The 72,089-nt window shown below is 44.0% G+C and overlaps 1 protein-coding gene across 1 annotated transcript; it reads right to left on the bottom strand.

The window, feature by feature from the left end:
• Nucleotides 1-28,698: 28,698 nt before the first annotated feature.
• LOC140721363 (uncharacterized) lies at nucleotides 28,699-69,868 on the bottom strand. The gene is made up of 13 exons (XM_073036202.1): nucleotides 69,816-69,868; nucleotides 63,897-64,127; nucleotides 56,727-56,957; nucleotides 48,460-48,690; nucleotides 46,741-46,794; nucleotides 41,075-41,241; nucleotides 35,071-35,242; nucleotides 34,907-34,972; nucleotides 33,743-33,916; nucleotides 32,164-32,530; nucleotides 29,286-29,372; nucleotides 28,963-29,130; nucleotides 28,699-28,799 (listed from the first exon to the last, which is right to left on the bottom strand). Exons 2-13 carry the CDS (start codon nucleotides 64,108-64,110, stop codon nucleotides 28,712-28,714), a joined length of 2,019 nt encoding a protein of 672 aa, XP_072892303.1. The 5' UTR covers nucleotides 64,111-64,127; nucleotides 69,816-69,868; the 3' UTR covers nucleotides 28,699-28,711.
• Nucleotides 69,869-72,089: the final 2,221 nt, after the last annotated feature.

Genomic DNA, 72,089 nt, shown 5'->3' with positions numbered 1-72,089 from the left:
GTCCTGTTTGGGCTTGAATTATGTTTCGGACCGGGATGGGAATCGAGCCCGTGACTCTGTGACCTGGGGGTGGAGGGAAATGGATCGGGGTAGATATGGTGTGGAAGAGCAGACATGTATCTGGTGTAAATATGGAATAATATGGGGAATGCGGCGGATGGGTCGGACAGTGTGTGATGGGCGAGGAGCAGAGTCACCGGTTCAGGTGGGAGACCCTCCACCCGTCACCTGATCCCGTGTCCTGTTCACGTTTTTCTGCAGATCTGCAGCATCTGCGGGTCACTGCTCTACGTGTACGTGTAGCTTCACCTTTCCCCGTTCAGACAAGACAGTGAGATCCGGATCTGTCACGTCCTCTCATTGTGGGTGGACAATGTTTTTTTTTTCCTGTAATATTTTCTGCATTTTTCATTCCACTGTTTCGACGTGCTGAAGTGCAGCCGATGTTTCTGGGTGTCTGACCCATTTATGTGAGAATTTAGCTTTTTGTATTTATTTGAGCTTCTCATAAATGTGTAAAGTTTAATTCAGCTTCACTTCAGAATTTCCGAAGCAACGACACAGTCAGTCAAATAGTTCCACACAATTAAAATAGTTTATTACATTTACACAATTAAAATAGCTTATTACATTATTATTTTTTATATTTTTGTACTATATACCTATACTTATTTTTAATCACAAATGTTAAAATCTACTGTTATGAATTAGGTTCTACTGCTACCGCAGAGACAACGAATTTCATGACATATGCCGGTGCTATTAAACCTGATTCTGATATTGATATGGGAGACCCGCCATCGGTCACCTGATCCCAGTTACCGCAGATCGTAATGTGAGATTGAAGCATTTTCCATATATTTGCTTTCCACAGAAATGACAACAGTTCAGTTTCCTTCTGTGGTTCCGCAGCAGAAGCTCAGTCTGTCTAATATTTCGACACAATTAAAATGGGGAAATTTGTTTATTATCATCACGTACTGAGCTACAGTGAAAATCTTGCCTGATGTACCATCCACACAGATCGATACATTACAACAGTACATTGAGCTGATATATAACAAAAAAAAATAAACTGTAAGTAAGCATTATGGCTGCACAGAAAGTGCAGTGCAGATAGACATATGTTGCAGGGTCACGTCGAGTTACATTGTGAGTTCGAGTCCATTTTATCATTCATTTGGCTTATAACTGCAGACAGGAAGCCATCCTTTAGCCTGGCGTTACGCACCTTACGGCTTTTGCATCTTTCCGCCAATGTGGGAGCGGATTTGCAGCAAGAATGTCCAGGTTATGAGCTTCTTTGTGTACATGGCCTGCTTTTCCGGGGGAGGGGAAGTGTAGGGAGAGTCCATGGAGTGGAGGCTTGTTTCCCTGATGTCCTCTGCTCTCCAAAGTTCTCTGCAGTTCCTTGCAGTCATGGGCAGAGCAGTAGCCATACAAAGGCGTGAAGTATCGACAAGGAGCTCAGAGACCTCGGCTTTCACCCTGCCTTGTGTAGCTGGCTCCTGGACTTCCTGTCATATCGCAGGCAGGTGGTAACAGTGGGCTCCATCTCCTCTGTCTCTCTGACCCTGAGGACACATAACCCACAGGGCCCTCTCTTTGCCCCTCTCCTTTACTTTCTGTGCACCCATGACGTGTTGCCACCCACAGCTCCAATCTGCTAATTAAATTTGCTGACAATACTACATTGATTGGCCTAATCTCAAATAATAACTTTCAACCAATCAATTGCCTCCTGAGAAGAATCGGTCCAAACAAACTTTTCACCCTTCTTCAGGAGATTAGTCGGAGGAAGGGCAACACCAGCAAAGTTCTTACAGAACTTACGATAATATCCATCCATTCCCAGAAACCTTCTAAGAGCCTTCTTAGCAGTCAGAATAGGAACTTAAGAAATTGTCTGGACTTCTGCCCGAACAGGAGCCAATTTGCCTTGACCTACAACATAGCCAAGACAGGTCACGGTGGCATGGCCAAATTCACTCTTAGCCAAGTTGGCCTGTCAAACAGCTTTTCTACTGCAGAGAAATGCTCTTCCCAAGTGTCACTCCCTGAGACTAAGTCATCAATATAGGCATCTGTGTGTTCTAACACTCGAATTACAGAATCATTCATTCTATGGAATGTTCCTGGAGCAACCCAGATGGTGTCACAAACTCAGAAATTTCTCTATGTCTGCCCGTCAATGGAACACACCAATACCCTGTCAACCGATCAATCTTTGTAAGAAATTTTGCTTCTCCAACCTTATTGATGCAATCATCCACCCTAGGGATAGGATAGGCATCTATTTTTGTTACTGCATTTACCTTCCTATAATCAGTGCAAAATCTAACACTACCATCAGGTTTGGGACAATAATGCAAGGTGATCTCCAATCTGATGCTGAATGACTAATAATACCATTCGTCAGCATATTTTCTATTTTTTGCTCAGCCAATTTACACTTTTCTACGCTCATGCGATATGGCTGTTGTTTAATCGGTTTTTCTTGACCAATATCTACGTCATGTACTGCGACCGTGGTTTGCTTGGGAACATCGGGAAATAAATCTTTAAACTTCAGAATTAATTCCATCAGCTATTGTTGTTGCTTTGGCTGCATATGAGCCAACTTGTTATCAATATTTTCTAGAACAACCGAGTTCATTAGCTTAACTGGGACAATGTTTGGTTTGTGAAAAGTCTCAGACGAGTCAATTGTTTCATTCTCAGGGTTACCAGATTCATATGTTTTGACAACAACACTCACAGACGGTGCCTGCTTGTCAAAATAAGGCTTTATTATATTTATCTGTACCACCTGTGTTAGTTTACATCAGTCGGGTGTTTTGATAACATAATTCACATTATTAATTTGAACGACTATTTCATACGGTCCATTGAGTTTCGCATGAAGTGGATTTGTCAGCATTGGGGATAAGGTAATCACCTTATCCCCCACCTGGTATTTTCTTTCGCAAGACGACTTATCAAACGAACACTTCGTTTTGTTTTGACAAATCTTTAAGTTTTGTCTCGCTAGACTACAGGCCTGGAGTAGTTCATTGTTGAACTTCAAAACTTAGTCTAACAAGTTAACATGCACATCCCCATCAATTCACTGTTCCTTTAACAAGGTCAAAGCTCCCCTCACTCTATGACCAAATACAAATTCAAATGGACTAAAGCCCAGTGATTCCTGTACCAATGCTCGTACTGCGAAGAATAGTAAATATATTCCTTCATCCCAGTCTTTTCCATTTTCAATACAGTATGTGTTTTTTTGGCATGTGCGTCCGTGCGTCCGATGATGTATTTTTCAAGCCTTTACAGAGCACAGAGTGAGAGAGAGAGAGACATTGTGGAACACATTATGTCTTAATCATTGTTTTGAGGGTAGAATGAAATCTTTCGAGAACCCATCGTAATTCTGGATGGTACGCAGACAATTTAATTTGTTCAGCTCCCAGTTCATAAACTACCTGCTGGAATAATCCAGATGTAAAATTATTTCCTTGATCAGACAGGATTTCTTTACACAAACCAAATAAAGTAAAAAAACGTGGTAAGAGCCTTCGCCACAGATTTAGCTTTAATATTTCTGTGAGGTATTGCCTCTGGGAATCTGGATGCAGTACACATAATAGTTAGCAGATACTGATGGCCAGCTTTAGTCTTTGGCAATGGGCCAACACAGTCCACTATAATTTTGGAAAAGGGTTCACCAAATGCAGGTATATATAGACTGCAGTGGGGCACTGTGGAGACCTGATTAGTTTTACCCACAACTTGACCAATGTGACAGGTTCTGCAAAAGGTCACACCATCTTTCCTCAGATTAGGCCAGTAGAATTATTTCATAATCCTGTTTACAGTTTTATTCACTCCAAAATGGCCACCTGAGGGCAAAATGTCGGCCAAAGTTAAAATTTCAGTCCTATAAACTTTAGGAACTTTAGGAAATAGTTTTGGTGAACTATTGCCGATTCCTCACTCGCTGGTATAGTAGGTGGCCTCCACTTCCTCATTAACACTCCATCCTTGGGATAACACCCAACTGGCACTTTCTTAATCTCATCATCTGAGAAAGCTGTTTCTTTTAAAACTTCAATCTAAGGGTCTTGGTTCTGTTCTGCTATAAACTCGTCTGCATCGGCAGACATTTTAGCCATACTTCGAGTTACTGGGCAGGAAGGATAAATGTTAAAATCCATCTGTGGGTCATCAGTGGCTGGCTTAGTTGTCAACTGCACTGCAGGAACAACTTTACCATCTGCCAGGTCATTCCCTAACAGCAAAGTAACATCTCCAACCGGTAAACTGAAGCATAATCCAATCTCAACAGGTCCCGAAACCAACCCTGACAGTAAAGTAACCTTGTGCAATGGCACGGAAACCATGTCGCCCCCAATGCCTTTAATAAGATTTACCTCACCAGTGTTAGACTCATCAGCAAACTTTAGAACGCTGTCTGATATAAATGACTGAGGATCCCCAGTAACTCGAAGAATTTTCACTGGTAACGGGGTTGATCCTTCCTTTACTAATACAAACCCATCTGACATAAAATGATCGAATCCCTTCTTAACTCGGTCAGACCTCTCAGACCTTAACTGAGCCGCAAACAGAATGTTTAGAACCCTGTGGGTTGATAGGTGCTTCAACATACTGAACACAGGCATTCGGGACTGCCTCCTTTTCCTTTTTCTTCTTCAGGATGGAACAATTAGCCATCATATGATTAGCATTCTTACAATAGTAACAAGCAAGACCAGAATATTTCTCCTTCAACTGCTTCCCTTCATCCTTACTCTTGTCACTAGTCCCAGCTTTAATTTCTGGTTAACCCTGGTTATCCTTGCTACTATTTTGGAAGCTCTTATTTGGGATAAACTTAAACTTAAGAGTTAAAACAAACTCCTCTGGTAATCTAGTAGACTCCTGCAAAGTGGCAGCATCCTTTTCATCTAAATACGTCTTTATTTCATCAGGGACACACCTTTTGAATACTTCAATTAAAAACAACACTTTCAAGCTGTTAAAATTATCATTTATATTTTTACATGTGCACCAGCGGGTAAAACACACAAACTTCTCAAAAACAAATTCCATATAAGTCTGGTTCACAGATTTCCTCAAATTTCTAAACTTTTGCCTGTATGATTCTGAGACCAACTCGTAAGCTTTGAACACAGACGGTTTCACTATGTCATAATTAGCTGCTTCGTCAACTGTCAAAGCAGAATAGGCTTACTGAGACTTCCCCTTAATTACACCTTGTAAGAGAATAGGCTAACCCTCTTTTGGCCACTTTAAACTCTGAGCAACCATCTCAAAATGCTGAAAGTATTTATCAACCTCTGCCTCGTAAAATGGAGGTACCAATTTAACTTCCCGACTGGCCTCAAACTTATCACCAGAGTCCAACGCTAGATCCCTTTGCAGCAATCTATCTTTTCCAGCTCGAACAGCCTCTGTCTTTCTGCTCCCTCCCTCTGTTTTTCTGCCTCTCTAGCCTCAAACTGTATCTGCCTTCCCGCAGTCTCCATCTTTAATTTTTCTCACTTGTACTGGAGCTCAAGCTCACTAGGTTTACTTTCAGGAAACACCTCCAACTCCTCCACTTTAAACACACCCTGAGATACATAATGTTCAGCTATTATCCTCTGCATCTGTGCCCCCCTCATTGTCAATTTCACCTTAGCAAGTTTTAACCTTCTAGCAATACTCAACAACTCAATCCATCTGGCATCCTCTAATGCCTCAGAGGCTGGCGCTTCCAAACAATAATCAGCATCCATTGCTGCAAATTTTCCACACACAGATAAATCAGAAGGGATTTCCCAATTGAAATCGATAATTAATGAATACAAAAATCTGTTCATATCCCAGACGCAGGCCACAATTTTGTTATGAACCGTAAAGCATTAGAAATAAATCAGCAGCAATTGGATTCTGTTTTTGATGTTAAAACAGTCCTTATTAGAATATACTTATAATATAGCAACTTAAGCAAGATAAACAAAAGTTAACAGTGTTATGTGTATATATGTGAATAAATAAAACTCACAAACTATTGAGCTCAGGGGAAACAATTCTTGGAGTCTTGAGACGGCAAAGTATGAAACTTCAGTTCAACCACAGAATAGGTGATGAGAGAGAGATATTTGTAATCCAGGGTAAATGTTGAGAGAAGGCAATTATGTCGTATTCCACAGGTTCCATGGTGGTAAAACGAGAGAGCAGTTGCTGTAGATTTTATCTGCCGTCATTCCAAATCCACATATGAATTATCACCAAAAGTGACTTGTCACAAGGGGTATTGTCTTCAAGTTAATTACCACACCACACCCAGGCAAGGGTTAACACATCAGTGGTCTTCACGGAAAACCCCAAATCAGATCCACTCCTATGGATCAAACAAGGTGACAACCACACAATCGATGTACAGTGAATCGATAATTAACTCACCGTTGTGGGCATAGGAAAGTTCTAAACTGTGACCCTTGGCCATTACTTACCTTGTTTCGATCCTTCCATTTTTCCTCCTTCACCTCCATCTGCCTATGAGTGTCTGTGTCCTTGGTTAAAAATAAACAAGCTGCCAGTCAGACTGATTCACTTTCTTAATCTATCTCTCTCTTAAAATGACAGTCCACAGCAAACGAAACCCAGGATTCATAACAACGGTCACTCCCTAGTGTGAACTGACTGTTGTTCCAGTAGTTGGGATGACTGAGTGAATCCTTTCCCACATTCTTAGCAGCTGAACGGCTTCTCCCCAGTGTGAACTCACGGATGTACCTTCAGTGTAGATGAGCAAGTGAATCCCTTCTCACAGACTGAGCAGGTGATCAGCTTCTCCTCAGTGTGAACTCGCTGATGTTTCTGTAGGTTGGATAAATGAGAGAAACGCTTCCCACATTCTGAGCAGGTGAACGGCTTCTCCCCAGTGTGAACTCGCTGATGACTCTGTAGGGTGGATGACTGAGTGAATCCCTTCCCACAGACTGAGCAGGTGAATGGCCGCTCCCCAGTGTGAACTCGTTGGTGAGCCATTAGGTCAAATGACCGAGTGAATCCCTTCCCACATTCTGAGCGGGTGAGTGGCTTCTCTCCAGTGTGAACTCGCTGATGACGCTGTAGGTCAGATGACTGAGTAAATCTCTTCACACAGACTGAGCAGGTGAATGGCTTCTCCCCAGTGTGAACTCGCTGATGACTCTGTAGGGTGGATGACTGAGTGAATCCCTTCCCACAGACTGAGCAAGTGAATGGCTTCTCTCCAGTGTGAAATCCCTGCTGAGCCATTAGGTCAGATGACCGAGTGAATCCTTCTCCACAAATTCAGCAAATGACCAACATCTGCCCAATGTGATCTGACTGATGTGTCCACAGGTGGGATGACTGACTGAATCCTTTCTCACACACAGAACAGGTGAATGTCCTTGACCAGTGTGAACTTGCTGATGAACCTTCAATTGTGATAACTAAGTGAATCCATTCCCACTGACCAGATGAACGGCCTTTCTCCTGTGTAAAATGATGGTCTTCCCAGTTGGTCAAATGACCGAGTGAATCCCTCCCCACAGTCTGAGCAGGAAGGATGGTCGATTGAATCCCTTACTCCACTTCTTATATATCGAGACACAGACAACAAAACTGGCGTGCCATTTTTGAGCTTCCTGGAGACAAATTCCTTCTCGTTTTTAACCTGTAAAAAGATTTACAAAATCCATCAATGGGTTTAGGACAACATTTCAGATGAGATGACATGAGTTGCCAAGGGTTGATTTGGTATCACAATGTTACAGTGTGGTTCAACCCATGAACAGAGAGAAAGCATCTCCTGACTGGGCAGAGTGCTGGTATCTGGAATGACCATCTATTCCCTGATGCTCTTCCTGTCTCCGTAAGAATGGGGCATTACTGCCATTTCTAATTTGTGCCCTGGCTCAGTTTGACTATCCATTGGTATTATTCCCTGTTCCTGCTGAGCTGCATGGGTGCCTGGCTCCACAGTAACTGAAACAGTATCACGCAAATAGTCTTTCTTGACGTGCAGCTGGGGAATCGTATCATGTATTATTAACTTAAGGTGCCACAGTTTTAATACCATATTAAAAAATTCCAGCTGAGATGTATGGTTGGTCCACACAGTTGTTATATGGACAGAGTCAATTTTTGTATTATTTCAGGTTCTTGTAGAAAATTACAACACGGGAACAGGCCCTTTGAACCATCTAGTTTGTGCTGAACGAATTAAACTGACCACTCCCACATCCCTACCATCCAGGTACCTACACGAACCTCTTAAATGTTGAAATTGAGCTCGCATGCACCACTTGTGCTGGCTGCTCATTCCACACCCGGATGACTGTCTGTGTGATGAAGTTTCCCTTCATGTTCCCCTTAATATTTCACCGTTCACCCTTAACCCATGGCCTCTAGTTGTAGTCCCAACCAATCTCAGTGGAGAAAGCCAGCTTGCATTTACACTATCTATTCCCCTCTATCACAATCAAATCTCCCCTCAATCTTCTACATTCCAAGGAATAAAGTCCTGATTTGTTCAATCTTTCCTTCTAACCCAAGTCCTCCAGACCTGGCAACATCCTTGCGAATTTTCTCTGAACTCTCTGAACCTCTTTTACATCTTTCCTGTAGGTTGGTGACCAAAACTGCACAGAATTCTCCAAATTAGGCCTCACCAATGTCTTCTACAAGTCAACATAACTTCCATCTATTGTTGTCAGTATTTGGTTCATGAAGGCCAATGGGCTAAAATCTATTTTTTTCCATCTCTATCTAACTGTGATACCACTTTCAGTGAATTAAGGACTTGTATTCCCTGGTCCCTTTCTTCTACAACACTCCTCCGTGCCCAACCAGTCACTGTGAAAGACCTCCCTTGGTAGGTCAGACCAAAGTGCAACAACTCACACTTGTCTGCATTAAATTCCATTTTCCATTTCTCAATCCATTTTTCCCGTTGGCCCAGATTGCACTGCAAACCATGATAGTCTTCCTCACTGTCCACTACACCACCAGTCTTCTTGTCTTCTACAAACTTGCTGATCCAGTTAACCACACTATCATCCAGATTACTGATATAGATGACAAACAACAACAGATCCAGCACTGATCCTTATGGCACACCAGCAGTCACTGGCCTCTGGTTAGAGAGGCAAACATCTGCTACCACACTCTGGCTTCTCTCAAAGCTGGTGTCTCATCCAATTTAATGTCTAATCTTGAATGCACAGTGACTGAACCTTCTTGACCAGCCTCCCATATGAGACTTTGTCAAGTGCCTTGCTAAAGTCCATGGAGACAACATCCACTGCCTTGCCTTCATCCACTTCCCTGATAACTTCCTCGAGAGACTCTATAAGACTGGTTAGACATGACCAGTCCTCATCTATCCAATACTTATATATCCAGTTCCTGCACATACGTTCCAATAACTTTCCCACTATTGATGTCAAGCTCACCAATGTACAATTTCCTAGTTTATTTTTAGATCCTTTGTTGAAACAGTGGAACAACATTGGTTGTCCTCCAATCCTCCAGTAGCTCACCTGTCACTCAGGATGATTTGAATATCTGTGCTTGGGCCCCGATAATTTCTGCACTTGTCTTCCGCAGGGTCCTAGTGAACAACTTGTCAGGCCCTGGGGATCGATCCACACTAATTTGCCTCAAGACAGCAAACTCCTCCACCTCTGTAATCTGTACAGGGTCCATGAAGTTGATGCAGCTTTGCCTCACTTCTACAGTCTCTTTGTCCATCTCCTGTGTAAATCTGGATGCAGAAATAATCTCCCCAAGTCTATGTCATCCCTTCATATGGATTACCATTCTGATCTTCCAGAGAATTAATGTTTTCCCTTGCAGTCTTTTTGCTTGTAACATGTCTACAGAATCCCTGACGATTCTCCTTCACCTTTTCTGCTGGGGCAACCTCATGCCTTCTTTTATTTCATTCATAAGTGTTCACTTGAATTTCCTGTATTTCATAAGGACCCCATTTGTTCCTATCTGCCTGTACCTGATATGCACCTCCTTTTTATTGATCTGGGAGAGGAAAGCCAAAGGGGTGATAGAGCTGCATGGTGGGAGGTGGGGGTAAGGAGGGTTAAACTAAAGTTGCAGGGGGATTGGGAGCCTTAATAACAGAATAGATAGTGGGGAGGTTGTGGAGACAGTTGGTGTACAGTCCTCAGACAAAGTCAGGAATGAAAAAGTTGAGCATGGTGCAGTGAATATGCTGAGCCCTGTATATTTCAATACAAGGAGCAGCGTTGGAAAGGTGGATGTGTTCAGGACATGGATCAACACCTGGAATTAAGATACTAGGATGTGGCAACTGTGGATTGGGACAGGCTGCTTCATTGCAAAGGTGTGCTTGGTAAATGGGAGGCCTTCAAAGCAAAATTTTTAAAGTACAAACTGGGTATGTCAGAATAAAAGGTAAAGATAGAAACTGCAGGGAAGCTTGGTTTTCAAGAGATATTGAGACCCTGAAGCACAAAATGGAGTTGCATAATAAGGATAGGCAGGCAGTTTCTTATGGATTATAAGAAATGCAAGAGAACACATAAGAAATATATCAGGATGGCTAAAAGAAGGCATGAGGTTGCTGTCACAGAAAAGGTGAAGGATAATCGTCAGGGATTCTAGAAATAGGATTACAAGGCACAAAGTTGGTCCGCTGGAAGACCGGAACGGCAATCCACGTGTGGAACGAAAGCAGATGGAGGCAATCTTAAAAAATTTTTCATCTCTATTTACTCAGGAAATGGACAAAGATTCTATGGGAGTGTGGAAAAGAGGCATTAAAATCATGAACCCTGTACAGTTTAAAGAAGAGAAGTTACTTCACTGTTCAAAATAGAATGTAGAATTCGACAGCATATTCCAGGCATTCAGACTAAAATGTTGTGCCAACCATGTAACCTACTCTAGTAACTGCCCAGAATTTCCCCAGCATATCAGCCTCTATTTTTCTAAGCTCCATGTACCTATCTAAGAGGCTGTTAAAAGACCCTGTTTTATCTGCCTGGACCACCGCAGCTGGCAGCGCATTCCACGCATTTCTGTGTAAAAAAAACTTACCCCTGACATCCCTTCAGTATCTATTTCCAAGCACCTTAAAACTATGCCCCCTCATGTCAACCATTTCAACCCTGGGAAAAAAACCTCTGGCCACCCACACGCTCAATACCCCTCATCATTTTATGCACTTAAAAAAGTCTCTAAATATAAACAAGGAAATTATCCATTACACAATATACTTTCCACAATTCAGTACATTTACACAGACAGGTGTGTAAAAATGGCCCAAAGAATATCAGGGACAAACAGGCCCAATTCACCAGAACTACAAACTGTTCCTGCTGCTACCATCCAGGAAACGGTACCACAGCAAAAGGAGCAACAGGCTCCAGGACATCATCTTCCACCAGGCCATCAGACTGATTAATTCATGCTGATACAATTGCATTTCGATGTTATATTGACCGTCCTATGTGCAAACTATCTACTATAAATTACAAATTGCACATTTAGATGGAGAAGTAACATAAAGATTTCTACTCCTCATGTTTATGAAGTATGTATCTAATAAAGTCAATTCAATTCACCCTCTCCACTATCTGTTCTGTCATTCTGGCTCCCATTCCCCCTACAACTTATTTTAACCACATCACCCCATCCCCTGTTCACTACCACTAGCAAGCCTTACCACTAGGATATTCATCCCCTCTTGTTCTGTTCCTCTAACTAACGAATCCCCTATCAGCCTTTTGACTTTCCTCTGCCAGGTAATTCCCCCCAACAGTTTCTAAAATGATCCACCTGTTGTTGTGGGGGATGGCCACAAGAATACTCTGCGATGGCTATTTAACCTCATTCCCCTTCCTGACTCTCAGCCAGTTTCCTGTGTCCTGCACCTTGGGTGTAACTCACCTCTCTTCATGTCATATCTATCACCCGCTCCAACTGCTGGATGATCTGGAATTAACCCATTTCAAGTTGCAGCTCATTGAAGTGCAGGGTTACAAGCTGCAGCTGGATGCACATCTTGTAGGTGAGGGCATCAGGGACACTGGAGGTCTCCCCTCTTTCCCTGCAATACTCTTCTAATTTGTAATAACCAGTGTGCAGATAAATCTTGTACTGTGCATTGTTTTACCCAGTGACAAAATGTGCACAGTGAATTTTGTATAGAGAGGTATTCATTCTAACAGCTGGCAAATCACTGTCAATAGGAACTTTGATCTCCTCTGGGTTGGATCGACTTCATCTGCACTCTCACACAACCTATGTAGCTGGCCTGTAACAGGAAATGGAGGATTTTCTCACCAAAGTTTTTGCACATTGTCCATATGTGGTTTGCTTGCTAAACGATGCTTTAAAAAGTCAGATTTCCAAATATCAGGCCGCTTCTTCCCACTTGCAAATTCTCCAGTAATTTTTGCATCACCAAAATGCAAACAGGCATCACCAGTTTCTGTACTCTACATAAATATTCCCCCTGAACCCTCCCCCAATGACTGATGGTGGTGAACTCAGTGATGGTAATGCCAATGAATATGAAGACAAGGGCAGTGTCTGTCTCACTGGAGTCCGGCACATTTGTAATGTGAAAGCTGCTTGTTGCCCAGGGCAATGTTGTTTGATATCATTACGTACCCAGAGAGAATGGGACAAAACATGTTCTCACCGGTAGAAAAGTCCAGAGCAAGAGGAGGTAGAACAAGCAACACACACAAAATGCTGGAGGAACTCAGCAGGCCGGGCAGCATCTTTGGAAAGAGTAGATAGATAGATAGATAGATAGATAGATAGATAGATAGATAGATACTTTATTCATCCCCATGGGGAAATTCAACATTTTTTCCAATGTCCCATACACTTGTTGTAGCAAAAGCTAATTACATACAATACTTAACTCAGTAATAATATGAAATGCATCTAAATCACTAACTCAAAAAGCATTAATAATAGCTTTAAAAAAAGTTCTTAAGTCCTGGCAGTTGAATTGTAAAGCCTAATGGCATTGGGGAGTATTGACCTCTTCATCCTGTCTGAGGAGCATTGCATCGATAGTAACCTGTCGCTGAAACTGCTTCTCTGTCTCTGGATGGTGCTATGTAGAGGATGTTCAGGGTTTTCCATAATTGACCGTAGCCTACTCAGCGCCCTTCGCTCAGCTACCGATGTTATACTCTCCAGTACTTTGCCCACGACAGAGCCCGCCTTCCTTACCAGCTTATTAAGACGTGAGGCGTCCCTCTTCTTAATGCTTCCTCCCCAACACGCCACCACAAAGAAGAGGGCGCTCTCCACAACTGACCTATAGAACATCTTCAGCATCTCACTGCAGACATTGAATGACGCCAACCTTCTAAGGAAGTACAGTCGACTCTGTGCCTTCCTGCACAAGGCATCTGTGTTGGCAGTCCAGTCTAGCTTCTCGTCTAACTGTACTCCCAGATACTTGTAGGTCTTAACCTGCTCCACACATTCTCCATTAATGATCACTGGCTCCATATGAGGCCTAGATCTCCTAAAGTCCACCACCATCTCCTTGGTCTTGGTGATATTGAGACGCAGGTAGTTTGAGTTGCACCATATCACAAAGTCCTGTATCAGTTTCCTATACTCCTCCTCCTGTCCATTCCTGACACACCCCACTATGGCCGTGTCATCAGCGAACTTCTGCACATGGCAGGACTTCGAGTTATATTGGAAGTCTGATGTGTACAGGGTGAACAGTACCGGAGAGAGTACGGTTCCCTGCGGCGCTCCTGTGCTGCTGACCACTGTGTCAGACCTACAGTCTCCCAACCGCACATACTGAGGTCTATCTGTCAAGTAGTCCACTAACCAATCCACCATGTGAGAGTCTACTCCCATCTCCGTTAGTTTGTGCTTTAAGATTTATCTCTGTCTGTGAGATCTATCTGCTCCCATTCCCTGATTAGCCGGAAGCTCTCCGGGGCCCGTATACGGATCGTGGGGCTCAGAGAGAGGAAAAATACCTGCCTGTGACGAGTTTGGGGGGTCCAGTTCTCACAGCAATTGTCACTCAATTAGAGTCGAAAATGCCCTTACCTTTGCGCTCCACCCGACATTTTGTATACTGCGCGCATGCGTAATTATCGGAGACGGCAGCAATCCTGACGCCTGCGCATTTGGTCTGTGCTGCAAACGACAGCGAAATTTTAACCGCGGGTCTTTATGGGTAATCATGGTGCCATTAAAAATATCTGCAAGCATCGGTTCCATGTCCATATCACAGTTTTTTTTTCTGTGTAGAGAACTCAGCAGCTTTCTTAACGCAGAAAGCGGCTCCCATAAACGATACACTCATTATCAACATGCATTTCGTGTATCTAATGCCAAAGTACAATCCTCTTACAAATGCAGATGTGAAACAAAAGAGATTCTGCAGTTGCTGGAAATACACACACACACACACACACACACACACACACACACACACACACACACACACAATACTGGAAGAACTCTGCAGTTCAGGCAGCAACTAAGCAGAGGAGTACACAGTCCAGAAATGCTGAAGGGTGAAGGGGCTCGGATTAAATGCTGCCCATTTATTCCTCTCCACATTTGCTGCCTGATCTGCTGATTACCTGCAATGTTTTGTAGAAATTAACCATTTTGTTTTTCAATTAACCAGTTTCCAAATGTTTCTCATCTTTCATTCATAGCCACATCCTGCTGGTCTGGTTCCGCTTCCTCCTCCTGCTCGTAACCTCCAGACCGCATCTCTTTCTGGAGCCCCAAAGCCCTGATTGGTGCTGGTAACTCTTTGATTTCTGACTCTGCTCTACTGAAGATTCACTCGATAGTCTGCTGTCAGGCTTTAGAGGTGCATTGCAACAACCCAGCTGTCTGAGGCACAGTCCTTTCAAATTGGTGAAAATGACACAAAATTTGAAAAGAGCAGGGAAATAGGAGTTTAGCCACCTTCGTCCAGAACCCTGGGGAAGGTCAAATACTCAGTGTTAATTAGCCTGGGGAAATTCATGCGGGTGTATAAGATGATGAAAGGCATTGATCGTGTGAATAGTCAGAGTCTTTTTTTCCCCAGGGCTGAGATCGCGAACACGTGGGGGGCATAGTTTTAGGTGATTGGAAGTAGTTCAAGGGAGATGTCAGAGATATATTTTTATTAAACAGGGTGGTGGGTGTGTGGACTGCACTGGCAGCGATGGTGGTATAGACGGGTACAATAGTCTTTTAAGTGAATCTTATATAGGTACATGGAGCTTAGGAAAATAGAGGGTTCTATGGTAGGGTAATTCTGGGCAGTTTTTAGAGTGGGTCACATGGTCGGAACAACATTGTGGGCCGAAGGGCCTTGCAATTTGCTGCACATTTCTCTGTTTCTAAGAAATTCAAGGGAAATCTCTTCTCCCACAGATGATTGAGTAAAACTCTTTAATCACTCCGTACAGAAATATACCCTCTATTTATTTTGAACTCACCAGAGCATTACAAGGTGGGTTAACTGAATGAGTCTCTTCGCAAACTCGGAGCAGGTGAACGGACACTTCCCAGTGCTAAGCTGTAGGTCTCGGTCTTCGGTCACTGCCCGAAACGTTGACTGCTCATTTCCACGGATGCTGCCCGACCTGCTGAGTTCCTCCAGCGTCTTGTACGTGTTGCTTTGCCCACAGCATCTGCAGTGTATTTTGTGTTTAAGCGCTGGTGAACTGACAGACAGAGCGGAACTAACGTGTTGTTGTGTTTGTGATTCCCATACACAAATCCTTTGACTTTTCTACATTGCTGAAAGTTTACCAAGCGCGTCAGTGGGTGAAGGACAACATTTTAACTGAGGTAATTTTAGTCTCCATGGTGCCTACTGATAAAAACACTGTCACAGCTCAAAAGAATTTGGAGGACAAGACTTCATCTTCTAAGTGGCTACAGTTCCGACATCGAGCACAATATCAAACTCTGCTTCCCTCTCTGTATGAAAATGGATCATTCCTCCCCTTCGTCAGTCTGTGACTTGGTTCAGTTTGTCTGTCTCCTTCGCATTCTGAGCATGCGCCACACACCGTCTGAGATCACATTTTATTTACACGGCTGTGACTAGAGACTTTCTGATTATTATGTCCCTCCCGGCATTTGACGGTGGTAAACTCAGAGTCAGCAATGGTATTGACCCTCAGGAGTCGGTGATTAGACTTTTTCGTTGGAGATCGATATACTGCCGGTAGTGTGTGGCTGGATGAGTGGGTCTTTTTCAGGCTGGAAGGAGGTAGCGTTTGGAGTACCCCAGATATCAGTCCCTGACCACAGTTGTTCACAGTTTAATATCCAGGCGGAGGCAGCGAGATGTGAGATGTCCCAGTCTGCTGGTGACGCAGAAAGAGTGGAGTTGGGGGAGGGGAGGCTATTCACATGCAATTTCGTAGCTTTACAATCAGTACATAGTGCACTGTGGGGCTGCAGTGGCGGGTTCCATTGCTGGGATCAGTGTACAGTCACTGTGGGCTTTGAGTATTTTGTGAATAATGTGTCATTCTCCAATTTAGCATCCCAAACAGTGGAGCAAGCCTATCGATTGTATTTTTAATTTGTATTTATGGCACTACGATAACCAGATACTATAGCAAAAATATAGATACTATAGTAAAAACTTCGCAATTAGCAAGGGTAAAGGGGGGATGTGGTTTACATCTCTTAAAGATTATTATTTTGCAGCACAGTTGAGAGCTGTGATATGTTGGTGCAACTCATCATCTGACGCTCAGTGGAAAAACATGGAGGAGCGGGTACTTCCCATCCCCATACAAGCAATTTTGGCTGATAACAACCTGCAAAGATACATAAATACTATTGATAACCCATGGGTGAAATTGACTCTTAAGATATGGAAAACTACTATAAAAGAATATAATCTAGAGGGGGATATTGGAATTCTTAAATGGCGTTCATATGACTCGGATTTTACACCAAATAAATTGGATGTTAGATTTAAGGATTGAACAGCTAAAGGAATAACAGTTCTTTGCAAAATAATGAAAGAAGGGACACTGGTCAGTTTTGAAATGCTTAAAGAGAACACATATTAGGAACACAAGATTTTCATAGGTATTTACAAATGAGACAATATGTTAATACGACGCTTAAAAATGTAACCAAGGCAAGTACATGATTGATAGAGCTCTTTAGAAAAGCATATAATTCAGATAATGGTAGTAGAATCATTTCAAGCAGGTATAAGGGGTTGTCAAATCATAAAACACATTCGACTTCGTACATTGAAACAAAATGGGAGAAGGAAGGAGGGATAATTATATCTGAGGAAGAATGGACAACAATATGGAGGCATCAATGAAAGTGTACCAATTCACAGAAATGGAGGGAATTCGGAAGAAAAAACTTGATAAGATATTTTATTACACCCTCTCAGAAATTCCATTATGATAGTAACCTCCCTGTTTGCTGGAGAATTTGTGGAAATCAAAATGCAAATCATTATCATATTTTTTGGGGCTGCTCTGTTATCAAAAACTATTGGAGGGGGATACACAATACTCTACAAGACTTCTTTAAATGTGAAATACCCTTGGAGAGTAAGACCATATATTCTGGATATATACCTCAAGAATGGTTGTAAAGAGATGAATATTTAATGAATATACTGTTGGTGGCTGGTAAAAAGACTCTTATTCGGAAATGGTTATCACAGGAGAGCCGCACTTTAAATACATGGATGGAAATTACAATGGTCATTTACAAAATGGAGAAGATAACAACATCTGTTAATCATAAGCTGGAACAATTTGATTCATACTGGGAAAAGATGTCCAACTACATAATGCCTCATAGGCCTGATTTTATTCTCACAAATCAATATGTTGTAAAAAAATGATCACTCCCTACTTGTACATAGTTATTTCTTTTTGCTTGATTTTGTTTTCTTTCCACTCTTTTCTATAAGTGTATACCTCAGATAAATACTTTGTGGAGATTTGTGATATATATGATTATATGATATATATGTAGAATGTCTGAAATACATCTTATGGAAATGTTTGTTTGATGATGAACTTCAATAAAAAATAAATTACAGAAAGATGGGTTCGTAGGCAAAGCGAATGGTGTGGCCCTGTGTACAAGAAATAATATAAATCATTGAAAAAGATGACAGAGGATTGGAAGGTGCAGAGTCTCTATGGGTTGAATTAAGGGTTAAAGGACACTAATGGTAGTTGTATACAGGCCTACAAGCAGCAGCCGGGATGTGGATTGCAAATTTAGCCAGAGAAAGAAAAGGTGTGTCAAAAACGGAATATCACGATAATCGTTGGGAATTTTAACAAGAAACTGGGTTGGGAAAACAAGGTTAGTACTGGACCTCAAGAGGCAGAATTTGTAGAATGTCTGAAGGATGGCTTTTTGGAACAGCTCGTTGTTGAGCCCAGTAGGAGATCGGCAGTACTGATTTAGATGTTGTGCAATGATCCGGAGGTGATAGGGGAGTTTAATCTTAAGGAACCTATAGGGAACAATTATGACAATATAATCGAGTTCACATTGAAATTTGAGAGGAAAAAATAAAATCCAATGTGTCGTATTTCAGTGGAATAAAGGAAATTACAAAGGTATGAGAGGGGAACTGGCCGAAGTTGACTGGAAAGGGACATTTGGAGGAAGGACAACAGTGCAGTAACGGCTGGAGTTTTTGCGAAGAATAAGGGAAATGCAAGACAGATTTCTTTCCAAATAAGACGGAAAGAATGACACCATCGTGACTATCAAGTGATGTCAGAGGAAAAGTAAAAGCAAACGGGAGAGTCTACAAGGAAGCCATAAGATAGTGGATTGGAGAACTTTTAAATACTTGCAGAAAAAAATCTAGGAAAGTCAGTTGGAAAGAAAAGATGAATTATGAGAGTAAGCAGGCGACTGGTTCTGTCAAGTCCAGTCACTTTTTATTGTCATTTCGACCATAACTGCTGGTACAGGACACAGTAAAAACAAGACAATGTTTTTCAGGACCATTGTGCTACATGAAACAGTACAAAAACTACACTGAACTACATAAAAACAACACAGAAAAAATACACTAGACTACAGACCTACACAGGACTGCATAAAGTGCACAAAACAGTGCAGCCATTACAATAAATAATAAACAGGACAGTAGGGCACGGTGTCAGTCCAGGCTTCGGTTATTGAGGAGTCTGAGGCTTGGGGGAAGAAACTGTTACATAGTTTGGTCGTGAGAGCCCGAATGCTTCGGAGCCTGTTTCCAGACGGCAGGAGGGAGAAGAGATTGCGTGAGGGGTGCATGGGGTCCTTCATAATGCTGTTTCCTTTGCGGGTGCAGCGTGTAGTGTAAATGTCCGTGATGGCGGGAAGTGAGACCCCGATAATCTTCTCGGCTGACCTCACTATCCGCTGCAGGGTCTTGCAGTTCGAGATGGTGCAATTTCCGAACCAGGCATTGATGCAGCTGCTCAGGACACTGTCAATGTTACCCCTGTGGAATGAGATGAGGATGGAGGGTGGGAGATGGACTTTCCTCAGCTGAACTGAAATCTAGGAACAGCATTCGAACGTTTGTGTCTTTTTTGCCCAGGTGGGTTAGGGCCAGGTGGAGGGTGATGGCAATGGCGTCGTCCGTTGAACAGTTGAGAATGTACGCGAACTGGAGGGGGTTCAGTGAGGGGGGCTGCAGGGTCTTGATGTGCCTCATGACGAGCCTCTCGAAACACTTTATGATGATGGATGTGACTGCAACGGGGACGATGGTGGTGGCCTTGAAGCACATTGGAATGATGACGTTGCTCAGGGAGATGTTGAAGATGTCAGTGAGAACATCTACTAGCTGGGCTGCACATCCTCTAAGCACACTACCAGGAATGTTGTCTGGTCCAGCAGCCTTCCGTGGGTTGACTCTGCACAGGGTTCTTCTCACGTCGGCCACGGTGAGACACAGCAACTAGTCATTTGTAGGAGGGGTAGACTTCCTCGCCGACACGTCATTTTCCGCCTCAAAACGGGCGTAGAAGTTGTTCAGCCCATCTGAGAGGGAGACATCACCCGCACAGTCATTTGATATTGTCCTGTAACTGGTGGTGTCCTGAATGCTCTTCCACCTGCGCCACGTGTCGCCGCTGTCCTGGAAGTGGCTGTGGATTCGCTGGGCATGTGCACACTTTGTCCCTCTGATGGCTCGGGACAGTTTGGTCCTTGCTGTTGTTAGGGCTGCCTTGTCGCCTGATCTGAAGGCGGAGTCACGGGTCTTCAGCAGCGTACACACCTCTGCGGTCATCCATGCCTTCTGGTTAGCGCGTGTAGTGATGGTCTTAGCCACAGTAACGCCATCGATGCATTTGCTGATGCAATGTCTCTCGTTCCCGCCACGAATTCACTTAGAACCTGAACAAACCACAAAGGAAATGTCCCGCTTTTTGATTTATTTTCATTTCCCCCCCAAGGAATTTGGGTACATTTGCGAAGCTGTCTACTGCGGCCGAAGTCTGATATATCACTGAGAGGTAAGCAGAGACCCGGAGAAGGACGAGAGAGAGGGATTATATTGAAAGGATAAAGAAGAATGTGGGGGGTGGGGGAGAGAGTCTGAGGGGATGTTAGACCCGGTGGGAGATTAAGCAGCAGAAGGCATGCGATCTTGTCGGTGGAAGGAGCCTATTTACAGTTGGGATGGTACCTGTCGGGCTGGTGATGTCTGAGTGGCTCATCTGTGAAAATGTTTGAGCCCACACTGGCAGACTGTTGACCTGCAAATACGGCCAATGTTCTGGGGACGTCGGGAAGGAGTGGTGTTCGGGGGCAAAGATATACCGGCCCGTGGACTTATTGAATGACCGGATGGGCTGGAGAGGCCAGTAAACTTTGTTTTTTCCTGTTGTCTCCGTGCCTAAAGAGGAGTATTGACCAGACTCTTCTTCAGCCTGCAGCATGTCCCAGTTGGTGTTATAGGGACCGATGACTGGAGTCCAGTTGTTCCCAAACTATGTCAACAAGTTGGTTGGGGGACCAAAATCAATTTTTCCATTCCTGCTATTGAAACAAACTGCACATTTATATACTGATAGTGACACAAAATGTACAGTTATATATCGTTAATGCACAAAACGTATTTATATACACATATACCTTATATACAGTACCTATGTGTCATATTCCCTTCTGGCACCTGGTTATCTTCCTCAGGAATTGGGCCTTAACCATCTCGTTTAGTTCCCAATCAATTCCCTTTTCCAATAACTACAAACACCTGTTTTCCATCAGCCAATGCAGTATAAGAATCCTGTGACCACAACTAGAACGTGCCAGTTCGTTGGTCGACTCGTGTACGAGTAGTCTTGTCCCATGATTCTAAGGACGATCAGTTCTAAGTCTAGCATCGTTCCTGAATTCTCTACAGAAACCAGGACTCAGGGGAAAGAATCCCCTGGCACGTATTCCACGCTCGCCACGACGGTAACTCCTGTCGACTCGGCCTGGAATTGAATTCTCCAATTTCCCGTAATTCCCTCCCCCTCCCCATTCCCCTATCCCAGGTCCCTCTCTGCCTCTCTCCCCTTTCAACTTTCTGCTTCTTTATCTCTACAGTTCTTTCTTGCTTATCCCCTCCCCCTCCCCCTTAATCTTTCCTCTGATTGGTTTTCCACCTGGTGCCTCTAGGCCCTACTCCCTCCCCCATATTATTGGGCTTCGGCCCTCTCTTCTCTCCCTTATTCCTGATGAAGGGTCTCGGCCCGAAACGTTGGCTACTCTTTTCTCACGGATGCTGCCTGACCTGCTGAGTTCTTCCACCGTTGTGTACGTATTATTTGATCCGTAGCATCTGCAGTTGTATTTTTGTGTTTTGATTCAGCACTTGGGGTCGTTCCACTGCCACGTCATTGCAACACTATGTTAATGACATAAAACATATTTCTATATTGATACTGACAGAGAATCGTATAATTTGTGTTCCGTGTGTTATCTGAATGTATTTGCCTGTGATGCTGCCACAAGTCAGTGTTTCTCTGTACCTGTACCTTCCCGTACTTGTACAGTTGGCAATAAATTCAACATGAACTGAGAAATCTCAGTGAGATTTGATTGGTGATGATCATCTTGGCAGCTCGGTAGGTCGAATGTAAAGAGACAGTAGACTGCTAAATGCAAGACCCTTAGCTTACGGACCTTGGAGTCCAAGTTCATCACTCCCTGAAAGAGACTACACAGTATTATTGGGTGGTTAAGAAGGCAAGTGGCATGGTGGTTTTTATTAGTCGAAACATTGAGTTCAAACGTCCAGAGGTTATATTGAAGATTTATTAAACACGAGTTAGGCCACATCTGGAGTATTGTATTCAGCTCTGGCTGTCCCATTCAGTAAGACATATGAACAGATTAGGCCATTCAGCCCATCGAGTTCACTCCGCCATTCCATCACATGTGATCCCGGATTCCACTCAACCCCATACACCTGCCTTTTTGCCATATTCTTTGATGACATGACTAATCAAGAAACTATCAACTTCTGCCTTAAATATACCCACGGATTTGGCCTCTAACACAGTCTGTGGGAGAGCATTCAACAGATTAACTGATGACTGGCTTACACAAAATCCTCCTTTCCTCTGTTATAAAGGATCGCCCTCTGTTTTGAGGCTGTGCCATCCAGTTCTGGGTACATCCTCTCCACATTCGCACTATCTAGTCTTTTCATCATTTCAAATGTTTCAATGAGAAGCCCAAGCATTCTTCTAAATTCCAGCGAATACAGGCCCAAAGCTGACAAACTCTCCTGATAAGTTTACCCCATTCATTCCCAGAATCAATCTCGTGACTCTCCTCTGGAATTTCGTCAATGACAACACATCCTTTCTGAGATATGGTGCCCAAAGCTGTAGACAATACTCCAAATGCGGTCTGACTAGTGTCTTATAAATGCTCAGCATTATTTCCTCGCATTTATATTCAATGCCACTTGAAATAAACACTGACATTGCACTTGCCTTCTTTACCACAGACTCAACTGTCAATAAACCTTCTGGGACACCTATGTCTCTCCGCACTCCTGTTGTTTGAACCGCCTTCCCCATTTAGATAATAGTCTACTATTGTTCTTTCTACCAAAATGCATTATCATACATTTCCCAACTCTGTATTCCATGTGCCACATTTTTACCAATTTGTCCAAGTCCTGCTGCAATCGCATTGCTTTCTCAGCCAATGCCTCTACTTATTCGTATCATTCGCAAACTTTGCCACAAAACCATCAATCCTACTATCTAAATCATCGACAAACAATGTGATGAAAAGCAGTCCCAATACTGACCCTGAAGAAAACCAATAGTCACCGGAAGATCACATGAAATGGCCCCTTCTATTACTCCTCGTTGCCTCCTGCCTGTCAGCCATACCGCTAACCATGCCAGTATCTTTCCTGTAACGTCAGAGGATGTTATCTTGTTAAGCAGTGTCACGTGTGGCACCTTATCAAATGCCTTCTGAAAATCAAGGTTAATGGCATCCATCGCCTCTCCTTTGTCCACCCTTCTTATTAATTTAAAGAACTCTAACAGATTCGTCAGGGAAGATTTCCCTTCACAGAAACCATGCTGACTTTGACTAATTTTATCATTAGTCTCCCGAGTACCCAAGCCTCATTCGTAATAATAGATGCCAACACTTTTCCAACCACTGGGGTTAGGCTAATTTCCTTTCTTTTGTCTTCCTAACTTCCAAAAGAGCGTAGTGACATTTTTATTAATCTTTCATTTCTCCGGGACCATGCCAGAATCAACCGATTCTTGAAAGATCTTGTCCTGTGCACCAGTTCTCTTTTCTGCAACCGCTCTCAGGACACTGGGATGTCGTCCATCTCGCCAAGGTGACTTAGAACGAAGATTATGTGATGGGATGGTTTGGAGGGATCTGTACACTGTATCACAGACGGTGTGTGTAAACGGGACAGTACGGAGGGATCTTCACACTGTCTGACCCTGGCAGTGTCTGAAGGGACGATGCGGTTCGAGCTTAACTCTGTGTCCTACCTGGTGTGTATGTGGTGAGACGGTGCGGTGTGAGCTTTATTCTGAGTCTGACCGTGGTAATGTGTGATGAGACAGTGTGTTCGGAGCTGCACGATTTGTCTGAATCTGGTAGTGTGTTTTCAGACGGTCCGGAGGGACACTGACTCTGTGATTGACCAGTGGGGTGTGTTATGAGCTTGACACTGAGTCCGACCACTGGCAATGTACAAAATTTTCTTTATTAGAAATTCAGTACTACAATATCTTCAAACCAGTGACTAACACAATTAATACTTGGGGCTCTGACAGAAATATTTCAAATGTCGGGGAAACGGGGATGGTGCTGGAGGACTGGCTTATTGCTCATGTGGTTTCATTGTTTAAGAACGGTTCTAAGAGTAAACATAGCAATTATAGGCCTGTCAGTTTGACGTCAGTGGTGGGTAAATTAATGGAAAGTATTATTAGAGATGGTATATATAATTATCTGGATAGACAGGGTCTGATTAGGAAGCGTCAACATGGATTTGTGCGTGGAAGGTCATATTTGATAAATCTTATTGAGTTTTCTAAAGAGGTTACAAGGAAAGTTAACGAGGGTAAAGCAGTGGATGTTGTCTATATGGACTTCAGTAAGGCCTTTGACAAGGTAGAACACGGAAGGATGGTTAGGAATGCTCAATCGTTAGATATTAATATTGAAGTAGTAAAATGGATTCAACAGGGGCTGGATGGGAGATGCCAGAGAGTAGTGGTGCATAACTGTTTGTCTGGTTGGAGGCCGGTGACTAGGGATCTGTACTGGGTCCAGTGTTGTTTGTCATATACATTAATGATCTGGATGATGGGGTGGTAAATTGGATTAGTAAGTATGCAGATGATACTAAGGTAGGAGGCGTTGTGGATAATGAAGTAGGTCTTCAAAGTTTGCAGAGAGATTTAGGCCAGTTAGAAGAGTGGGCTGAGTGATGGCAGATGGAGTTTAATGCTGATAAGTGTGAGGTATCACATTTTGGTAGGAATAATCCAAATAGGACATACATGGTAAATGGTAGGACATGAAGAATGCAGTAGAACAGAGTGATCTAGGAATAATGGTGCATAGTTCCCTGAAAGTGGAATCTCATGTGGATAGGGTGGTGAAGAAAGCTTTTGGGATGTTGGCCATTATAAATCAGAGCATTGAGTATAGGAGTTGGGATGTAATGTTAAAATTGTACAAGGCATTGGTAAGGCCGAATTTGGAGTATTGTGTACAGTTCTGGTCACCGAATTAAAGGAAGAATGTCAACAAAATAGAGAGAGTATAGAGGAGATTTAATAGAATGTTACCTAGGTTTCAGCACCTTAGTTACAGGGAAAGGCAGAACAAGTCAGGTCTTTATTCTTTGGAACGTAGAAGGTTGAGGGGGGACTTAATAGAGGTATGAGGGAGATAGAGAGAGATGACGTGGATAGGCTTTTTCCATTGAGAGTAGGGGAGATTCAAACAAGAGGACATGATTTCTAGAGTAAGGGGGCAAAAGTTTAAGTGTAACACAAGGGGGAATTTCTTTACTCAGAGAGCGGTAGCTGTGTGGAATGAGCTTCCAGTAGAAGAGGTAGAGGCAGGTTCGATATTGTCATCTAAAGCAAAATTGGATAGGTATATGGACAGGAAAGGAATGGAGGGTTATGGGCAGTGTGCGGGTCAGTGGGATTAGGTGAGAGTAAGCGTTCGGCAGAAGGGTCGAGATGGCCTGATTCCGTGCTGCAATGTTTATATGGTTATATGTTTAATACGCTACAAAGAGACAAACGGCATTAAACTAAAATGTTTCCATCTCTGTCAATGATGGGACAAAGCCCCCGCGGAGTCCAAAATTCCCGGATCGCCTCTGGAGAGCACGTGTTCCAATTTGATATTGACCCGGGCGCGAATATAACTCCTAAACATTGCTAGGCAGTCTGCCCAGGCAGAACCGTCCGCAACCCGTTTCCAGGACTCACGGATAACTGTTTTCGCTAGCCCCAGAAGCAAGTAGACAAGGACATCCTCATTCCTCCATGCCCGCCACTCCTTACTTGATGGCCATTTTAGGGTGGCGCTAAAGTGCAATCAGAAGACGAGAAAAACGGGCTGCAGCCTGACACACTCCACGTGCATGTGGTACACGGTCTTCTCAAGCCCTCAGAATTGATATGCGACTGGGATATCCGTGTGCAGACTATAGAGCTTATTGCTGGTCACCACTCTACGCATCAGCCTCCACCCCAGATCCCCAAGGTGCATGGGAAGAACTCCCTTATAAAGGAACTTCCATTCGGGACAGCCCTCACTTCCAGGTGGAAAGACTGACCATTATGAACGGTCTGCAGTGAGCCTCACACTGTGCCTGACACAGTAATTTTGGGATGGAACGGCTTAGAGGGAGATGCTCAATGGTGTGCCATGCGATGATGCAAAGGGAGCTTTAGTATCGGACCCTGAGAGTGTATGATGTGATGGTGCACGTTTTATATATATTTTTTAATATAAATTCAGTGCTATATATACAAACCAGAGACTAACACAATTACTGCACTAGAAATGGACAATACCCATTTAACTAAAATGTTTTCATCTATGCAAATGAAGTGTCTGAACCCAAGAGTGTGTGATGGGACGATTCGGAGGGAGATTGACTCTGTGTGTGACCCTTTTTTTGGGTACAAAATCCTTTGTTACAAATATCGGTGCAATACAATATATACAAAACAGTGGCAAACACAATTACTTCACTACATATAGACAATAGACATTACACCAGAATGTTGCCATCTCTATCCACGATGGCATTTACACCCCGCGGAGCCCAACGGTCCCGGAACGCCATGGTCGCCGTGGACTGAGCGTGTTTTTATTCAATATTCACCCGAGCACGAACATTCCCCCTAAACATTGTCAGGCAGTTTGCCCGGGGAGATCCTCCTGTTTTTCGCCAACCCCAGGAGCAAGTTAACAAGGACGTCTTCATCCCTCCATGTCTCCCCCCCCCCTTTACTGGATGACCATATATAAATATGGGGCTAAAGATGGGGCTAAGATGAAACCAGAAGGCGAGAAGCAACCCACGCAAAAAAGGGGCTGCAGCCTCTCACACTCCAGGTATACGGTCTCCTCCAGCTCGCAGAAGTGACATGCGGGTGGGAGATCCGTGTACAAACTAAAGTGCTTCATGCAGGGCACCGCTCTATGCAGCAGCCTCCACCCGAGATCCCGCAGGTACATGGGAAGAAGTCCCTCGAAAAGAACCCACTGCGTCTGACCTTGGGAATGTGTGATTCGACGATGCGGAGGGAACTTCTCTCAGGTTCTGACCCTGCGAGCATGTGATGTGACGGTCTGAAAGGTGTGTAGCACAATGATGCAGAGGGAGCTTTACTTGGTATCTGACCCTGGGAGTGTGTGATGGGATGGTGCAGAGGAAGATTCTGATAACGTCTAGCACTGGCGAGAGTATTGGAAAGGCGTGGAGGGAGCTCTACCTGGTGTCTGATCCGAAGAGTGTGTGATGGGACGTTGTAGAGCGAGCCTCACTCTGTATCTGACCCCGGGAATGAGACTGTGTGGACGGAGCTTAAGCCCGTGTTGATTGCTACGGTTCCATTCTTTTGTTCGTGATCTTTGTGGACGCGGGTCCGATATTACACAGTATATGAGCTTCCAATCTGCTTAGTCGTTTTTGTCTGCGAGCGCACAGGAAGGTGAGGTTCAGGATAGTGCGAGTATCTCAGGTGTGAGGAAGCGGTGGTCAGCCTGGATAGAGATGGGGATTGAGGAGATCCTGGGCACCAGACACCATCAGACTGACATCCTTCAGCCTGGAGCTGAGACACTGCTGTACTAGTGTGAGGATCTCCGACCCATTATTGTAGTTCGCCGGGTGTGGGGGGGGGGGGAGGGGGGGGGGTGTGCAGCAGTAACCCTAGGTCACTGTTTCTCCTCCAATGAGACTGAAGTCCGGCACCAGGACAGGAAGTTACAGCGGTTTATTGATTTCATCATGACAGATGTAAATTAAACAATGTGTGAGCTGCTGACGTGCGGGAAAAATTGAGCTGCTCCCGACTCACTCACAGTCACACACAATTAACTGACCGGCGACAACGAGTGACCGGTTGAATAATCAGTCCCGTTTCTCACCGTCACTCTGCATCGCGGAACCGATGATTATAAGATCACACTTCAGGGCCGTGTCCGGGATCGCTGCAGATCCAGGGTCACTGCAGAGGGATTTGTCAATTTAACATCATTATATCGGATAGACGGCCCAATACACCGTCCTCAGCAAAGGGAGCAAAAGGATTCTCTCCCGGGATAATCCCACCCCGGAACATTGGTGTTTTAGACTGAGCTCTGGTCCCAGTTCGTCTTGTCTGTGTAATTCCCCGTGGTCCCACTTGGGGAGTTCTTGAACCCGGACACGGGCCAGAACAGCGGCGCTGAACGGAAGGCTGAAGTACGTCACTGCGGGATCGGCTCTGACGTCAAAGTTCGCTCGGCAGGAAACGGGGTCCGTTAAAATCGTTGGACATTAAACCTGTAGAGTGGCCATTAAAATGGAGGAAGGGAGTTAAAGGGGAGGGTGGGGAATCGGCCAAAATGTCCCCATCCTGCGGGCGGGGATGTTCACACATTCAGATGTTCACGGATCCACGCTCAGTCCATGTCTGAGTTCCTGTAGAGATCTCAGTTCCTTTCTCCCGGTTCGACTGAACTGATTATTCCACAGTCTGAAACAGATGAAAGAATAAAGATGAAATGAACATACTACACAGCAGTGTCAGTAGCAGGGCCTAGAGTTAATATTTCCAAAACAGTCACTGAGAATTATCTCCAGAAAACCTGCGGATGCGCTGATAGTTTATCACATTGAACATTAACACAAGCACTCACCCGAACCACTCCAGACTCCCAAGGTTCAATATGAGGTGGCGGAGAGCGGGGACAGATCGGTCTGAGAGAAAGTTTTTACTCAGGTTCAGCTCCGTCAGTGAAGTGTTTGTACTGAGAGCGGAGACAAGATCCTCGGCACCAGAATCTGTGAGACCGACACTGTCCAGCCTGGAGATGAGAGAGAGTGAGGGTGAAGGACACAAAGAGACAGGAGTCGGTACAAATCCACAGTGTTTATAAGTAACGCAATTAATGATCATATTAATGTTCAGTGTCAGACACCCAGTGACTGTTAACACAATCTCCCACAGATTGGTGCTTACCCCAGTTTCTGTATTTTACACTCCGGGTTCCTCAGAGCCGCAGATACCAGTTTCACTCCTTGATCTCCGAGTTTACTCATCCCAAGTCTAAACACAAATGGACAAATTGCTGAACAAAGTGATTCAAACCGTGGGTCCGAGGAAATTTCTCACTCGGATACTTGAGGAAACATTAAACCCTTCAGTAAATCACTGATCGGAGTTCCCATCACTGTCAATGTCCCTCACTGCCCAGCTCCAGGGTATTCACCGAATGTCAGTAATTTAGAATGTTGGTGTGAACCTGTAAACACCACACATTCTGTCCCATTCTCCGATGGTTAGAAAGAGGAGAGTTCAAGGGTTGAAATTCCCACTGTGAGGAAGAGTTGTGAATGGAAAAATGTCGATGAGAGATGGTGGAAGAGACCCCACATGAGGAAAATGGATAGGGAAGACAGATCCTGCAGCAGGAAGGGGATGGGGATGAGAAATCCCTCAGGAAGAAGGGAGATGGGTAAGAGAGATCCCACAAGAGGAAGGGGATGGGGAAGAGAGTTCTCAAAGGAGGATGGGCGATATGGAAGAGAGATCCCATGGAAGGAAGGAGGATAGGGAAGAGATTGTAGTGAAAGGAAGGGCAATGGGGATGAGAGGTTAGACAGGAGGATTCTGAGAGGAAACGTGAATCCTACAAGACGAGGGGATGCAGAATTAGATTGTAAAAGAGGAGATGCGCCCATGGTGTTTCCCTCTCACTGGAACAATCTGCTGACAGTCTCTTGTCCCTCACCGGGAAGGGGGTGTGAATCTCTGACCCATCTGCTGCAGTCAGTGTCACTCTGGGTGTCAGTAAAGATGAGAAGGAACATTGTCAGAGCCAGCGAGAAACATGGCTATACCTGTGATTTATTACCAATAAACCACAGGAGGAAGTGAGATAGAACCATAGAAACATAGAACATTAAAGCACAGAAACAGGCCTTTTGGCCCTTCTTGTGACGAACCATTTTTCTGCTTAGTCCCACTGACCTGCATCTGAACCATATCCCTCCAAACCCCTCTCATCCATGTACCTGTCCAAATTTTTCTTAAATGTTAAAAGTGAGCCCGCATTTACCACTTCATCTGGCAGCTCATTCTACATCCCCACCACTCTTTGTGTGAAGAAACCCCACCTAACGTTCCCTTTAAAATTTCCCGCTTCACCCTTAACCCATGACCTCTATTTTTTTTTCTCCCCGAGCCTCAGTGGAAAGAGCCTGCTTGCATTCACTCTATCTATACCCATCATAATTTTATACACCTCTATCAAATCACCCCTCATTTTCCTACGCTCCAGGGAATAAAGTTCTAACCTATTCAACCTTTCTCTGTAACTCAGTTTCTCATGTCCCGGCAACATCCTTGTAAACCTTCTCTGCACTCTTTCAACCTTATTAATATCCTTCCTGCAATTCGGTGACCAAAACTGCACACAATACTCTAAATTCGGCCTCATCAATGTCGTATACAACCTCACCATAACAATCCAACTCTTATACTCAATACTTTGATTTATAAAGGCCAATGTAACAAAAGCTCTCTTTACGACCCTATCTACCTGTGACGCTACTTCTAGGGAATTTTCTGTCTGTCGTCGCAGATCCCTCTGTTCTACTGCACTTTTCAGTGCCCTACCATTTACCTTGCATGTTCTACCTTGGTTTTTCCTTCCAAAGTGCAATACCTCACACTTGTCTGTATTAAACTCCATCTGCCATTTTTCAGCCCATTTTTCCAGTTCGTCCAAATACCTCTGCAATCTTTCAAAACATTCCTCACTGTCCACTACACCTCTAAACTTTGTATCATCAGCAAATTTGATGATCCAATTTACCACAACCTACAGGAGGGGAGCTGGGGGACAGCGATCGAACAGGACGAAGGGGAATGAGGATGAGAGATCCCTACAGCAGGAAGAAGATTGGGGAAGAAATCCTACAGGAGTGAAGGGGGATGAGGAAGAGAAATCCCTCAGGAGGAAGAGAGATGGGAAAGGGTATTTGGTGTGACCCTGCGAACTCCTCAAATTCCAGCTCAGTCCCAGATGGTGAGGAAAATTTTCCTGACGTGAAAGGGTCGGAAGGATCAGGGTTGAAGGATGGGACAAACGTCCCACAACTTGAATAAGATTTGTGAATTGGGAAATGTCAATGGGAGACGGTGGGAAAGTCCCCACCTGAGGAAAAGGGATAGGAAAATAGAACCTGCAGGAGGAAAGGGGATGAGAATGAAAGATCCCACAGACGAACTGATGGGACAAGATAAACACACAAGATGAGTGGATGGAGAAAGAGATTGTTCGGGAGAGGTGTGTCTGAACTGAAGCTCACAATCGGGAGAGGAGATGTGCCCATGGGGTCTGGGTATCTGGTAGTGAGCACAGTCAACAGGTAGACTGATGGTAATAGACACACACGGGGAAGGGCAGGGGAGGACAATCTCACAGAGGCATTCCTTTTCTTCTCACTGGGACAGTCTGCTGACGGTCTGTTGTCCCTCACCGGGAAGGGGGTGTGAATCTCTGGCCCACCTGCTGTAGTCAGTGTCAGTCTGGGTGTTAGTAACAGTGAGAAGAAGCATTGTCAATGGTGTAACAGGCAGCGAGAAACACGGCCATGCCTGTGATTTACTAACATTAAACTCATGGCCGTTATTCACTGATCTGATGTCTTCAGCGTCCCTTCACAAGGAACCAGAGAACCCTCCCGTCCTTGAGGAATTACTGACCGATCCCCTGGGCATTTGTCATAATTCTTCACAATCTGATTTACTGCAGTTTTACCCATATTCCTTTATAATGAAACGACACAATGGAACAGTTTCACAGTTCAGAGTGAGAGATAAATCAAGTTACCCCAAGACCTGGCACTTGTGCAGCCCGGGTCCCAGCCGCTGGATTCCTTCACACTGAATGTTGCAGTGATACAGGTCGAGGTGTTTTATTGTATCACAGAGTCCGAAAGCATGAGACAGGACCCTGCAGTCAATCGGGGTCAGTGTTATTCCACTGAATGAGAGTATTCCCACTGACCCCAGTGTGGCTTGAGCCAGTTCATGATCCTGAGACTCAAACAGGTAGTGCAATGTGTTCAGGAGGCTCCTTTTACCATCTTCACTCCTTGTATTTCCACTCTGGCGCTTAAACTCCTTCTTCACCCAATTAATCACCAGGTAGGTTATCTGATGAGGAAATGGATCGAGAAACTCCTCCAGGCCCCGAGCTGTCATTGGGTTGGAAAGACCAGCAACAAAACGGAGAAACACCTCAAATCGCCCATCTGCCGAGTTGTGGGCTTCAGTGAGGATATTCAGGATATCCCCGGGATGTGGATTCAGGAATTGTGCGACTGCAGCTACAAATTCTTGGATGGTGAGGTGTGGGAATGTGTACACCACGCTCTGGGCAGAATCCTCTCTCTCCAAAAGCTCCATCAGGAACCCGGATAGGAACTGGGAAGGCTGCAGATTGTAGTTGATCAAATCTCCATCTGTAAACACAATCTTCTTCTCGGACACTCCTCTGAAGGCCATCTGACCAACCCTGAGTAACACATCACGGGGGCTCTTAATCTCACGGCCGTGGTTTTTCAGGATGTTGTAAATATAGTAGGAGTACAGTTGGGTGATGGTCTGGGGAACTCGCTGCGGGTTCCTGACACTTTGTGTGAAGAAGGGGCCCAGCGCCAGAGCGAGGATCCAGCAGTAGGAAGGGTTGTAGCTCATGGTGTACAGGATCTCGTTCTCCTTCACGTGTTTGAAAACAGCTTCTGCCACCGTGTGATCTTCGAAATACCTGATGAAATATTCCTTCCTTTCCTCGCCAACAAATCCCAGGATTTCAGCCCAGACACTGATCTCTGCCTTTTCCAATAAATGTAACACAGTGGGGCGGGTGGTCACCAGCACTGAACACCCTGGGAGTAGCTTGTGCTGGATTAAGTTATACACAATGTCAGACACCCTGCACTTGAATTCAGGATCTGTGCATGTGGACTGTGATTCTGTGTCTCTCTGACCATCAGCAAAATTGATTTTGTCTTTGAATTCATCCAAACCATCGAATACGAACAGCAATCCTCTTGTGTGTTTCCAGATCTCTTTCAGGATATTCCCAAAGTAGGGATACTGATGCAGAATCAGTTCTTTCAGGCTTATGCTGCAGTTGATGTCGTTTAAATCGCGGAATTTGAAACTGAAGACAAACTGGAACTGTTGGTATATTTTCCCCGTGGCCCAGTCATAAACAATCTTCTGTACCATTGTTGTTTTTCCGATCCCTGGGACTCCGGCCACTGCTGCAGACATCCCGGTTTTGTTTCCAGAGAAAGATTTTTTCCATTTTTTAACAAAACTCGTTTTGAATAACTGATCAGACCGGATTTTCTCCAGATTTCTGCGGAGATGTTTTTCTCTCAATTCGTCGTGGTCTCTGCCTCTTGCCAGCAGCTCATGTTCCACCAGTCTGCGATGCCGAACAGCAGAAATGACCGTGAGCTCAGCGTATCGATCAACCAGCTGAAAAACCTTCACCTTCTCCCTCAGGATCGGGTTCACTCTCAGTTTTTCAGTTTGTTCCCGCAAAGCTTCCATGTGTTTCCTTCGAACATCTTAGGATGGACAGAAATCGACAGTCAATGCCTGATCTATAGAACATAGAACACTCAACATATTTATCCGAATAAAAAGAAACTTGTTTTCAGGATTGTTTGGGTGAAATTTGGAGATCAGAGATAAGAGTATCTGAAAATGAACGACGACCCAGAAACAGGTCTGCTCTGATTCAGATTCGCTGTTAAAGGCTCCACTCTCCCCTCTGTTGGTAGTTTGCAGATTCCCCGGTGTTCCAGCAAGCACCAAGTGCACACGTGATTCTGGAGAGGAGAGTGTTGTGTGGAGCGGATGGTTTCACTGCTTTCACTGCTCAGCTTCTGCTGAACTGCAACACTCAGAGGCTAAAAATGGTGTTGGTGGTGGGGGTGGGGGGTCTGCAATTTACTTGCTCTACAAAATTTTACTTTTTTCATAATGGATCTGATGTACTTGACACTCCTTTAGGTTTAAGCTGTCGGTACTGAGCCACAGAAAAGGAACATAATTTCTGTTTGCCTTTCCAGTCTGAGCCAGTCACGAAGTAACACGCTCCCGCACATCTCTATAGTCTCCACTGCTCCGACGAGCTGGTACAGAAAGTCAGGCCATTCCCCGGTCCCTGGCGGAGCAATAACCGTAAAATCTAGGCCACACGTTGGACAGAGGTGTAATAATTCACATGCTGGAATTCGATATTCCACCTGGAATGATTTGGACCAGTTTTGTCAAACCTCGGGATATTCGGTCTAGGGGAAGTAGAACGCCGAGGCTTCCGCTCTAAATGACAGGAATGTTTGTTTCTAAAACTCATAAGGTCTCTGAGTACAGATCCTGAGACCGGGAAGGTGTCGGTTGGTGTGACAAATGCAAATTGAATCCTGTCCTCCAGCCACAGCAACAAAAACCTGTCTCCCAGACTCTGACCGTCTCTAAACAGGGCTCTAAACACACATATTCAGACTCACAGAGTGAAATAAAGACTTTAAGGTTTCCGTTCCATCGCTTACCTTTCAGATGCGTCGGTAATTCAGATAAACGCCGCTCAGTGTCCATGTAGGCGAACTGGCCGTCACCTGTTCAAACAGATTAACCTTCATGAAGTCTGTTCTGTGTAATACTGTAAATTCATCAGCATTTACATCTGTAACACACAGTGTATTGTTCACCGTACCATGTTCCAGTATTTCATTCAATATTCTGCTCAGCTTCGGTAAATGGTGATGTAGTTTCACAAAGGATTCCCACATCACCCTCCGGGCCCCGGAGCCCTTCTCCATCACCAGATCCATGAGGAGTTTGGAAGCGCCCGATCGGTTTCCCTTCTCCGCGAGCTCAGTCACGCTCTGTAATGAACAATGGGGAATATATTGAGGAGCGGAGGGATGGGTTCAAATCTACACTGAACATGGACTGACCCAGCACACTCTGCACGCCACAGATCACTAATTATCCACCTGGCAAGGGTTAGGTGAGGAAGACACATTGTGAGTGAGCCAAGGATAGAGTGCAGGGTTGAGGCATTGTATCAGAGAGGGTTCCGTGAGGAGAGGCTGAGGCTTTAGTTAGACTTGGGGTAATGTGTTACCTATTTTTCACGATTAAAACAATGGGAATGCCAGGCAGCATAGTGGAATGCTCTTCCTACAGGGTGCGGCAAGACAGGGAGACCTCCAGTGTCCTCGACAACTGCACCTTTAGGAAATGCAACCAGATGCAGCTTCTTACAGACTGTGCTCAGGAATTGGAACTGGAGCTGGATGAACCCGGGATCACTCGAGAGGCTGAGAGGTTGACTGACAGGCTATACCCAAGGCGCAGGACACAGGTAACTGGGTAACCGTCAGGAGGGGGAAATCAAATGACAGCCACTGCAGGAAACTCCTCTATAACAACCTTACAGTTGTGGGGTATGAGATGCAGACGTTATGTTTCTGGCACTGAGGTTGATTTTGTGACTCAGAAAGGGTGAGAAGAGTGAGCTGCAAATTCAATGTTTAGAATAACAGACAGGAGATCCTGTTGAAGAGCACAAGATTACTGGATGGTGCGTTGCCAAGTTCAGAGATAACTCGCATCGAGTCTGAAATATTCTTGAGGACAGGGTGAGCAGTCAGAGGTCCTGGTCCACGTCGATACCTATGGCAAGAGTAGGAAGGGTGATGAGCTCCTGCAAATTGAGTTCATGGAGTTGGATTATAAACTAAAGGGCAGGACCCCCAGGGCTGTGAACTCGGGATCGCGACCCGTACCACGTGCTAGTGAGGCCGGAAATTGGGCGATAATACAGTGTAACATCTAACTGATGAGATGATTTATGATGGATGTCTTCAGATGTTTGGATAATTGGATCTCTTCCAAGGAAAGTGGGACCTGGACAGACATGATCGTTTTACACTCGAATTGGAGGAGAACTGATACCCTTTTGGAAAGGGTTGCCCGGCTAATTTGAAGCAATATGTTCACTTACCTCTCGAAAGGATAGCAGTAAGATTGAACGAGTGCAGAAAAATTTACAAGATGTTCCCAAGACTTGAAGGCCTGAGATATAGGGAACGTTTGAACAGGTTAGGACTGTTATAGAGTGCAGGAGCACCAGGAGATATGTGATAGATGTATACGAGTTCATACAAGGTATAGATAGGGTAGATGCGAACAGGTGTCTATTACTGAGGTTGGGTGACATCAGAATTTGAGGTCATATGTTAAGTATGAAAGGTGAACGGGAATATGGGGGGGGAGAGACTTCATCATTCAGAGGCTGCTGAGTGTATGGAACTTTCTGTCATCGGAAGTGGTATATGTGCATTCGATTTGAACATTAAAAACACCATGGATAAGTACATGAATGGGAGGGGTATGGATGTCTCTCACCGCTGTGCAGGTCAATGGGACTAGGCATATAATAACTCAGTGTAGACTTGATCGTCCAAGAGCCTCTTGCTGTGCTTTAGAGTTCGATGACTATGGCTAGGTCAAACTATGACTGGTCACTGTTGATTTTCCCCTGGGTAATAACTGGTGAACTGCAGCAAATTCACACTTCACTGCCGGGCTCCGTGAGGGGTCCAGAGCCAGCCAAAGCTGGGAACTTGCAGTGAGGAGCGGCGCAATTTCAGTGCGTTTATGAATGTGTGAAAGACCAAAGTCAAAGGGTAGTAATGCAAAGAAGGAAGTTTGGATTGAAATTGTCAGCTGCCTCGTGTGGAGTGTTGGGGTTTGGGATAATGTGTCGCTCTTCACTAAAATATGTGAATGTGTCCCAATAAAACGACGACCATTAAAAAGGTGTTTCTTGGTAATTTTTTGTTAGCTGCAGATGCTTGGATTACTTTTAATTGTATTATGTTGTCATTATCTTGGTTAACTAAATTGTTGTGGTAGTTACAAACTCCAAATGGAACAGATACAAGGAAGAGAAGGTTACTGAACTATGAGGCATGTTGAGATAGTTGATCAAATACAAGATGGTCAGTAGACGATATTCAGTACTGCCTGTTCAACTGACGATGCGATTGAAGGTAGACTCGGGAAATGAGTTGAGAAATAGGTCACTATATATCTGATTTGTGGGAAACCCGTGGGTCATCAGCAGAACACAGATTGGTGAATGGTCATTAAGGTCGAACATTGGGAACATGATATGATGTCAGACTGAGTGGTGTAAAGTGGTTCCCTGTCCACTTGCAATGTCCGTCAAGATTCACATTATTAAAGTCACGTGTCAATCATTGCCTGTATCCTAACCTGCCGAAAAGTGAATGTGTTCAGAAAATTGTAGAGGGGCGATCTCGAGGAGGTGCTCATGGCGTGAGGCACACTTTGGCTTTGCTCCATTTCTTTTATTTATTTTACCCGTAATCACTCTTAAATGTCTTACTTATACCTACACTAAAGGGGTTTATATTGCTGATATACTCTTTGAGCCTTAGTCTAGTTCGCAAGAGAATTTTAATTTTAGTCCGAAATTTATATCTTGGATTAAATTGATATACTATACCTCTTTCGCTTCGGTATTTATCAATAATCAAAGATATCATTTTTTTCAGTTGTTTTGTGGTACTAGGCAAGGCTGTCCTCTTAGCCCTTTATTATTTGATATTGCTTTGGAACCTTTAGCTATTGCAATTCATGATTCACCCGACATTTTGGTATTACCCGTGGAAATGAGACATACAAGCTATCTCTATATGCAGGTGAATTGTTGCGATATATTTCCAATCCTGATAAAAACAGTCCTGCAGTTTAATCTCTCCTTGCTCAGTTTGGTAGCATTTCAGGCTACAAACTGAATCTTAATAAGAGTGAACTATTTCCATTAAACATGCAAATTCCAATTTATAAACATTTACCATTTAAATTGGTCACAGACAATTTTACTCATTTGGATGTTAAAATTACTAAGAAGCATAAGGATTTATTCAAGGTTAATTTTTTACCTTTAGTTGATCAGGCTAAGCAATTATTTACTAAAGCGTCCCCATTGTCTTTGTCATTGATTGATCGAATCAATGTTATTAAGATACAGCTGTCCATACAGTTCATCCCTCACCACCATTCAGGGCCCCAGATAGTCCTTCCAGGTGAGGTGACACTTCACCTGTGAGTCGGCTGGTGTGGTATACTGCGTCCGGTGCTCCCGGTGTGGCCTTTTATATATTGGTGAGACCCGACCCAGACTGGGACACCGTTTTGCTGAACACCTATGCTCGGTCTGCCAGAGAAAGCAGGATCTCCCAGTGGCCACACATTTTAATTCCACGTCCCATTCCCATTCTGATATGTCTATCCATGGCCTCCTCTACTGTCAAAATGAGTCCAAACTCAGCTTGGATGAACAACACCTTATATGCCGGCTGGGTAGCCTCCAACCTGATGGCATGAACACTGACTTCTCTAACTTCCGTTAATGCCCCTCCTCCCCTTCTTACCCCATCCCTGATATATTTAGCTGTTTTTTCTCTCTCTCCCTCTGCCCATCACTGTGCCTGTTCTCCATCTCCCTTTATTTCTCCCTAGACATCCCGTCTCATGATCCTTTCCCTTCTCCAGCTCTGTAGCCCCTTTGCCAATCACCTTTCTGGCTCTCGGCTTCACCCCACCCCCGCCGGTCTTGTCCTATCATTTCGCATTTTCCCCTCCCCATCCTACTTTCAAATCTCTTACTATCTTTCCTCTCAGTTAGTCCTGACGAAGTGTCTCGGCCCGAAATGTCGACAACGCTTCTTCCGATAGATGCTGCCTGGCCTGCTGCGTTCCACCAGCATTTTGTGTGTAGAATGCTAATAAGATGATCGTTTTACCTAAATTTTTATATTTATTTCAAGCGCTACCAATTTTTATTTCTAAATCCTTTTTCGATATCGTTGACTCAAAAATTTCTTCATATATATGGCAGAATAAAAATCCTAGGTTAAGTAAAAAATCTTTACAGAAGTCTGAAAAGGACAGCAGTTTGGCATTGCCGATTTTAAGATTTTATTGCTGGGCAATTAATATTAGATATTTAATATTTTGGACAGAGGACTTGGATGTAATTCAAAGTCCACAATGGGTAAACTTTGAATGTAAATCTGTACAAGGGTTCTTACTGGTTTCTATCGTAGGGACCTCGCTTCCCTTTGCCCTTTCTAAATAGAGTAAACAAATGGTTAATCCAATGATCAAATATACATTACGGACATGGTTTCAATTTCGTAATTTTTTTGGCTTGAATAAATTTATGCTTTCAAGCACTATTATATCTAATTTCTTTTTACAACGCTCTGTTATGGATCAAGCCTTTTTGAGGTGGAAAATGAAGGGTGTAATATGTTCTCATGACTTATTCTTGGATAACTGTTTCATCTCTTCGGAACAGTTGTCTAATAAATATAATTTAACTAGGTCACAATTTTTTAGATACTTACAGATTAGAAATATTCTGAATAATATGTTACAGACTTTTCCAAATTCATATCCAACTGATATCACGAAAAAAATAGGTTTAACCCTTATCGGAGGGGCTTAATACCAACTAGTTATGATATGATTATGAAAATACAGTCAGGTATATCAGATAAAATTAAGAATAAATGAGAAAAAGAACTTCAACTTTCATTACCCACTGAGAAATGGGAGAAAAATTTTCAATTCGTTAACTCTTCCTCAATTTGTGCTAAACATGCGCTGATACGATTCAAGGTGGTGCATAAGACCCACATGTCTAAAGACAAGCTCGCTCGTTTTTACTACCACATAAATCCTATCTGTGATAGATGTCATTCGGAAGTAATCTCTTTGACTCATCTGTTTTGGTCTTGTTCTTATTCGGAGAAATGTTAGAAAGATATTTTTGATATTATTTCAACTGTTTTGAATATTGACTTACATCCCATCCTGTTACCGCAATTTTTGGCTTATCAATGGTGGAAAATAGTTATTTATCCGCTTCAACGCGTCGGGTGATTGCATTTGTTACATTAATGGCCAGAAGATTCATTTTATTGAATTGGAATGAGATTAATCCTCCCACTACATTCCAACGGTTTCCCCAAACTATATCTTGTCTAAATCTAGAAAAAAAAAGACTCAGAAGGGTCATTGTTGACCCTTCGGTGAAATTCGAAGAAATTTGGAGACTATTTATTCAACACTTTCATATGATGTAATTTGACCTTTTCCGAATCCTTTTCATTATCCTTAAATATTTGGATAGCGGAGAGGATTTATTGACATTATTGATTATATCTGTTGTAATATAATAGCGCAGCTTTATTTAGTTTAGGTTTGATTGGTTTAGCTTTTTTTCATTTTTAATTTGGGTTTTTTTTCTTTTTTGCATATTTTTCCATTATATTAACTATATCAAGATTTTGGGAGGCTTAATACATTTGTGTTCTCTATAGCTTATAGTTGTATATGCTGTTTATTATCTATATATTCCCAATCTCTCTGTATTACTATTGTTATTATGCCTATGTTTGAAAATTAGTAAAATGATTTAAAAAGAAAGAAAACTGTAGAGAGGATTGTATTGGTGAATAAAGGTTCAGGGCTTCAACATAGGAAAACGTTTTCATGATGTTGACCACAAGCATGTCAGGATGTTCATAACCCAGAGGTGCCGTTACACCGGTTCTGTCGGTCTGTGCTTGATTCAGTAGCATCTACACTCAGTCTATGTTCCAACCACTTACGTGATACCCTGGCCCGGTGAAGTGATCCTCGTCCATTAACATGAAGCCGACTCCCTCCACACCCTCCTCAATCGCCTGCTCCAGTCGCTCCTTGTAGAATCTCGTCAACCGCAACAGTTGTTGATCCTCACAACTTGACAGGAAGGCGGAGATAGCGGAGTTCAGATCTGTAGTCAGTCATAGAACATAAAATAGTAGAGTGTACCATGCGTATGCGGACACGATGCCAATTTAAACCAATCCCATCTTCTGGAACATGGTGAATATCCCTTCGTTCCCGGCCTACTCATGAGTTCAAACGCCTCTCAGATGCTGCTGAGTATCTGTTTCCAGTCCCTCCCTCGGTAGCTCATTCCAGACACCGATCACTCTCTGTGGAAAACATGCATCCTAAATCCCTTTTAAACTTTACCCTCTAATCTTAAACCTATTCACTCTAGTGTTTGATATTTGCCCCGAGTCACAGACTACCGAACTGTGCTATGCCTCTCATAAATGTATGAATTCTCTTTGATCGAGGCTCCAGAGAAAACAATCCTCTCCCGGATCCGAGTATATTCTGTAATCGTGGTGAAACTCATCTGCACCCTCGCCAGAACCTTCACATCATTCTCGTGATGTGGCTACAAGATTTGTGCACAATACTGAGATAGTCTCTTAACCAAACTGCATCCAGTTACAGCACCACTTTCAAAAATACATTCTCACACCTCAACTCTTAGCTAGCACTCTTAGATTTGCACATCCATCACAACAGACGTCCGTACATCAATCTTCTTAACGTTCCCAGCATTCACTGTGCATATCACTCGCGAACGTGACCTCCCAAAGAGCAACCTCTCATATTTGCCCGAATTAATTGTACCTACCGTCTCTCTGAGAGCTTCGCAGGCGTTTGACCATTGCAGAGGCGCTAACAAAGGTAGGAGCAAGGCACTGGGAAGACGTTTCTCACAGGTTGGCTACGCTTATTTAAAGGGAGAGTTTCGCGGGCGTTTCACCATTGAAGAGGCCCTATCAGCGGCGGGAGCAGAGCACTGCAAACTAAATAAATGTATAGAAGGGATAGGCGGGGCGGCGCTTGTTGGGAGTAGGTTTGTGGCGAGAGTAGAAGCGTCAGACTTTGACTCAAAGGCTTCAGCTCGGAAGTGGAGTTGGCTCTGGGTACGTTTCTGCAGATTTTCTTTTTTTGTTGTTGTTTATCTCTTACTGTGCCTGGTATAGTAAATGGCGGTCGTGTGTTCTTTATGCGTGCATCTCCGTGAAATGCATCCGGTAGCAGCACCTGGATGACATTCGAGTGGGAGATGATTGATCCGAGTTTACAGGGAAACAATCACCCCGACACCCCAAGATGGTAAGACGCGAGTAGCTGGGTGACTGTGAGGAGGAACTGAAATGTAAAAAGGCAGTTAGAGCAGAATACAGCAGAGGTCATTCCCCTCAAAAAAAAGTATGCCGCTTTGAATATTTTTGTGGGGGATGACCTCCCGGGGGCATATCACAGCGACCAGATTACAGGAACTAAGTATGGGTCCGTGGTGCAGAAGGGAAAGCGAGAGTTGAAGAAAGCGGCAGTGATAGGGGTCTCAATAGTGAGTGGTACAGACGGGAGATTCTGTGGACGTCAACGGGACATCCGGATCATATGTTGCCTACCAGTGCCAAGGTCAGGGACGTCTGAGATCATACCCACAACATTTTGGAGAGGGAGGGAGATCAGCCAGATGTCTTGGAAGGAAAAACAAAGAGGTCCTGAAACGAGCTTTTTGAAAACTAGGTAGAAGGATGGGCAGCAGAACCTCCTGGGTAATAATTTCTGGATAGCCGCCTGTGCCACGTGCCATTGAGGGTAAAGACAGGATGATTTGGCAGATAAATGCGCGGCTGAGAAATTGGTCCGGCGGAAGGGCTTCAGAATCTTGGATAATTGGGATCTCCTCTCGGAGAAGTATGACCTGTTCAAAAGTGATAAGTTGCACCTGAATATTCTCGCGGACAAATTTCTTAGAGCTGTTGGGGAGGATTTAAACTAATTTGGCATCGTAGGAGCCTGGGTGAATGGTCTCAGGATAAGACGGAGGGTAAAAAGGAAAGATAGCAAGCCGTCAGACTGTCAGGAAGGGCTGGCAGGTGATGGGACGTAGTTTTAGCCAATAGATTGAGTATCAGTACATTAGGGATGCAGAATCAAAAAGGGTAGCAAATGCAGTACACAAGGGGTATCTCACTGTACGGAGTATAACAATAAAATGATCTAAAGAGAATGAGTTTGTTGAATGCCTCGGAGAAAGCTCTTCAGAACAGTTTGAGACTAATAAGGGATCGGCTATACTGTATTGGGTGATACATAATGAACCATATTAGATTAGGGAGCTTAAAGTAAAAGAGCCCTTAGAAACCAGTGATCACAATATGATTGAGTTTAACCTGAAATTTGATAGGGAGAAACTAAAGTCGGAGGAGCAGTATTTCAGTGGAGTAAGGGGAATTACAGTGGTATGAGAGAGGTAGAAAATGAGGCAAGAGAAATAATAACGGGGGCCAAGGAAATTGCGGATGAACTAAATGAGTATTTTGCATCAGCCTTCACTATGGAAGACACTAGCAGTATGCCTGATGTTGTAGCGTGTGAAGGAAGAGAAGTGGGTACAGTTACTATTACAAGAGAGAAGTTGTTCAAAATGCTGAAAGATCTAAAGGTACACAAGTCACTAGTGAACTGCACTCTAATGTCCTGAAAGAGGTAGCACTAGAAATTGTGGTAGCATTAGAGATCGTCTTTCAAAAATCATTGGACTCTGGCATGGTGGTGCCAAAGGACTGGAAAATTGCAAATGACACTTCACTCTTTATGAAAGGAGGAAGGCAGCAAGAAGGAAATTATAAACCAGTTATCCTGGCCTCAGTGGTTGGAAATACGTTAGAGTTAATTGTCAAGGATGAGCTGATGGAGTATTTAGTGACACAGGGGAAGATAGTATTAAGTCAGCATTGTTTCCTTCAGGGAAAATGCGGCCTGACGATCCTGTTGGAATTCTTACAGGAGTTTACTAGTAGCTTTCATAAAGAAGATGCAGTGGATGTTGTATATTTGGACTTTCAGAAAGCCTTTGACAAAGTGTCACACATGAGGCTGCCTACCAAGTTAAGAGCCCATGGCATTGCAGGATAGGGACTAACCTAGTTTGGTTGGAGGCAATGAGTGGGAATATAAGTACCTTTTTCTGCTAGCTGCCAGTAACTACTGATGTTTCGCAGGGGTCGGTGTTGGGAAAACTTCTTTTAAAACTGTATATAAATGATTTAGATGATGGTTTTGTTGCCAAGTGCGCAGATGATAGGAAGATTGGTGCAGGGCCAGGTATGTTGAGGAAACAGGTAGGATTCAGAAGGACGTAGTCAGATTAGGAGAATTGGCAAGAAAGTGGCAAATGAAATAGAATATTGGAAAATGCATGGTCATGTACGTTGGTAATAGACATAAATGTGCTGACTATTTTCTAAAGGGGGAATAATCCAAAAATCTGAGACTTGGGAGGCCTTGTGCAGAACACCCTAAAGGCTAACGTTCAGGTCGACACGGTGGTGAGAAAGAGAAATGCCATGTTAGCATTCATTTCACGAGGCCTTGAATACAAGAGCAAGGATATGATGCTGAGGCTTTATCAGGCACTGGTCAGGCCTCACCTTGAGTACTGTTAACACATTTGGGTCCTTCATCCCAGAAAAGATGTGCTGGCATTGGAGAGGTTCCAGAGGAGGTTTACAAAGATGATCCCCGGAACGAAAGTGAAGAGCCTTTGATGGCTCTGGCTCTGCACTCTCTGGAGTTCAGAAGGATGAAGTAGGAACTCATTGAAACATTTCGAATATTGAAAAGCCTCGAATGAGTAGATGTGGAAAGGATGTTTCCCATGGTAAGAGAGGGCACAGCCTCGGGATAGAGGGGCGCCCTTTCGAAACAGAGAAGTGGATAAATTTCGTTAGCAAATGGGTGGTGAATTTGTGGCATTTGTTGTTGTATGTAGCTGTGGAGGCCAGGTCTTTCGGTTAATTTAAGACAAAGATAGATAGGTTTTTGATTGGACATGGTATCAAGTTTACAGGAAGAATCCCGAGACCTGGGGTTGAGGAGGGAAAAAAGGATCAGCCATGATTGAATGTTGGAACTGAGTTAATGGGCCAGATGGCCTTATTCTGCTTCTTTGTATTATGGTCTGATGATCTTATTGCAAATTGCCACCTTCTCAGCTCTACCTGCTCTTTCACTTTATCATCCAAAATTTTCGCCACAAAGAAATCAAATCTATCATATAACACTCTGACCTATGATTAATAATATAAAAATGATACCAAAAGATTTTTGTTCGGATATGAAACCTATTTTCACCATTCGTCTGTAAGGATACGGTTGTTAGCAGTCTAATACCAGGCACCAGACACAGCGGTGAGAATATCACCTTTCAAAGCTCAATAAGGCTAGGGTAGACAGGTCTTGGGTCCCAGCAAACCCTATCTGTGGAAATACTGTTTAACTACTTCCCCCATGTAATTAATCGTCGGTAAGATCGTCGACTGCATAGAATTAGGAAGAAAGTACATTTACAAATGCCAGCTCTATCGAATAGTTCGTAGGAAAAAAGGGACAAGAAACAGTGTCTATTACTGTTAACCGAGTGAAAATGTGCACATAACTTGGAGCCTATCTTAAAGCTGCCTTTAATTCACGCGCTGGACCCTAGAACTGCGGGAAAGTACACAACGATTTCAGACTGTCGCTCAAAATCCAACTCGAAGAAACGGACTCCCACACGGGAGCCCTGGTCCTTCCTCCTTGGAGGCATTCATCTGCACTAAGCAGCTTGTACAACTGGGACGGCATCCTCAGCCATCTTCCCTTCTGTCTTCTCTCAGCTCCCACCGAATAGAGCTCAATACACACCAGAGTAGGTCACAAAATCCATCACCGCCCAGCGTTCTCTACAATCTTCTCCCAATTCCACCATCATGATTGGCTGACGCAGTATTGCAAAGCTGAACAACAAAGCCCTTCATCTCAGCACAACCGCAAAGAGGCTGAAAGCAGAACAGACTGCTCTTGCAGGACCGCTGAAATGAAATATCCACAGCAAAGCAGTAAAAATCTTAACCAGGGCGTTACAATCTCCTCCCACCCACCATCAAAAATAGTCGTGTCGTCATGAATTTGAAATTAAGCATACCATCATCAACAACAGAATTTTCAAAGGAATTTCGCAATGTCAGGACCTCCAATTCATTTGTAAATGGTGCTGATGTTTCCAACAACTGCTTCCGTAAGCTCCATCGGCAACGCCATGTCACTATTGTATGTGTACGCATCAGTACTAAGTCTGCTAATCTGAAGATCACTGAGTGGGGTAAATAGTAAATGTATTCAATACCGGTTTTTAAAGGATTAATAAAGCAAACTAATTTGCGAACTTAGGTCATGTATGGCTCCAGCAGAAACACCTTCATTCCGGATGGAGACAGCAGAGCTTGGTCCCGCTAAACCTTCAAGAGTAGTGTTTGTACACAATGATAAGAATGCATCCTCCCCGAAATGTCAGCCCGTTCCTTTACTGTCCCCCTGTAGTTTTACCTCTTTTTTTCGCTGTTTGATTAACTGCTGATTTTCTTACCGAAGATTTTCCTGTCCTTCACACTCCCGCTTGAAAAGTCCATGTTCTCCACACCTGTTACGGAAAATAACGGTTACTTTCCTGGTCAAGGATCCACGTTCAGTAGAACCTGTCGTTTTTACGTCACCAGTGGCCCCGCTTCTTATTGGTCTTGTCATGCCTGGTGGCAGCACAAACCGATATCATCCGAAATACCTCGGCCCTCAGATCTTTCACATCGTGAAAAACCCCTGCTTGTGTGGCATCAGGGGTCACTTCAGCAACAGAGGAATGTGCCCAGCTGACGGAGGCTTCCCGCTCCTCCAATGCGTTTTACTCCTCTCTAACGTCTCTGTTAACTCGGTCAAAGATGGAGGAGGGCGCTTCTTGTGGGTCATTCAAATATGTAGAGCGATCACGTGATGTGACAACACGCCCTTCACATCTTGCTCCATCCTCAAGCAATTTCTCTCGAGTGTTGAATGCCCCCTTTGTGGCAGAATTAGTGCAGCAGCTTCTCCAACCTCAAAATATAGCAAGACGACCTCTCTCCTTCCTCCTAGAAAATGTGCTTAAGATTCATCCTAAAATTGGCTGCGCTTTCAGTAGTGCCAAATGTATCTTCCAGAGGTTGTAGGTAATGGACTGACCGGACCAATAGATTTTCTGACTTCAGGACTTCCATTCAACTGCTGATAACTTCATTCCACGTATCATATCATATCTTCCCATCACTCCACAGAAACGAGCGCAACTTGTACTTAAAATCTCTGCCTTCAGCTACGGGAAACTCGACTTCTGTAGGTCTAGATAGATGTGACTTGGGTCCTACCTAACAAGGAGTTTGGGCTGTCTCGCCCACCCGAACAGCGATCTGTTTGAATATTGTGTAAATACCTCTCTATGCAATTAGCCGTCGGCAAACAAAAAAGATCGTACAATGCATATAATTACAAGAAAGAAAATATACAAATTTTAGCTTTATCCAACATTTAGCAGGAAAAAAAGACGATTAAAAAAACAGAAATAAAAAGGGCAGATTACAGTTACCCAGTGATGATGTGCAGGCACATTGAAGCATATTTTGAAGTTGTCTTTTATTCCGGCGTTAGGCCCCCGGTCTGCATGAAATTGCACACCACGTTCTGAATGTCGCTGGAAATCCATGGCGAATCCTAATTGGGAACAGTGTGTGCAGTTCTGTTCACCTACCTACCGGACAGATATCCATATGATTGAAAGAGTGCAGAGGAAATTTAAAAGGCTGTTGCCTGGACTTGAGGTTTTGAGTTACATGGAAAGTTCGGATAGGTTAGGATTTTACTTTTGGGTGGCATGGTGGCATAGCGGAGAGCATAAAGTTTTATCGCGCCAGTGACCTGCGTTCGAATCCGGCTGCTCTGGAGGACTCAGTTCTTTCTTCCCGTAACGACATGGGTTTCCAGTCTCCTCCCAGATACCAAATATTTTTGGTCCAGGATGTTAATTAGTCACTCGTACATCCTGGCACAAACCTGTTGGACCGTGCTGTATGAAAGAGTGAAGGGAGGAAGAAATGCATTGCATGGTATAAATGTAGCACCCGCTAAATTTAGTAACAGATGGTTCTGCAGATGATTGATCCTCTGATTAATAGGCTCACACAGTATTCTATTTTCTCACCAATTGAAGCATTAGTCAGAGACTTATCTTTGACAAGGTACTCAATAGCTCATTTGCCACTATTTGCAACCTACTGACCTGCTCCATGTTCAAAGTTTCCAGACGGTTGCGAAATAGTTCTGTCAAAAGCAATCTCTTCACGAGAAGTGGCTCCTGCCTGTGGATCTCCCTGGAATTGATCAGGATCCAGATCATGTGTTAGTTCACTGTCACTCGACTTTGTGGCATGATCAGCTTCAGCATCCGACAAGCCTCCAGGCTGGGATTTAATGCAGGCGTATACTCCTCCCATTTCAGTTGCTTTACTGCCTGCAAAATGCAAATTCAGGTTAATGAGCAAAGCAGCACGAGACTGACGCTAACTAGAATCTATTTGACAAAACTCTCCTGTCCCAAGTAACAGTGGCAGAGTCCCAAATAAACAAAGGAAATCTCAATTATTTTTAAAATCTGTTTTTGTCATAAAAGGTGTTCCACCTAAGCGGCTGCCATGATTAATCGACGGCCGAACTATACGGACTCTCCTATACCGTGCCTTGAAAACGTATTCATCAACATCCAGAACTATTTATCAATTCCATTGAGCGCTTTTACTTGTGAATCAGATTTTCTTATTTAAGAGTAGAAGACAAAAATAGGGATAAGTACAAAGAATGAAAATCTAAGAATTCGAAAACTGAAAAGTTGGCAGTTCAAACGAACTTTTCACGGTACTTATTTGAAACTCTTTTCGAAATGTGTTTTTTTTTTCATGAAACTCCATCTCAAACAAATGGGCTCCCGCACGGAAGTATTGGTTATTCCGCCTTGAAACCATTCATCCGCGCGAAGCACCTTGTGTAACAGGACAGCATCCTTAGCCTTTATCCCTCTTGTGTTTTCCCAGCCCCTGCAAAAAAGAAACCTCGAGCGACCTACACCAGTGGCCGTCTCAATATCCTCTCCTACAGACGTTCTCTGGAAACTTCTCCCAATTCCATCATCCTGATTGGCAGACACAAAAACCCTAAGTTGAATAAAAGACCCCCTATTTTAGCTAAATCACAAAGAGGCTGAAAACAGAAGAAACTTTGTTTTAACAGAACTGCTAAAATGATACGCCTACAGCATAGCAGTTGAAATCTTAACGAGGGCGTTACAGATATGTAAAGAGTGTGGAGAGTGGATACCCTATCAGTGAAAAATTGTGCTAAAGAGTTAATAATGTGGGACAACGTGGCGAACGATATTTGTCTCACTATGGAATTGAACAGTAGTGTTCTGAAGGAGGTAGCTGCAGAGATTTGGGAGAAATTAGAAATAACCTTTCCAGAAACGAAAACTGGAAGCCTCAAGCATTAATATAATTGGTTATTCTAACTCGTCGATGAGAAACATTATTCAGGTACTGGCAAGCACTTGAGCTGCTTCGCCTAACAATAAATTTCCCCCGATGAAGTTCATTGTGCGTTTTACATTACCAATAACTTGATACCAGAAAGCTGACAGCTGCAATAGATTTGATCGCAGTATTCAGTCACGTCTGTAACATGAAGCCCGATACTGTGTCATGTCTTTCGCGATAAGTATGCCTAGATTCCTGCAGTTTTCCTTCCTTTAATATTACCCCACTCGTATCATCATAACAGTTTTTGTTCCACGATCCTGTCAGCTGCAACCGGTTGTGGGAAAGGATATCTTAAATTGTGTGTTGCAATTTGACATGGAGAAGCATTACTCACAGGTTCTGCGTCGCAATGCAATAAAATGAATAGCAGAGGTATGAGAGTGGATGATGTGTCCATGTGGGTGCAAATTTCTCTCCACTCTTTAAGAAGGTACGTAGTCAAAATTTAAAAAAAAAAGAATAGGCCAGCTATCCTAACCTCTGTGGTTGTGAAATTATTAACATAATAAGAATACAAGAAATGGGAGCAAAAGTAGGCCATCCGGCCCACCGAGCCTTCCCCGCTACACAATAAGATCTATCCGCAAACTTAGCTTAATCTAACTGCATTTTCCCTATAACCCTCAAATCCCCTACTATGTAAAAACCTACCTAACTGTATCTTAAATATATTTAGTAAAAAAGTCTGAACTGTTTCCCCGGTCAGAGAATTCCACAGAATCATCACTCTCTGGACAAAACAGTTTCTCCTTATCTCCGTCCTAAATCTTCTCCCCTGAATCTTGAGGCAATGTCCCGTAGTTGTAGACTCACCGACAAATGGAAACTACTTTCCTACTTCTATCTTATCTATCACTTTCAAAGTTTTGTGAGTTAATTGGAGTTGATGATGAAGAATGAAGCTACGGTGTACCTGCAGACTTATGGTGAGATACTGCAGATGGTAGTCAGCATGATTTCTGTGTAGGGAAATCTTGCCTGACAAATCTGTTAGAGTTCTTTGAGGGAATAACAAGCAGGTTGGACAAAGTAGTAACAGTAGATGTCATTTACTTTCTGTTTCTCTCTCCGCTCCTTCAACCCTGTAATTCTACTCCGAGGAAATTGGATCCACCAAGGCTTTGCAATGGAACGCGAATGATGGTGGAGGAACTGCACGACAATCTCTTCGTAGCAAAGATAAACACTGGTGCGTTCAAAACTGGCATTGTCATGATCCAAAGAATTACTCTCAGGTTATCAAAAGGGGAAGATTTTCCTCTGCAGCGGATACAGTTCCCGATACAGTCATGCAGTACTATGACTATACGTAAGACGCAAGGCCAAACTATGTGTTGATTTATCGAGAGAAACCGCCATTCCAGCATGGTCAGCTGTATGTGGCTTTAAGCCGGGGGAAAATAAATGAAAGCGTATTCTTGAAGGGTGGAATATCAAGCAGAAATGTTGTCATCTAAAGTGTCCTTCGTTAAACGAGGAGGAGCTATATTTGTCTTGCTACGCGTCTTTCTTCTTTCATAAACTGAGCTTTACTTCTTTAATTTCCAAAGCAAAACCATAGCAATAGCATTCAAGAAAATGTGATGTTCATCATGGTAACATCAGACTGCAGTACCTTTCCTTCAAAAGGTGCCCCAACGGGTCACCCGGTTGTCTAGTTATGAATAAAGCGGTTGAGCTTAGAGCGTGGAACAGCACTTGGAGCTATGATGTTGTGGCCATTACAGAGACTTGGATGGTGCAAGGGCAGGAATGGCTATTCCAAGTGCCAGGCTTTAGATGCTTCAGAGAGGATAGGGTGGGAGGTAAAAGAGGTTGTGGCATGGCACTGTTGATCAGAGATAGTGTCATGGCTGCTGAAAAGGAGGAAGTCATGGAGGGGTTGTCTACAGAGTCTCTGCGGGTTGATGTTAGGAATAGGGAGGGGTCAATAACTCTACTGGGTGTGTTGAATAGACCGCCCAACAGTAACAGGGCCACCGAGGAGCAGATAAGGAGACAAATTCTGGGAAGGAGTAATAATAACAGGGTTGTTGAAGTGTAAGATTGTAATTTCCCAAATATTGATTGGCATCTCCCTAGAGTGAGGGGTTTAGATGGAGTGGAGTTTGTTAGGTGTATTCAGGAAGGTTTCGTGACACAATATGTAGATAAGCCTACAGGAGGAGAAGCTGTACGTGATCTGGTATTGGGAAATGAACCTGGTCAGGTGTCAGGTCTCTCAACGGGCGAGCATTTTGGAGATAGTGATCACAATTCCAACTCCTTTACGATAGCACTGGAGAGGGACAGCAAAAGCCAAGTTAGGGAAACGTGTAATTGGAGTCAATGGAAATATGAGGTTATCAGGCAGGAACTTGGAAGAATAAACTGGAAAAAGATGGTCTCAGCGATACGTACGGAAGTAATGTGGCAAATGTTCACAGGATATTTGCGTGGGGTTCTGACTAGGTAAGTTCCAATCAGACATGGAAAGGGGAGGTTACAGGAACCGTGGTGTACAAAGGCTGTTGTAGATCTAGTCAAGAAGAAAAGAAGAGCTTACAAAAGGTTCAAGAAACTAGGCACTGATAGGAATCTATAGAGCTAGCAGGAAGGAGCTTAAGAATGAAATTAGAGATGCAGAAGGGGCCATGAGAAGGCCCTAGCGGGCAGGATTATAGAAAACCACAAAGAATTCTACAAGTACTTCAAGAGCAAGAGGATAAGTGTGAGAGTGGAAAGGTGTGTATGGAATCGGAGGAAATAGCAGAGGTATTTCATGAATACTTCGCTTCAGTATTCGCTATGGAAAAGGATCTTGGCAAATGGAGGGATAATTTGCAGCCAACTGAAAAGCTTGAGCTTGTGGGTATTGAGGAATCGGATGTGCTGGGACTTTTGAAAAGCGACAAGTTGGATAGGTCAACGGAACGCGACAGGATCCCCCATAGGCTACTGTGGACTGCGAGGGAGGACATAGCTGAGCCTCTGGCAATGATCTTTGCATCATCAATGAGGACGGGAGAGGTTCCGCAGGATTGGAGGGTTACAGATGTTGCTCCCCGTTTCAAGAAGGTGAGTAAGGATAGCACAGGAAATTATAGACCAGTGAGCCTTACTTCGGTGGTTGGTAAGTTGATAGAGAAAATCCTGAACGGCAGGATTTATGTACGTTTGGAGAGGCATAATATGATTGGGAATATTCAGACGGCTTTGTCAAATGCACGTCATACCTTACGAGCCTGATTGAATTTTTTGAAGATATGACTAAACACATTGATGAAGGTAGAGCCGTAGGTGTAGTGTTTATTGATTTTAGCAAGGCATTTGTTAAGATACCCCATGCAAGGCTGATTGCGAAAGAGGAGGCATGGAATCCATGGGCACATTGCTTTGTGGATCCAGAACTGGCTTTCCCAGAGAAGGCAAAGAGTGGTTGTAGACGGGTCATATTCTGCATGGAAGCCGCTGACCAGTGGTGTGCCTCAATGATCTGTTCTGGAACCCCTACTCTTTGGGAATTTTATAGATGACCTGGATGAGGAAGTGGAGGGATGGGTTAGTAAATGTTCTAATGGCACAAAGGTTGGGGGTGTTATTGATACTGTGGAGGGCTGTCAAAGTTTTAAACGGAACATTGATAGGATAAAAAACTGGGCAGATGGAGTTCAACCAAGATAAGTGTGAGGTGGTTCATTTTGGAAGGGTAAATATGATGGAAGAACATGGCATTAGTGGTAAGACACTTGGCAGTGTGGAGTATCCGAGGGATCTTGGGGTCAGTGTCCGTAGGACACTTGCACCTCATACGCAGGCTGGCACTGTGGTTAAGAAGGCATACGATGCATTGGCCTTCATCATTCGTGGGATTGAGTTTAAGGTCTGAGAGGTAATGTTGCAGCTATATACGACCCTGGTCAGACCCCACTTGCGAGTCCTGTGATCAGTTCTGGTCGCCTCACTACAGGAAGGATGAGGAAACCATTGAAGGGGTGCCGAGGAGATTTACAACGATGTTGTCTGGATTGGGGAGCATGCCTTATGAAAATTGGTTGAGTGAACTCGGCTTTTTCTCCTTGGAGCGACGGAGGATGAGAGGTGACGTGACAGAGGTGTACAAGAAAATTGATCGTGTGCATAGTCAGAGTCTTTTACCCAGGGACAAAATGGCTGGCAAGAGAGTGCATAGTATTAAGGTGCTTAGAAAGAGATACAGAGGTGATGTCAGGGATTTGTTTTCTTGCAGAGAGTGGTGAGTACGTGGAATGGGCTGCCGGTGACGGTGATGGATGCGGAAACGACAGGGTATTTTAAGAGACTGCTGGATGGCTACATGAGACTTCGTAAAGTTGAGGTCTATGGGTAAGCCTGGGTAACTCTATGGTAGGGACAGGTTCGGCACAGCTTTGCGGGCCGAAGGGCCTGTATAGTGCTGTAGGTTTTGTATGTTTCTAGAATCTGAGTGGTCTATGGACTCTGGTCAATAACACCGGCTCTAAACTCATGTACTCTGCTCGGTCTATTCCTTTTCCCAAACAGATCATGACCAGAATCCTGCGATGGTAACCCTGGAGCAGCCAGTGCTTGCGGGAGGTCTCAGATAGATAGATAGATAGATAGATAGATAGATAGATAGATAGATAGATAGATAGATAGATAGATAGATAGATAGATAGATAGATAGATAGATACTTTATTCATCCCCATGGGGAAATTCAACTTTTTTCCAATGTCCCATACACTTGTTGTAGCAAAACTAATTACATACAATACTTAACTCAGTAAAAAAAATATGATATGCATCTAAATCACTATCTCAAAAAGCATTAATAATAGCTTTTAAAAAGTTCTAAGTCCTGGCGGTAGAATTGTAAAGCCTAATGGCATTGGGGAGTATTGACCTCTTCATCCTGTCTGAGGAGCATTGCATCGATAGTAACCTGTCGCTGAAACTGCTTCTCTGTCTCTGGATGGTGCTATGTAGAGGATGTTCAGAGTTATCCATAATTGACCGTAGCCTACTCAGCGCCCTTCGCTCAGCTACCGATGTTAAACTCTCCAGTACTTTGCCCACGACAGAGCCCGCCTTCCTTACCAGCTTATTAAGACGTGAGGCGTCCCTCTTCTTAATGCTTCCTCCCCAAAACGCCACCACAAAGAAGAGGGCGCTTTCCACAACTGACCTATAGAACATCTTCAGCATCTCACTACAGACATTGAATGACGCCAACCTTCTTAGGAAGTACATTCGACTCTGTGCCTTCCTGCACAAGGCATCTGTGTTGGCAGTCCAGTCTAGCTTCTCGTCTAACTGTACTCCCAGATACTTGTAGGTCTTAACCTGCTCCACACATTCTCCATTACTGATCACTGGCTTCATATGAGGCCTAGATCTCCTAAAGTCCACCACCATCTCCTTGGTCTTGGTGATATTGAGACGCAGGTAGTTTGAGTTGCACCATGTCACAAAGTCCTGTATCAGTTTCCTATACTCCTCCTGTCCATTCCTGACACACTCCACTATGGCCGTGTCATCAGCGAACTTCTGCACATGGCAGGACTCCGAGTTATATTGGAAGTCTGATGTGTACAGGGTGAACAGGACCGGAGAGAGTACGGTTCCCTGCGGCGTCCCTGTGCTGCTTACCACCGTGTCAGACCTACAGTCTCCCAACCGCACATACTGTACTTCTGACGCAGCTCTATCAGTACCTTCCCAGTGTACAAGTCATGAAGGGTTAGAGACATCTTTATTCTATGCAGGGTGCCTCATGCCACCTTCTATTAGACTTGCCATCTCCAAATCGATAAAGTCATCTCCTCGGACACCATCCTGCAGGGGTTGGATGATGTCTCATTCACCATACCCACACTCTCCCTGGGTCCTGTGCTGTCTCCTTCCTTCACCATGTCACTGATCAACGAATCCCTCGGGATCCCGCATTTTTCAGGCGCGAGCTGCCGCAATCCAGGAACGGCACATTCATCTTTGCAAACACTTCACACCATGACAATTACGCCATATACGGGAGAACGAGTGCAATTCCACCTGCCACCCACTAGGGAGGATGTAACCAGTCTGGCAGGATGAAGAAGGAATTTACCAGAAAAGATAAACTGTAAACTGGGAAATAGATTTTAATGCAGTGAAATCAAAAGTGAGATGTTGAACTTTGCTAGCGTAATTCGGTAGTAATGACACATCGATCTATAAGGCGTTGAGACGCGTGGTCGAACAGAGGAATCTGGGAAAATAGATCCATAATTCCTTGAGAGTGGCATCACAGGTATATAGTGTCATAAACAGAGCTTTTAGCACGTTGCCCTTTATAGGTCAATGTACTGCATCGAGGATATGCATGCTATGTTAGAGTTAAACTAAGTTGTTGGCGCGGCTTAATTTGGATTAATGTGCACATTTCTGGCCACTGACCTACCGGACAGATATCCGAATGATTGAAAGAGTGCAGAGGAAATTTAAAAGGATGTTGCCAGCACTTCTGGATTGGCGCTATAGGGAATGTCGAAAAATGTTAGGATTTTAGTTTTGTGCGGCATAGTAGTATAGCGCAGAACGTGATGTCTCACCGGGCCAGTGGCCTGCGTTCGAATCCGACCGCTTTGTAAGGACTCAATCCTTCCTTCTCGCAACAACATATGTTTCCAGTCTCCTCCGAGATGCAAAGATATTTGGTCTGGGGTTACTTAGTCATTTCATTATATTTGGTGGCGCAAACCTGTTGAACCAGACTGTATGAACGAAGGAAGAGGGAATGGATTGCATGGCATGCACCCTGCCTCCCTTCATTTATTTTACCTGATACATTTTGTAGCAAAAGGTTGAGCGGACGATTGATTCTCTGATTAATAGGGTCACACAGGATTCTATTTTCTCTAACAATTGTAGAATTAGTCAGAGACCTATCTTTGGCAAGGTACTCAATGTTTTATATGCAACTACTTGCAGTGTACTGACCTGCTCCATGTTTAATGTTTCCAGACGGTTCCGAAACAGTTCTGTCGAACGCAATATCTTCACGAGAAGTAGATCCTGCGTGTGTATCTCCCTGGAATTGACCAGGATCTAGAACATGTCCTTGTTCACTGTCACACGATTTTGTGGCATGATCACCATCCGCATTCGTCATGCCTTCAGGCTGGGTTTTAACGTATGCGTATATTCCTCCCATTTCAGTTGCATTGCCGCCTGGAAAATGCAAATTAGGGTTAATGAGCAAAGAAGCACGTGACTGACGTTAAATAGAATCTGGTTGTCAAAACCCTCCTGTCGCAACAGTGGCAGAATCCTAAATAAACAAAGGAAATCTCAATTATTTTCTTAATTTGTTTTTGTCAGAAAAGATGTCTCACTAAGCAGCTGCCATGATTAATCGACGGTCGAATTATACGGACTCCACAATACAGTGCCTTAAAACGAATTCAACCAACACCCAGATCTATTTAACAGTTCCATTGAGCGTTTTTACTTGTGAATCAGATTTTCTTATTTAAAAGTAGAATGCCAAAATAGGGAAAAATGCGAAGAATGAAAAACTAAAAATTCAAAAACTGAAATATCGGCGGTTGAAACGTATTTTCCACAGTACTTATTTGAAAGACTTTTCTCAATGTTACAGTAGTTTGGTTTTTTTCCTGGAACTCCATCTCAAACAAACGGGCTCCCCCAAGGAATTATTGGTCCTTCCTCCTTGAAACCATTCATCTGCACAAAACACCTTGTGTAAAAGGACAGCATCCTTAGCCTTTATCCCTCCCGTGTTTTCCCAGCCCCTGCAAAAAAAAAAACAACCCGAGCGAGCTGCACCAGTGGCCGTCTAAATATCCTCTCCGACAGATATTCACTGGAACTTTCTCCCGATTCCATCATCCTGATTGGCAGACACAACAACCCTAAGATGAATAACAGACCCCCTATTCTAGCTCAATCACAAAGAGGCTGAAAGGAGAAGAGACTTTTCTTACAGAACTGCTAAGCTGTAACACTTTCAGCATAGCAGCAGAAATCTTAACGAGGTCGTTACAGATATGTAAAGAGTGTGGAGAGTGGATACTCTATCAGTGAGAAATTGTGGTAAAGAGTTAATAAGGGGGGACAACGTGGCGGACGATATTTGTCTCACTATGGAATTGAACAGTAGTGTTCTGAAGGAGGTAGCTGCAGAGATTTTGGAGAAATTAGAAATAACCTTTCCAGAAACGAAAACTGGAAGCCTCAAGCATTAAAATAATTGGTTATTCTAAGTCTTCGATGAGAAACATTATTCAGGTACTGGCAAGCACTCGAGCTGCTTCGGCTAACAATACATTTCCCCCGATGAAGTTCATTGTGTGTTTTACATTCCCAATACCTTGATACCAGAAAGCTGACAGCTGAAATAGATTTGATCGCAGTATTCAGTCACGTCTGTAACATGAAGCCCGATACTGTGTCATGTCTTTCGCGATAAGTATGCCTACATTGCTGCAGTTTACCATCCTTTAATATTACCCCACTCGTATCATCATAACAGCTTTTGTTCCACGATCCTGTAGGCTGCAACCGGTTGTGGGAAAGGATATCTTAAATTGTGTGTTGCAATTTGACATGGAGAAGCATTACTCATAGGTATCTGCGTCGCAATGCAATAAAATAAATAGCAGAGGTATGAGAGTGGAGGATGTGTCCATGTGGGTGCAAATTTCTCTCCACTCTTTAAGAAGGTACGTAGTCAAAATTTAAAAAAAAAAGAATAGGCCAGCTATCCTAACCTCTGTGGTTGCGAAATTATTAACATAATAAAAATACAAGAAATGGGAGCCTTCCCCGCTACACAATAAGATCTATGCGCAAACTTAGCTTAATCTAACTGTATTTTCCCTATAACCCTCAAATCCCCTACTATATAAAAACCTACCTAACTGTGTCTTAAATATATTTAGTAAAAAAGCCTGAACTGTTTCCCCGGTCAGAATATTCCACAGTATCATCACTCTCTGGACAAAACAGTTTCTCCTTATCTCCGTCCTAAATCTTCTCCCCTGAATCTTGAGGCAATGTCCCGTAGTTGTAGACTCACCGACAAATGGAAACTACTTTCCTATTTCTATCTTATCTATCACTTTCAAAATTTTGTGAGTTAATTGGAGTTGATGATGAAGGATGAAGCTACGGTGTACCTGCAGACTTATGGTGAGATACTGCAGATGGAAGTCAGCATGATTTCTGTGTAGGGAAATCTTGCCTGACAAATCTGTTAGAGTTCTTTGAGGGAATAACAAGCAGGTTGGACAAAGTAGTAACAGTAGATGTCATTTACTTTCTGTTTCTCTCTCCGCTCCTTCAACCCTGTAATTCTACTCCGAGGAAATTGGATCCACCAAGGCTTTGCAATGGAACGCGAATGATGGTGGAAGAACTGCACGACAATCTCTTCGTAGCAAAGATAAACACTGGTGCGTTCAAAACTGGCATTGTCATGATCCAAAGAATTACTCTCAGGTTATCAAAAGGGGAAGATTTTCCTCTACAGCGGATACAGTTCCCGATACAGTCATGCAGTACTATGACTATACGTAAGACGCAAGGCCAAACTATGTGTTGATTTATCGAGAGAAACCGCCATTCCAGCATGGTCAGCTGTATGTGGCTTTAAGCCGGTGGAAAATAAATGAAAGCGTATTCTTGAAGTGTGGAATATCAAGCAGAAATGTTGTCATCTAAAGTGTCCTTCGTTAAACGAGGAGGAGATATATTTGTCTTGCTACGCGTCTTTCTTCTTTCATAAACTGAGCTTTACTTCCTTAATTTCCAAAGCAAAACCATAGCAGTAGCATTCAAGAAAATTTGATGTTCATTATGGTAACATCAGACTGCAGTACCATTCCTTCAAAAGATGCCCCAACGGGTCACCCGGTTGTCTAGTTATGAATAAAGCGGTTGAGCCTAGAGCGTGGAACAGCATTTGGAGCTATGATGTTGTGGCCATTACAGAGACCTGGATGGTGCAAGGGCAGGAATGGCTATTCCAAGTGCCAGGCTTTAGATGCTTCAGAGAGGACAGGGTGGGAGGTAAAAGAGGTTGTGGCATGGCACTGTTGATCAGAGATAGTGTCATGGCTGCAGAAAAGGAGGACGTCATGGAGGGTTTGTCTACGGCGTCTCTGTGGGTGGACGTTAGGAACAGGAAGGGGTCAATAACTCTACTGGGTGTTTTGTATAGACCACCCAACAGTAACAGGGACATCGAGGAGCAGATAGGGAGAGAGATTCTGGAAAGGAGTAATAATAACAGGGTTGTTGAAGTGTAAGATTTTAATTTCCCAAATATTGATTGGCATCTCCCTAGAGTGAGGGGTTTAGATGGAGTGGAGTTTGTTAGGTGTATTCTGGAAGGTTTCTGGACACAATATGTAGACAAACCTACAAGAGGAGAAGCTGTACTTGATCTGGTATTGGGAAATGAACCTGGTCAGGTGTCAGGTCTCTCAATGTGAGAGCATTTTGGAGATAGTGATCACAATTCCAACTCCTTTACCATAGCACTGGAGAGGGACAGCAAAAGCCAAGTTAGGGAAACGTGTAATTGGAGTCAATGGAAATATGAGGTTATCAGGCAGGAACTTGGAAGAATAAACTGGAAAAAGATGGTCTCAGCGATACGTACGGAAGAAATGTGGCAAATGTTCACAGGATATTTGCGTGGGGTTCTGAGTAGGTAAGTTCCAATCAGACATGGAAAGGGGAGGTTACAGGAACCGTGGTGTACAAAGGCTGTTGTAGATCTAGTCAAGAAGAAAAGAAGAGCTTACTAAAGTTTCAAAAAACTGGGCACTGATAGGAATCTATAAGGCTAGCAGGAAGGAGCTTAAGAATGAAATTAGAGATGCAGAAGGGGCCATGAGAAGGCCCTAGCGGGCAGATCTAAAGAAAACCCCAAAGCATTCTACAAGTACTTCAAGAGCAAGAGGATAAGTGTGAGAGTGGAAAGGTGTGTATGGAATCGGAGGAAATAGCAGAGGTATTTCATAAATACTTTGCTTCAGTATTTGCTATGGAAAAGGATCTTGGCAAATGGAGGGATAATTTGCAGCGAACTGAAAAGCTTGAGCTTGTGGGTATTGAGGAATCGGATGTGCTGGGACTTTTGAAAACCAACAAGTTGGATAGGTCAACGGAACGCGACAGGATCCCCCATAGGCTACTGTGGACTGCGAAGGAGGAGATAGCTGAGCCTCTGGCAATGCTCTTTGCATCATCAATGAGGACGGGAGAGGTTCCGCAGCGTTGGAGGATTACAGATGTTGCTCCCCGTTTCAAAAAGGTGAGTAAGGATAGCCCAGGAAATTATAGACCAGTGAGCCTTACTTCGGTGGTTGGTAAGTTGATGGAGAAAATCCTGAACGGCAGGATTTATGTACGTTTGGAGAGGCATAATATGATTGGGAATAGTCAGCACGGCTTTGTCAAATGCACGTCGTACCTTACGAGCCTGATTGAATTTTTTGAAGATATGACTAAACACATTGATGAAGGTAGAGCCGTAGGTGCAGTGTTTATTGATTTTAGCAGGGCATTTGTTAAGATACCCCATGCAATGCTGATTGCAAAAGAGGAGGAATGGAATCCACGGGCACATTGCTTTGTGGATCCAGAACTGGCTTTCCCAGAGAAGGCAAAGAGTGGTTGTAGACGGGTCATATTCTGCATGGAAGCCGCTGACCAGTGGTGTGCCTCAGTGATCTGTTCTGGAACCCCTACTCTTTGGGAATTTTATCGATGACCTGGGTGAGGAAGTGGAGGGATGGGTTAGTAAATGTTCTAATGGCACAAAGTTTGGGGGTGTTGTTGATACTTTGGAGGGCTGTCAAAGTTTTAAACGGGACAATGATAGGATGAAAAACTGGGCAGATGGAGTTCCGCCAGGATTAGTGTGAGGTGGTTCATTTTAGTAGGGCAAATATGATGGAAGAACATTCATTAGTGGTAAGACTCTTGGTAGTGTGGAGTATCAGAAGGATCTTGGGGTCAGTATCCGTAGGACACTTACACCTCCTACGCAGGCTGACTCTGTGGTTAAGAAGGCATACGATGCATTGGCCTTCATCAATATTTTAAGAGCTATGAGGTAATGTTGCAGCTATATACGACCCTGGTCAGACCCCACTTGCGAGTCCTGTGATCAGTTCTGGTCGCCTCACTACAGGAAGGATGTGGAACCCATTGAAAGGGTGCAGAGGAGATTTCTAACGATGTTGTCTGGATTGGGGAGCATGCCTTATGAGAATAGGTTGAGTGAACTCGGCCTTTTCTCCTTGGAGCGACGGAGGATGAGAGGTGACGTGACAGAGGTGTACAAGAAAATTGATCGTGTGCATAGTCAGAGGCTTTTACCCAGGGCCAAAATGGCTAGCAAGAGAGTGCATAGTTTTAAGCTGCTTAGAAAGAGGTACAGTGGTGACGTCAGGGATTTGTTTTTTTTATGCAGAGAGCGGTGAGTACGTGGAATGGGCAGCCGGCAGCGGCGATGGATGCGGAAATGATAGTGTATTTTAAGAGACTGCTGGATGGCTACATGAGACTTCGAAAAGTTGAGGTCTATGGGTAAACCTGGGTAACTCTATGGTAGGGAAAGTTTCGGCACAGCTTTGAGGGCCGAAGGGCCTGTATAGTGCTGTAAGTTTGGTATGTTTCTATTATCTGTGTGGTCTATGGACTCTGGTTAATAACACCGGCTGTAAACTCATGTACTCTGCTCGGTCTATTCCTTTTCCCAAACAGATCAGGACCAGAATCCTGCGATGGTAACCCTGGAGCAGCCAGTGCTTGCGGGAGGTCTCAGATGTACTTCTGACGCAGCTCTATCAGTACCTTCCCAGTGTACAAGTCATGAAGGGTTAGAGACATCTTTATTCTATGCAGGGTGCCTCATGCCACCTTCTATTAGACTTGCCATCTCCAAATCGATAAAGTCATCTCCTCGGACACCATCCTGCAGGGGTTGGATGATGTCTCATTCACCATACCCACACTCTCCCTGGGTCCTGTGCTGCCTCCTTCCTTCACCATGTCACTGATCAACGAATCCCTCGGGATCCCGCATTTTTCAGGAGCGAGCTGCCGCAATCCAGGAACGGCACCTTCATCTCTGCAAACACTTCACACCATGACAATTACGCCATATACGGGAGAACGAGTGCAATTCCACCTCCCACCCACTAGGGAGAATGCAACCAGTCTGGCAGGATGAAGAAGGAATTTACCAGAAAAGATAAACTCTAAACTGGGGAATAGATTTTAATGCAGTGAAAGCAAAAGTGAGATGTTGAACTTTGCTAGCGTAATTCGGTAGTAATGACACATCGATCTATAAGGCGTTGAGAAGCGTGGTCGAACAGAGGAATCTGGGAAAATAGATCCATAATTCCTTGAGAGTGGAATCACAGGTATATAGTGTCATAAACAGAGCTTTTAGCACGTTGCCCTTTATAGGTCAATGTACTGCTTCGAGGATATGCATGCTATGTTAGAGTTAAACTAAGTTGTTGGCGCGGCTTAATTTGGATTAATGTGCACATTTCTGGCCACTGACCTACCGGACAGATATCCAAATGATTGAAAGGGTGCAGAGGAAATTTAAAAGGATGTTGCCAGCACTTCTGGATTGGCGCTATAGGGAATGTCGAAAAATGTTAGGATTTTAGTTTTGTGCGGCATAGTAGTATAGCGCAGAATGTGATGTCTCACCGGGCCAGTGGCCTGCGGTCGAATCCGACTGCTTTGTAAGGGCTGAATCCTTCCTTCTCGCAACAACATATGTTTTCAATCTCCTCCTAGATGCAAAGATATTTGGTCAGGGGGTTACTTAGTCATTTGAGTATATTTTGTGGCGCAAACCTGTTGAAGCAAACCTGTTGAACCGGGCTGTATGAACGAAGGAAGAGGGAATGGATTGCATGGCATGCACGCTGGCTCTCTTCATTTATTTTACCTGATACACTTTGTAACAAAAGGTTCAGCAGATGGTTGGTAATCTGATTAACAGGATCACACACTATTCTATTTTCTCAACATTTGCAGGATTAGACAGATATTTACCTTTAAGAAGATAGTCAATGTTTCATGTGCAACTATTTGCAATCTACTGACCTGCTCCTTGTTCAACGTTTCCAGGCGGTTCCGAAACATTTCTGTCAAACGCAATATCTTCAGGAGAAGTGGCTCCTGCGCGTGGGTCTCCCTGGAATTGATCAAGATCCAGAAAACGCCTTTGTTCACTGTCACTCGATTTTGTGCCATCATCACGTTCAACGTCCGACAAACCTTCAGGGCGGGGTTTGATACATGCGTATATTACTCCCATTTCAGTTGCTTTGCTACCTGGAAAATGCAAATTCAGGTTAATGAGCAAAATAGCACGTGACTGACGCTAATTAGAATCTGGTTGACAAAACCCTCCTGTCCTAAGTAAGTGGCAGAGTCCCAAATAAACAACGGAAGTCCCAGTTGTATTCTTGTTTAGTTTTTGTCAGATATCTCACATAAGCCGCTTCCATGATTAATCGACGGCTGAACTATACGGACTCGACAATTTAGTACCTTAAAACGCAATCATCCATGTTGCATGGCCATTGATCAATTCCACTGAGAGTTTTTTCTTGTGAATTAGATTCTCTTACTCAACAGTAGAACATAAAAAGAAATGCAAAGCATGAAAAACTGAGAATTCAAAACCTGAAATATCGGCAGTTCAACAGTATTTTAACAGTGCTTATTTGAAACACTTCTCGCAATATTACAGTAGTTATTTTTTTAAATAAGCCTCCATTGGATTTACTCAACATTTTGGAGCAAGATGTGCTATTCGCCCTTGCAATGATTGCTCACGGTGTTCCAGGTTAGATGGCAAGCTGCGGTGGACGGCAATATAAGGTCCTGTACAGACGTTCGATTAGATATATATGATCATCCATTATTTTTCCAAACCAGATAAAAGACAAGACTTATTTCTTTAGCTATGTATTATAGAATAACGATTCCATTCGTTGAATGAGCATGGTACATTCCTTTTGCACTGCTTTCAATGTATCCTTTCTTAATTAATTGGCATATTATATATGAAATAGCGAGACAAACTGAACGTGGATTCTGAGGGAATGATTTCCCTCCTGGTAGGCAGTAAAGAAGCTCAGATCGAGAATAAAGGGATCCATTAAATACAGATTAGTATGCATATCTTCTCTGTTGTGTATCCTTGGAATTCGCTAGCCCAGAGCGTTTAACATTCAAGACTGAAATTGCCAGATACGGTAAATCAGGAGGAAAGAAAGGTAAGAGCACGAATGTCGTGCTGATCCTCGTTTCAGACACAAAGTGATGGAATGACTCAGGAAGCCAAGCAGCATCTGTGGAAAAGAGTACATTCGACATTTCGGACAGAGATCGTTAAGCAGGACTGGAGAAATAAAACCATGAGGAGTAGGTGAGAAGGCGGGAGGAAGGGAAGAAGAAACACGAGGTGATAGGCGTAGCCGGGAGCGGGAGGGGTGAAGTAAAGAGCTGTGTAGTTGTTTGGAGCGATACAGGGCAGGAGAAGGGGGATACCTATGAAAATGAGGAATGAGGGGGGAAAGGTATGGGGAATGGTGGTGGGGTCATTACTAGATTTAGAGAAATAGATGCAATTAGTTTGGAGCCGACATCGACGGAATATAAGGTTTTGCACTTCCAACCTGAAGGCTGCCTGAACGCGAATTCATAACCGTCAAAAATCTGGACGAACACTCCTCTTTCCAACTCCAAACTCACTCCACCCAAACGTCTGTTCTCCACTCCCTCAACAACACAACCAGAGATAAGTGGGGGCTGTAGCAGTCTGGCGTTGTGACTTCGACCTTGCTGAGGCTCATGGAGAACTTTCAGACACCTCCTGTTACTTACCCCTCGAGCAGGACCCCACGGAGAAGTACCAGCCTATTCTCGCCAGCGTCATCACCGAGCTGGTTATCTCTGGGGATCTCCGATCCACTGCCTCTAACCTCATTGTTCCCGCAACCAACATCTCCTGTATCTACCTCCTTGTCAAGATCCGTAAACTTACTTGTCCAGGTATTATTTCAGCTTGTTTCTGCCCCACTGAACACATATCTGCAGACCTTAACTCTGTTTTATCGCCCCTAGTTCACTCCCTTCCTACAAACATTTTTGACACTTCACACGCTCTTGATCCTTTCAACGAGTTCATATACCCTGACCACCAGCATCTTATTTTCACCGTGGATATCCAGTCCATTTACACCTCAGCCACCACCCCCTGCCCCGCCCCTACCAGGAAGGGTTCAAAGTGATCCATTACTTTTTGGACTCAAGACCCAACCAGTTCACCTCCAATACCCTCCGTCGGAATCTCTCCTTTAGTTCCTCCCACTTTTTTCAAAAAAAAAAAAAAATACGGTGTAGTCATGAGTACTCGCATAGGTCCTAACTACGCCTGCCTCTTTGTGTATGTTCCAAACCTTACCCTGACACAGTGGTGTCCAGAAAACAACCTCTCCCTCAATATCACAAAAAACAAAGGAGCTGGTTATGGACTACAGTGGGAATGGGGACAGGCTAACCCCTAATGAAATCAGTGGATCTGGGGCTGAGAGGATGAACAGCTTTAAGATCCTTGGCATCGCATAACTGAGGATCTCACGTGGTCTGTACATACCGGTAGTGTGGTGAAGAAGGCACAACAGCGCCTCTTTCATCTCAGACAGTTGATGAAGTTTGGTATGGGCACACAAATCCTAAGAACTTTCTACAGGGGCAAAATTGAGGGCATCCTTGCTGTCTGCATCACTGCCTCCCTTAATCGCAGGACCCTGCAGAGAGTGGCGCGGACAGCCAGCGCATTTGTAGATATGAACCTCCCACTAGTCAGAACATTTACAGAGAGGTGTGTAAAAAGGGTGCGAAGGATCACTGGAGACCCAAGTCACCTCAGCCACAAACTGCTCCAGATGCTACGATCCCGGGAAGCAGTACCACAGCATAAAAGCCAGAACCAACAGGCTCCGTGACAGCTTCTTCCACCAGGCCATCAGATTGATTAATTCATACTGACAAAACAGTATTTCCATGTTATGTTGACATTTGGGCTGAGAAGTAACGTAAACCGTTTCACTCCTCGCAAATAATAAAGACAATTCAATTCCATTCAATACACATGTGACACCCCCCAACTTTTCTTAAGTTGCACCGACGACCGCTTTGGTGCTGCTTCCTGCACCCAAGCTAAGTTCGTCAACTTCAGCAACTTTGACTCCAACTTTAACCTGCCCTCATTTCTTTTTAACAATAACTATTACAGCACGGAAACAGGCCATCTCGGCCCTTCTAATTTACCTCGTCTATTTCGGACAACACCCTCCCCCTTCTCGATCTTTCTGTCTCCATCTCTGGAGGCAGCTTATCTATTAATGTCTATTTTAAACCCACTGACTTTCAAACCTCTTCTCTCTCTTGTAAAAGCGCCACCCCCTTCTCTCTTCTCCCCCTTTTGCGCCGTATATACTCTCAGGGTGAGGCTTTTCATTCCAGAACGAAGGAAATGTCCACCTTTTTCAAAGAAAGGGGCTTACCTTCTTCCACCATCAACGCTGCCCTCAAAACCATTCCTTCCATTTCACGTCCATCTGCTCTCAACACAGGAACAATACATGTACTCATCTGAAATCAGACATTCTAGTAACGGAACAGATGTTTGCTGTACAGATCTCGCACCCTTACTTTGAAACAGGTGCCATTGTTCAAGAGTTATTCTTAAACTTTACTTAACCTGTGGAAAATGTCAATCGTGCAAAAAGTTAACATAGAAAAACATGGAACATAGAAAACCTACAGCACAATACAGGCCCTTCAGTAAACAACGTTGTGCCGAACATATCCCTATCTTAGAAATTACCAGGGTTACACATAGACCTCTATTTTTCTAAACTCCATGTACCTGTCCAGGAGTATCTTAAAACAGCCTATCGTATCCGCCTTCACCATCGTTGCTGGCTGCCCATTCCACCACTCACCACTTTTTGCGTAAAAAGAACTCCAAGATCCCTGTGCTCATTGACACTGATAAGGGTAAGAACTTACCCCTGACATTTCCTCTGTACCTACTCCGCGGCACCATAAACGTGTGCTCTCTCGTGGCAGCCATTCAGCCCTGGGGAAATGCCTCTGACTATCCACACGATCAATGCCTCTCATCATCTTATACACCTCTATCAGTTCAAATCTCATCCTCCGTCGCTCCAAGAAGGAAAGGCCGAGTTCACTCAACCTGTTTTCATGAGGCATTCTCCTCAATCCAGGCAACATCCTTGAAGATCTCCTCTTCACCCTTCCTATGGTTTCCATATCCTTCCTGTTGTATGGCGACCGGAACTGAGCACAGGGTACTATATAGCTGCAACATTTCCTCTTGGCAGCTAAATTCGTTTCCACGATTGATGAAGGCCAATACACCGTATGCTTTCTTAACCAAAGAGTCAACCTGCGCAGCTGCTTTGAGCGTCTCTTGGACTCGGACCCCAGATCCCTCTGATTCTCCACGCTGCCAAGAATCTTACCATTAATACTATATTCAGCTATCATATTTGACCTACCAAAATGAACTACTTCACGCTTATCTGGGTTGAACTCCAACTGCCACTTCTCAGCCCAGTTTTGCATCCTATCAAAGTCCCGCTGTAACCTCTGACAAACCACTACGCTATTCACAACACCGCTAACATTTGTGTCATCAGCAAACTTACTAACCCATCCCTCCACTTCCTCATCCAGGTCAATCATAAAAATCACGAAGAGTAAGAATCCCAGAACTGATCCCTGAGGCACAGCACAGGTCACCATGCAGAATATGACCCGGCTACAAACAGTCTCTTTTTTCTGTGGGGAAGCCAGTTCTGGATCCCCAAGGCAATGTCCCCTTGTATCCCATACATCCTTACTTTCTCAATAAACCTTGTATGGCGTAACTTATCAAATGCCTTGCTGAAATCCATATACACTACATCTACTGCTCTTCCTTCATCAATGTGTTTAGTCACATCCACAAATAATTCTAACAGTAGGAACACTGAAAGCACAGCCGCCAGAAGTGGTTCAGAAACAAATATCTCCTTGATCGTTGATTTAATGCAGAGACAACTGGTTGTTTGGAAATAAAGATCCGAAATAAATATCAGAAGCTGAATTATTCTCAACTCAATTCCCCAAGATTTTCTGAGAGTGTGAATATTGTGTACCGTTTCTTACAAATAGCCTCGCCCACTGCCCCTCACGGATCTCACGTAACCATGGCAACACACAGAGTGCTGGGGGAACTCAGCAGGTTAGGCAGCATTTACTGATGGGTGTAAGCAGTCGACGTTTCGGACCGAGTCACTTCATCGGGACTGGAATGGAAAGGGGAGGAGGGCAGACGATTGACTGCTTTGGAAGGTGCGGTTTGTTGTTCTGTGAGACTCGGTGCTCAGGGTCTGCGTGCCAGCTGTCAGAACATTCCTCAGAACAGGGAGCGGCCGCTCCGCTGAAATCAAATCCAAACCGGTTCGGCAAAACACTGTCATTCAAGTGTGTAGAAAGTTTAATATTGTATTTAACCCTTTCTGCTACAGGGAAGAGCAGTAGAACCAAAGGCACAATGTAAAGAACATTACTGGGCTCTCGAACGTCGACTGAACTCTTTCCCATAGACGCTGCCTGGCCTGTAGAGTTCCTGCAGCATTTTGAGTGTGTTGCTCAGATTTCCAGCATTTTCCCTTTTCTCTTGTTTGAGAGAGATCGGTGACGGGGTCACTGCCCCGTGGGATATTTCATCTGTTACTACCAGTGGGAAAGATTTTTTCTGCTCGCACTCAGTAACAACCACTCTCGTTTCTCTTAATCCATTTGGACAGTAATTGACTCGTTAACATGAACGTGTCAGGACTCCCTGCTCCCACGAAATTCTCTCCCGATCCCGACCCAAAGCTGAGCCTCGCTGTAAACGCTGAATAATTGTACAGAATCAGAGACAACACTTACCTCTGATATTGTAACCGGACGGTGTTCAGTGTGGTCTCGGGAAATCACTGTCTGACATCCCGGGTGAGCGACAATGGTCCTGCACCTGCATTCTGTCCGGATTTCCGTGCAGTTGTCTTCTTTTTCTTTCATCGCAACCAGTGGGGCGGAGTTTCTATGTTTAACTCAGCGAGTCCCAGGCTGCGGATTTGATCCAGCCCGGGTTCTGGGAGGATCTGAGCTCCGCCCCGTGTGTAAACGGGACTGCCTGGAGTAGGTAGAGTTTCAGTTCAAACGTTCCCTACCTGTTCAGGTACAGGGAGCTGTCTTTCTTCTGATATTATACCAAACACGTTCTGCTATATGTATTCACACTCAACTGGAATAAATCTGGTCAGAAATAGTCAGGAAGGAAAAGTTAAACTCCAGAAGTTTTGATCAAACAAAAACACACGAGGGGATGTTGGGCCACCTAACGAGAATTAAGACTGTAAGACCATAAAACGTAGGAGTAGAATTAGGCCTTTTGACCCATCAAATCTGCTCCGCCATTTACCCATGTCTGATCCTTTTTTACCCCTCCTCAATCCCACTCCCTGGCCTGCTCCCCATAACATTTGATAGGTGGACAGGTCCCCAGAACTTAATGGGGTTTACTCCATTTCACTGAAGGAGGTAAGAGAGGAGATTGCTGGGCCCTTGCTCAGTATCTTTCTGTCCTCTCTAGCCACCGGCGAGGTCCCGGAGAACAGGCAAGCCGATAATTTTGCAACGCTCTTTATGAAAGGGGTAAGGAGAAGTCCTGGGAACTGTAGACTGGTGGGTCTCACATCAGGTGGAGTGAAGTTGCTGAAGGACATTATTCGGGTTAGGATTTTTGAGCATTGAGAAACCATGGCCTAAGTACGGAGTGCCATTTTGGCTACGTGTTTATTAGGACGATTCTTACCAAATTGAGCGTTTTGACAAGACGATGAGGAAGATTGATGAGGGTGAGACACTGACTGTTGTCTACATGGATTTTAGTAGCCATTTGACAGTCCCTCGTGTGAGGCTAATCTAGAAGAGGAGGATGCACGGGATCCGCAGCAAATTCGCTGTTTGAATTCAGAACTGGTTTGTGCATGGACGGCAGGTGGTAGCGGCTGAAGAGACTGATTCGAGCTGGTGGTCTGGAATTAGTGGAGATCCGCAGGCATCTGCATTTGAGACCTTTTTCTGTTTGTGCTGTATATAGGCGATCTGCATGAAAATGCAGAGAAATCGATTAGTACATTTGTGGGTCATACTAAGACGGGTGGAATTGTCGATCGTGTAGAAGACTGGCAATAAATACAACGTGATACAGAACAGACGCAGATGTGGGCTGAGAAATTGCAGAAGGAATTTAACCCAGATAAATATGAGGTGTTGCACGTCGGTAGGGCAAAATGCATGGAGATAGTACACTGTTAAAATCAAGATCATTAACAGTGTTGTCGAGCAGAGAGATCTGTGATCCAAATTCATAACTCAATGAAAGTGGCTACACTGGTCGATCAGGTGGTTAAGAAGGCTTATGGAACGTTTGCCTATATTAGTCGAGACACTGAGCTGAAAAGTTCGGACATTATATTGCAAATTTATAAAACTCTAGTGAGTCCACATCTGGAGAACAGTTACATTTCTGGTCGCTCCACTATAGAAAGGATGTCGAGGCTTTGGAGAGAATGCAGAAGAGACTTCCAAGGATGCTGCCCTGTACAGAGGGTATGGGTTATCATGAGAAGCTGGATAAATGGGCTGTTCACTGGAGCAACAAAGCTGAGCAGAGATCTGATAGAGGGTTAAAATATTACGAGAGGCTTAAATGGAGTGGACAGGGGTTATCTGTTTCCAGGGTTGCAATGTCTGATACCAGAGAGCATGCATTGAAGGCAGGAGGAGGTAGCTTCAAAGGAGATGTGAGGGGTAAGCTTCTTTATTCAGAGTCGTGTTCAGATAATGTGCTGCCTGGTATGGAGGGAGAGAGAGACATTAGAGGTTTTTAAGAGACGTTTGGATTGGCACATTGATGTCAGGAAGACTGGGGATATGGACATGGTGTTGGTGGGAGGGATTAGTGTCTGTGTGCTTTGATTTGCTTCTTAGGTGCTTCGGCACTACATTGTGGGTCACGTGGTCTGTTCCTGTAATGTGCTGATCTGTGTTCTCTGTGGACGAGTTCTCCAGTCTTCCCTGACTGAGCAATGACGTGATCTTTCCCCTGACTAGTAACGCTGCAGCCCCCCTTTAATCCCGCCCACTCTCTTGCGT

The sequence above is a fragment of the Hemitrygon akajei genome, unplaced genomic scaffold (genome assembly GCF_048418815.1).
Source record: "Hemitrygon akajei unplaced genomic scaffold, sHemAka1.3 Scf000054, whole genome shotgun sequence".
Taxonomy (NCBI): Eukaryota; Metazoa; Chordata; class Chondrichthyes; order Myliobatiformes; family Dasyatidae; genus Hemitrygon; species Hemitrygon akajei.
The sequence above is the reverse complement of the archived record's forward strand: the minus strand, read 5'-3'. Positions and strand labels throughout refer to the sequence as shown.

Bases quoted from the DNA above. Each gene is read 5' to 3' on its own strand.
- LOC140721363 (XM_073036202.1), bottom strand. From the start codon at position 64,110: ATGGGAGTAATATACGCATGTATCAAACCCCGCCCTGAAGGTTTGTCG. The intron at 33,917-34,906 runs GTAAGCGATGGA...GTCCATCCTAAG, and splicing joins ATTACCGACGCATCTGAAAG to ATGTTCGAAGGAAACACATG. The intron at 29,131-29,285 runs GTAAGCACCAAT...TCTCATCTCCAG, and splicing joins TGTAAAATACAGAAACTGGG to GCTGGACAGTGTCGGTCTCA.